Source organism: Anolis carolinensis, chromosome 6, assembly GCF_035594765.1.
Source record: "Anolis carolinensis isolate JA03-04 chromosome 6, rAnoCar3.1.pri, whole genome shotgun sequence".
Lineage (NCBI taxonomy): Eukaryota > Metazoa > Chordata > Lepidosauria > Squamata > Dactyloidae > Anolis > Anolis carolinensis.
This window is the reverse complement of record NC_085846.1, coordinates 66,869,496-66,941,584: the sequence shown is the minus strand read 5'-3', so window position 1 is coordinate 66,941,584 and position 72,089 is coordinate 66,869,496. Positions and strand designations below refer to the sequence as shown.

At 41.4% G+C, this 72,089-nt stretch overlaps 1 protein-coding gene across 2 annotated transcripts; it reads left to right on the top strand.

Moving 5' to 3' along the window:
- The first annotated feature begins 21,277 nt into the window (after positions 1-21,277).
- eif1b (eukaryotic translation initiation factor 1B) lies at positions 21,278-38,129 on the top strand. 2 transcript variants are annotated; one of them, XM_003223957.4, is made up of 5 exons: positions 21,278-21,414; positions 28,076-29,014; positions 29,690-29,853; positions 32,795-32,896; positions 35,384-38,129. In XM_003223957.4, the coding sequence occupies exons 2-5, from the start codon at positions 28,999-29,001 to the stop codon at positions 35,426-35,428; spliced, it is 327 nt and encodes a 108-aa protein (XP_003224005.1). In that variant the 5' UTR covers positions 21,278-21,414; positions 28,076-28,998; the 3' UTR covers positions 35,429-38,129. The 2 variants fall into 2 exon arrangements, with proteins under 2 accessions (XP_003224005.1, XP_003224004.1); XM_003223956.4 differs by lacking the exon at positions 28,076-29,014 and having other exon boundaries at positions 21,281-21,414.
- Positions 38,130-72,089: the final 33,960 nt, after the last annotated feature.

Genomic DNA, 72,089 nt, shown 5'->3' with positions numbered 1-72,089 from the left:
CCCATTGCGCCAAGGGGCAGGTGTGTAGGTGGGGTTTTTTTATCATGTCAGAAGTGACTTGAGAACATGCTGCAAGTTGCCTCTGGTGTGAAAGAATTGGCTGTCTACAGAGACGTTGCCCAGGGGATGCCTGGATGTGTTAGCTGGAAGGCCTCTCTTGGGTCCCTGCAAGCTGAGAGACGGGAGCTAAAAAAAAGGGGGGTGCAACTATTATGTGGTGAAATATGTTAACTATTGGGCATTTTAAACCCAAAGGATTTGGGATTAAACAGCTGTTTCTACAGAGTGTTAGTCTACCCCCTCTGTCTCTTTCTTATGTTTCTACTGCAGGCATTCCCTGATCAGTTCTGGTTCAACCCCTGATCTCCAGCAACCAAAGTGACACCAGCCTCTGGTCTACTGAGCCTAAAGGGCCAACAATCCCTCCATGGAGTGAATGGAACATTTGTCCTGACTTGGCTGCTGCAGGGAACACAGAGGGATCACCTCCGAGGCTTCCATGCTGCCCTATAAAAAAGATTTTCTAAACTGACAATTCAGACCCAAGTTCACACGGAATCCACAACACTGTCTATGATGTCATATTTATTACAAAGTATATATAAATAGGGGATCAGTTATGACGCTTGATTGCCACACATTAAAAAAATTCTTTTTGCAGTGTACGTTTTATGAAATGCCTTTTTAAAATCTTAGTTGTCTGTGGACTATAGCATGTCTCCAACTTGCAAAAAGGGCTTCTCCTAATTTTGTGGGCTACATGATCTAAGGAAACCATAGTCACATATTCTTCTTTACCCTAATAGTAATTTAATTAGTTTTGCGATCAACACTCCTTCAAAGCCTGAGAGTTACAATAGTGATTTCCGAAGATGACTTAGTCAATAATGCATATACAACATGCTTTCTCTCTTACTCACTTTGAGCACATTACTCTTTGTACTCCAGAAGTTAAAAAGGAAAGCACTTACAAACGTAATCAATGTTCACATGGTAGCTATGTTAATTGCAGATCCGTGCATATGTTAAGGGACAAACCACACTGTAGTTTTGGGTATTAAAGCCCCAACAATTCCCTCTGTTTTGCAAAGTTTCCTAATTGGGGCAATTCGAATTGGAGAAAAGGAAAGAGCAGGGATGGGGGGGGGGGGGGGGAGAGAGAGAAGGACATTATGTCAGGGTGCAATAAAGAACAGCATCATCAAAGCTGGTCTTTTCGCAACCTGACTACAAGAGGACAGAGGAAGGAGACCATTTGGCGGGATAGGCTGATTTATGACAGGGTCTGGTCTTCAAACGTGGGAAAGGACAAAAGGAAAGGGAGGTGTGGATGGAGAAGGAGGAGGGGGGAGGCAACAACCCCATATACTGAGGGGAAAAGCGGAAGAGGGTCAGTAAAAGCTTTTGCAGTCATCTTGGCAAGGCGGATTCAATAAAGTTTTCCATTGCGACCAGCGGTGTGAGCCTATTTTTTGGGTCCTACACCTTCCAGGAACGGACATTAAGCTTTTACTCCCTTTTTTTTCCCGGCTCATCCCGTGAGGAAAGGTCTCTCCGGTGAGAGCATGAACCCTGATGGAGGAGAAACCATGAAGGAATTCCTCTTCCTGGAAGAAGAACAGGCGAACCCTCGAGGTGCAGAGGAGTTGAGAGAGGAAAGGAACCCATCGCCAGCGTTGAGCGAAGGGGGGACAGACCCCTCGGACCCGTCGTGGAAGCCGCTGACCTCCACCCAGTTACCCGCAGGCAGGGGAGTGACGGTGAGACGGAAGATCCAGATGGGAGGCGATTGGCAGCGTGACGGAGAGGGAGCCCCGGAGACGAGAAGGATGGAGAGGAGATTAGATGCGATGGAGAAAATGTTTGAAACTTTCTCTCGACAGATGGATCTGATGCAGCGGCAGGTAAACGAGTCCTGGAGGGCGACAGTCGAGCAACGGGGGCAGAGGAGAGGGCTGCCCGGGAGAGGCACTGAACCCCGTCCCTTTGCCGGGGAGGGTCCACAGGACTATGAGGACGAGATGCCTCGGCAGGGGGCATCAGTTTTCCCCACGGGCCTGTCGGGAAGGAGCCAAATGCCTGGGAAGGGAGAATTTCGGGTGAAGTTCAACGGGGACCCCAAACAGCTGTCTTATTTCATTACAAACGTAAGACACTTCATGGAGGATTTTGGGGACCAATTCCCTTCAGAAAGCGCAAAAATCCACACGGTGGGGGCAAACTTGAAAGAAGCAGCTGCAGACTGGCTAATGCAGATGTATGATACTGGTGCCCGGGAGCTAGCCTGCCTGGAGGATTTCCCAAGAGCCCTCCGTGAGAGATTCGAAGACCCTTTGGCAGAGGAGAGGGCGAAGGCCCAACTCAAAAGGATATACCAGGGAGGAAGGACAGTGTCAGAATACGCCCTGGAATTTAAAGCCACAGCGGGGAAGATTAGGGACTGGTCAGACACCACCAAACTGGAATATTTCAGGGCTGGTTTACGCTCTGAGATGCTCGAGTGGGCTTTACACAGAGGAAATCCAAGAGACTTGGAGGACTGGATTTTGCTGGCAGGGCGCGTGGAGGTGGACCAACAGCAAATCTCTCGTCGTCCAAGGGAGAGCAACAGAATCAAACCCCCGACAGCAGCAACACGGCGCTTCTCCCCTCGTCGCGGAAGGTCGACCAGCAGGGAGAGGAGAGCAGGGAGGGGGGCCTGCTTCGCTTGCGGCCGCGAGGGACATCGAGCGGCAGAGTGTCCAAAAGGGACAGGCGTGGAGGCAAAAGGAGAGAGGCTTCACAGCCAGAAGCCGCCCCACCAGAACTCCAAACTAGCAAAAGGGAAAGCTGCCATGGCAACGGAAACGGCTTTAGCCCCAGGGCAGCTTCAGGCAGAAGAGATGGAGGAAGCAGAGGACCTGGAGTTACCGGGAAACGACCGGGATCTGTTTTGAACGCCCGGAAACAGATCGAACCACCAGAGGGCGACGGGGGTGAGTTGAGAAGAGTAAATTGTGACATTGTGAGAGTCAGAGTGAGGCTGTTGAACCCAGAGACAGGGATCCAGGTAGAGGCAGATGCTATGTTGGACTGTGGGTGCACGAGATGCCTAATTACTCCCGAACTAGCAAACAGGTTGGGGGTGGAGCCAAACCCACTAAAGACACCAGCAGTCTTCGCACAATTGGATGGAACACCGGCATACGGAGTCCCAGTAACAGAAAAAACAGGGTTTTTAAGAATGACTATGGGTTCTCATGCTGAGACATTGCAATTTGTGATTTCAACAATGGCACATCAGCCAGTCATTTTGGGCGTTCCTTGGCTGAGATGGCAAAACCCTCAGATTGACTGGAAAAGGGAGACATTTACTTTCTGGGATGGAAATTGCAATTTTGAGAGTACCCCGAAAGACATAGAGGTACTGGAGCCAGAGGGGGCGATAGCAGCCACGTCACAGGGGGTACCATTGGAAAGCGTTCCCAGAGTCTACCATGAATTCGCAGAGGTGTTCAGTGAGAAGGAGTGTGACCAGTTGCCCCCTCATAGGAAGACGGACTGTGCAATTCAAATAGACCCCAATGCCAAACTACCTAAACCAAAACTCTATGCAATGTCGGAACCAGAGAAAAGGGCACTCAGAGAATTTATTGACAAAAATATAGAGAGAGGCTTCATCGAGCCATCTTAGTCCCCCATGGCAGCGCCAGTATTTTTCAGGCCAAAAGCGGACGGCCTAAGATTGGTCGTGGATTATAGAGGTCTTAACGCAATATCCACCACAAACCAATACCCGTTTCCCCTAATGTCAGAGATGTTGGCGCAATTGGGCGAGACATGCATCTTTACCAAACTGGACTTGCGGGAGGCTTTTTATAGGATTCGAATCAAAGATGAAGACTGTTGGAAAACGGCTTTTAATTGTCACCTTGGGCAGTACCATTTTAAAGTTTTACCTTTTGGCTTGTGCGGAGGTCCAAAGGTGTTCATGCAGTTCATAAATGAGACCTTTCGTGACATGCTATATAAGGGGGTTATTATATATCTCGATGACATTCTTTTGTACAGTAAATCGCTGTCCGAACACATTAAGCTGACTCGAGAAGTCTTGCGGAGATTAAAGGAGAATCAGCTTTATGCTAAACTCTCCAAGTGTGAATTCCACAAAACGGAGTTAGACTACTTGGGGTTCCGCATCTCCACAAAAGGCATAGCTATGGACCCCACCAAGGTGCAGGATGTATTGGCGTGGGAGCCTCCAAGGACTCGAAGACAGCTGCAGGGATTTCTAGGCTTTGCAAATTTCTATAGACAGTTCATCAAGGACTTTGCCAAGCTGTCTCTGCCTTTGACAGAATTACTAAAGACTAAGGGAGTGGGGGAGACTCGTAAGACTACGACGCCGGGTGCGAAACTGAACTGGACGCCTGAGTGCCAAGAGGTGTTTGAGGAATTAAAAAGGAGGTTCACAAGTCAACCCATATTAGTTCATGCCCAACGGGACAAACCTTTCGTGGTTCATTGTGATGCATCAGAGGCGGCCTATGGAGCAATACTGTTGCAGGCCGATGATGAGGGTGCTCTAAGATTGTGTGCTTATTTATCAAGAAAGTTCACAGAAACGGAACGGAATTGGTGGGTGTGGGAGAAGGCCTTCGCAGTGAAGTCTGCCCTATCCCATTGGAGGCATTTCTTGGAGGGAACCGAGGCCCAATTTGAGGTATGGACTGATCACAAGAATCTGCAAGCTTTATGTACCCCTCAAAGGCTGAATGCAAAACAACTGCGATGGGCACAGTTCTTTAACCGTTTCAATTTTAAGCTGAAGTTCTTTCCGGGGACACAGAACAGGATGGCAGATGCCCTATCTCGAATGCCCGATGCAAACTATTCGGCCCTGGGTGAAGTCGGAACTGTGTTCACGAAAGAACAACTGGGTTTGATGGTGCAGACAAGGGCCACAGCGAAGGAAAAGCCCCCACCTAGTGGTCAACCACACGAACTGTCCCAGGAATTGAGGCTAGCTGCAGATGCAGACCCCTGGCTCCAGTCTCATAGGGATGAACTGTCTCAAACAGGGGGATTGTGGACTCACGGTTCCAAATACTATGTACCGGAGGAACTTCGGGGGAGGGTGCTGGCCCAAGCACACGACTCCAAGCTCTCTGGTCATTTTGGGTTTACAAAAACTCTGAAACTGTTGAATAGACAATTCTGGTGGCCAACCATACGCAAGGATGTAAAGGGTTATTTGCAGGAATGCCCAGTGTGCGCTATAGCAAAACAAAAGGTGGGCAGACCGGAAGGATTGTTGCAATCAGTAGCAGACCCCTCGAGACCGTAGACGGATATAGCTATGGACTTTGTGGTAGACCTGCCCAACAGCAACGATTTCAACACAATCTGGACTATAATTGACCTGTTCTCCAAACAAGCTCACTTCGTGGCCCTTAAGAGACTTCCAACGGCACCCGAGTTGGCCAAATTGTTTCTGCAACACGTGTTCCGCCTGCACGGGTGTCCCAAGCGGATCATAAGTGACAGGGGCTCTCAGTTCACATCGAGGTTTTGGAAGTCTTTCCTGGGTATTTTAGGAACTGAAAGGGCCCTGAGCACAGCCTTCCATCCAGAAACAGACGGAGCCACCGAATGGGTTCAGAAGACCCTTCAGCAGTTCCTCCGTTGCTACAGCACGTACCAGCAAGATCAATGGTCCTCGATGCTACCACTTGCCGAATATTGCATTAACAATTCGGATCACGCGTCCACTGGGGTCTCTCCGTTTAAAGTTGTGAACGGCAGAGATTTTCCGCCATTCCCCACACTGCAAAAGGAGTTGCCTTCTGACGAGAAGCCAGGGAATTGGGGCGAGAAGATCGCTGCCGCTTGGCCTTCGGTTCAGGAGGCCTTGCGCACCGCCAAAGTGGATTACAAGAAATATGCAGATAGAAAGAGAACAGCACCACCGGACTACAAAGTGGGGGAGTTAGTGTACTTGTCGACAAAGCACCTGAAATCCACACAACCATCCCGGAAGCTGAGCCCTGTTGGTCCCTTTCCCATTTCGGCCGTTGTGAACCCAGTGACAGTACGGTTACAATTGCCTCATAGATGGCGCAAGGTGCACCCAGTGTTTCACGTTAGCCTGCTGAAACCAGCGCCAAACACTCACAGATGGAGTAAACCGGGGGCAGATCCGGTCCCCATTATGGTGGGGGCACACACCCATTTTGAAATCAAGGATATCCTAGACTCCAAGAAGTCTCGGGGGAAACTGTACTACTTGGTCCAATGGTCTTCACAGACCTTACACCCGGAATGGGTAGCAGCAGAGCATGTTAAAGCCCCAAAGTTGAGAAAACAGTTTCACACAAAGTTTCCCCATAAACCTGGACCATGATCCCGAAAGGGAGGGGTTGGACTCTCTCTCTCCTTCTTCTTTCCTTCTCCTGGCTTATTCTGCTGCTGTTGTTCTTAGATTGTCGGAACTTTGTCTCTCCCCGCAGGATCGTCGTCCGAAGGGGGGAGTCATGTCAGGGTGCAATAAAGAACAGCATCATCAAAGCTGGTCTTTTCGCAACCTGACTACAAGAGGACAGAGGAAGGAGACCATTTGGCGGGATAGGCTGATTTATGACAGGGTCTGGTCTTCAAACGTGGGAAAGGACAAAAGGAAAGGGAGGTGTGGATGGAGAAGGAGGAGGGGGGAGGCAACAACCCCATATACTGAGGGGAAAAGCGGAAGAGGGTCAGTAAAAGCTTTTGCAGTCATCTTGGCAAGGCGGATTCAATAAAGTTTTCCATTGCGACCAGCGGTGTGAGCCTATTTTTTGGGTCCTACACCTTCCAGGAACGGACACATTAATCCTCCAAATAAGATTTTTGACCCCACATGAAATTTTCCTTCAGTAGGACCAGATTCAAGACACTACAATGCGATAAAAAATGTGGGTATGGGTCTGCCCAATAGGCTTGTGCAAATCGGCTGGAGGGCAATCCATTTTTGGTATCCAAATTTCATTAGGTACCCAGATCCATTTTCGGGAATCCTTGCATAATAGTTGAACCTCCTGCCTATGCGCTTGCCCCTTGGAGCTATCGGGCCGAAAGATCGGAGAAGATCTGGTCAATTGGTGGTAATGAGGAACATACAAGGCTCCCCTTTCCGTTCCTGGTATCCTTTCCTTTCTTCTTTTCAAGAGGGCCTGTTATATTCCAGCCAGCCATGGCTTCAGAGCCTGATCAGGAGCTGAACTCTGACACAGATGAGGTTTATTATGACTTTTCACCCAGTTCTGAGAACGCTTTGCAGCTCCAGGTGCCTGGAGAAATCAACCAGGAAGACCCATTAATTGGAAGGGAGTCTCCTACTCTTCCTCTCTTGTCTGTGCCAGATGCTCTCAGCTCGCCTGAGAATGCGGATTTTAATCAAAGAGAATTTCTGAATTGTGAGAGAAGTGCAAAACAAGGCCTTCGTAGAAGTCAACGTCTGGAGTCCCGAGGGGATAATGGTTAGAGTTCCCATAGGAAGTTTTTGGGAGTATTGCTCTCCCTATTTTGGATTCAGTTTAGGATCCATAAAAGTGTTTTGCTCCATGGCTTCTTTGCTGTGTCAACTTTGCTCTCCTTGAGGGAGGTTTTCCCAACTCCAGCTCCTGTTTGATTCCAAGCCGAGTTCCCAGTTCCGTTGGGCTGTGCCGTGCTGCGACTCTCGAGTAGAACCGGACTTCAACCTAGTTCCTGCCTTGTTCCTGATCCAAGTTTTGCCTCGGCTTTGTCTAAGTTCCTGTCTGTTTGTTAAGAAATATTCTAGTGGATTTGAACTTTGCTATTTCCAGCCTTGTTTGCTTGTTTCAACTCAAGAACATTCTAACTGCTTTGGAGTGAACTTTTGCCCTTCAGACTTTGGATTATAATATTGGACCTTTTCTTTCACTTTATTGGACTAATCTTTGACTTTCCCAAAAGAGTTACTTCCTCCTCAAACTCCATACCTATTTTCATCTGGATTTATATTTGCTTTAATAAAGATATTATATGTTATATTGACTCCTGTTTGGTTTTTGAGTGTTCATGCTGCCTTGGGGCGCAACAGGGCCCGGGTTTGAGCAACGGGTTGAAGGAAGCACCCTTCCTGGGCTACTTTTCTTTCTTCCTTTCAAGGGAGCCTGGGTCATGGTGTTCTTCTATTGTGATTGACTCACCAGGCAAGGCTTACAGGAAAACCCTGTGCGAGCACGCGGCAGCCTCTTTGCGCACCACATGATGCTGAATAGGAGAGGAGGAGCCATAGCATTTTATCCCTCTTTCCCACATGTATTCCCATGTACCCATTTCAATATTATGCCCAATATTTTGTGGCCATTTAATTATATGATCTTTTACTCGATCTTCCTCTGTGTGGTTTTTTTTTTAGTAATACTTTGTAGATTCTAGCAATCTTTTTGTCTTTTCTTTGCAGTTGTAGATCTAATTCTGTATCTGCTTCTTAAATACCCACTTTTTGATCATCTTGCCATCTCCAATGGATTTGAAAACATTGGAACCAATAGATTCAGTGCCCATCGCTTTGGAGTTCTAATAAGAATTTTAATAGTTTCTTATAACTGCCTATTTTCCGAAAGTTTTTATATGTTGGCCAAGTTGTATATTTGTATTGTAATTTGTAGAATGCTTCTTGTAGTGATGTCCAATGTGGGATTTTTGAAATATATTTGGAAATTTGCTTAATCTATATTCTAAAAAGATTCTTTTTTATTTTTTAAAATAAGTGTCTCATTTTTACATTTCTGTATACTAAATACTTATGCCACCCAAATTTCGGATCATATCCTTCTAACATTAGTAGTTTTTTGTTTTCTAAGGTGATCCACTCTTTACCCCAAGATAGCGCAAATATTTGATTTGCATACATATACCTATATATGCAGGGCTGTGTAAAATTTTGTTGGGTGAAAGGGGGTTTGGAGTGGAAAAGTTTAAGAAGCCCTGATCTCGAAAGAAAATTTGAGATAATTGCCATAAGAATTGTATATGCTCAGAAGTGGAACTAACCAGTTTTTCCAATGAAGATCTATGAAAGAACAGAAATGAAGCATCAAGAAGATCTGACAGGGATCGTGGTCCTGCTGGAGTGTGAACTTCATCTAACCCATGATACTGTGTTTGACCATCTCTGTAAGGAGTAGGCCTTGGAAAGGTTCCTCAAGTTTACCAAGAAAGGAAAGATGACACAGAGTTCATGCTTATTCATGTTCACATTTCATTGTTGTGTGCACTTTAGTTAATGGATACCTCCTGGGGGGAAAACAGAAAAAAAGGAAAACCTGCTCTTTTCATTGATGCACTCTGTTGAACTAAAATGAACAAAACATTACTTAAGCTTAGTAGCTGTGACACATATCGATTTCCTTCTGTGACTGGAATGTTAACATAACAGTCCCATCTGTGTCAGGCTGAGTGAACTAAATGACTTGTCTGATGACATCATCAACCTTTTTTTTTTTTTTTTTGGTAGTACATCAGAAATCGGAAACTTTAGTCTAATCTAGACTTCTTGGGGTTTATCTGGCCATTAGGGTCCCCTGGTGCTAACGTTTACTGGTTTCCCAACATTTGTTAATTTTCTCACAGTTCTAAATATATTCATTTATATATTTATTCAATGCATTTCTTTATTACCTCTTAACACCTTTGAGGGTGGACCATTTTAATTGGTCCTCCACTCCTGCAGGGATAGGTTGTAGTTGTGATACTAGCCTTGACCAGAAAGGACTCTGTCCAGGACAACTTGGAGGTATTGGTTACCTTGACCCACAGATCCAAGCTGAAGACCACATCAAATGCATGACTTTCTGTGCTGGTACAGCTGTACCAGAAGCTCCGACTTTATTTTCTTGCTGCTAATGTTTGCAATCATAGGATAGGCCACCTGTCAATCATCAAGTTTGGTTCCACCCCTTGTTCAGGGCTCTGGGAGGGAAGGAGCCATTTTTAAGTTAGTCTCACTAAGGAAGCTAAGCTATAGGACGTAGACCAGCTCGTCCCATAGAAAAGCTTCATATCTCAATAACATCCGGGGATATAGAACATCCGAGAAAACAGAAACGGAAATTCCAGGGGAAAAGGTCCCAAAGGCTCTGGCTGAGAGCTTACAGCCTCTTAGCCTCACAGCTCCTGAGGGAAACAGCCCTAAAGTTTCCAAAGAAACCTTGGAGAGAGAACAGCACTACAGATCCACGGAACCCCAGCTGAAACATCTACAAGCCTTGGTTGGTAGGTCCACTCGATACCCAGACCCACTTGGCCCATATGATAGACAGCCTGGGAGAGGTTATAAGAGGGTTTTCACAGTTATCCAAAGCCAATCGCCTGTCCCTTGGGGACAAGACTGAAAGGGCCAACAGTCTATTAAGGAAACCTTGAAGTGTTATTTGACTCCTTGAAGATTTGTTATTTGTTCAACAATAAAGACTTTGTTATCTTATTAAAGACTCAAAGGACTATCCTTTTCAGGAAAATCCTCAAGAACCTTTCTTTGAGACGCCCTGGCTTCCCGCTGGGCATAAAGTATACATTCTATACAAAGACAATAGTTACAGGCCCAGCGCGTGACAGAACACCTTCCAAATGTGTAGGTCCAGAAACCAATTGGGATAGGCCCATGTTTGTCATGGATACCATAAACTCCGAAGCTGCACCTGACAAACTGGCCTCCAGTGGTATGTTGAAATTACCCAGAAACAAACCTCTGGATGACTCCAACCAGTTTTGTGAGCTTGGCCAGGGAGTCTGTAAGGCAGCAGGGTGGATGATACAGGGTAGATGATATAGAATCTTTAGTCTATCCCTGGTTTTCAGACTGAGGTACACTCATTCAATCTGATTCAGCTCCCTAGTAGGTAGTCTGGTCAGGTTAAGGTGGTCTTTATAAATCACTGCTACCCCACCCCCACTCCCTGCCCACTTTCCTTCATCTGTTTACTAACACAGTACCTGGCTGGGAGGGCCTGAGCCCAGGTTGGACCACTATCAGCCCTTAGCCAAGTTTTAGTGAAGCATGTCAAGCCAGCCCCCTCATCTTTGAGGAGATCTTACTTGATATGTGTTTTATTTTTGACTAACTTAGCATTACTTAAGAGCAAGGTGGGGTTTTGTGGGTGTTCTGCTCACTCTCCAAGTTCCCCAGGCTGGTAGGGTGACTGGAAAGTGAGATAGGTATTAAACATCTTTCTCTCCTTACTCTATAAAGTGGTTCTCAACCTGTGGGTCCCCATATGTTTTGGCCTTCAACTCCCAGAAATCCTAACAGCTGGTAAACTGACAGGGATTGCTGGGAGTTGTAGGCCAAAACACCTGGGGACCCACAGGTTGAGAACCACTGTATAAAGGCATGTGACCCTGCTATCGTCGTATCTCCCTCTGTCCTATACAACTTGTATTGCTGCCCCAGCTGTATTATACAGAGCTGGGTGGCAAATGCTCCCGTTTCTGGGTCTCTATTTTAGCAGCACTCACAAAGTTTTCCCAGGCCTGGTGGACTCTTCTTATATGCTCTTTCCTTGGAGGCTGCTGAGCCACCTGGCTGGAATGTGGCTGTGGCTGCAGGTCTCCTTGTGAGTACGTTTGCGTGACGTACTGCAGCCAACACACTAGCATGCCACGATACATAATTTGGAAAGCTCTGCTTTAGAGTATTTAGGCCACCAAGGGGAGCCCCAGTGGCGAAGTGTGTTAAAGCATTGAGCTGCTGAACTTGCGGACCAAAAGGTCCCAGGTTCAAATCCTGGGAGCAGAATGAGCGCCCGCTGTTAGCCCCAGCTCCTGCCAACCTAGCAGTTCGAAAACATGCAAACGTGAGTAGATCAATAGGTACTGCTCTGGCGGGAAGGTAACGGCGCTCCATGCAGTCATGCCGGCCACATGACCTAGGAGGTGTCTACGGACAACGCCGGCTCTTCGGCTTAGAAATGGAGATGAGCACCAACCCCCAGAGTCGGTAACGACTGGACTTAACGTCAGGGGAAAACCTTTACCTAGTGAGTTTCCTATTGCAGGACACTGCAGCTGACTTACTGTTTCCCACTCTGTGAATTGGCAGCAGTGGAATTATCCTGCTGTCCTTCTGTTCCAGACCTGGAGAAAACATTTAAGATTATGTTGTCTGTTCGTTGATGAATGAGCACCATCTTGTGTATGAAATCAGTATTGGATTGCATCATGGGCAGCCAAGCAAATATTTCAAAAAGGCTAAAGGAAATTAACATGTACATTCTCAAAGCAGATCCATACCTTTTGTTCCACCATTGCATATTTTTCATTTGATTTTAACAGAAAAGACAAATAAAAAACAACAATGCCCGTACATACATAAACATACCTGAACAACATTTACACAATTAAGTGCACAATTTTTCTCATCAACATACATCTCTACTCTTAACTAAATGTAAATCTAAAATTCACACATCTATATATATAAAAGAGTGATGGCATCAGGGCAGTGGACAAAACAACAAAACTACAGGCCCCCCAACCTCGAAATTTGACAACACAACCCATCATCCACGCCTCAAGGTTGATACAACAAAAAGAAAAGAAAAATAAAGTTCTAATTAGAGGGAGAGCAATAATTGTTTTTATCCAATTGCTGCCAGTTTAGAGGGCTAATCTCTGCCCACTTGGTTGCCTAGCAACCAGCCAAGGGACAGCCAGGCTTCAGTTAGGGGACAGGCCGATTTAGGCCTCACTTAGGCTTCTTCCACAGATTATCTAATTTGCACTGGATTATATGGCAGTGTAGACTCAAGGCCCTTCCACACAGCTATATAACCCATTTATAATCTTATATTATCTGCTTTGCACTGGATTATCTTGACTCCACACTTCCATATAATCCACTTCAGTGTGCATTTTATACAACTGTGAAGAAGGGGCCTCATATAATCCAGTTCTAAGCAGATAATATAAGATTATCAATATACAGTCGACTCTCACTTATCCAACATAAACAGGCCGGCAGGATAAGTAAATATATTGGATAATAAGAAGGGATTCAGGAAAAGCTGATTAAACATCAAATTAGGTAATCGTTATACAAATTAAGCATCAAAACATCATATTATACAACAAATTTGACAGAAAAGGTAGTTCCATGCGCAGTAATGCTATGTAGTAATTACAGTAGAGTCTCACTTATCCAAGACTCGCTTATCCAACGTTCTGGATTATCCAACGCATTTTTGTAGTCAATGTTTTCAATATATCATGATATATTGCTAAATTCATAAATACAGTAATTACTACATAGCATTACTGCGTATTGAACTACTTTTTCTGCCAAATTTGTTGTCTAACATGATGTTTTGGTGTTTCATTTGTAAAATCATAACCTAATTTGATATTTAATAGGCTTTTCCTTAATGCCTCCTTATTATCCAACATATTCGGTTATCCAACATTTTGCCAGCCCACTTATGTTGGATAAGTGAGACTCTACTGTACTGTATTTACAAATTTACCAGTAAAATATCACAATGAATTTGAAACACTGACTACAAAAACATTGATTATGAAAAGGCAGACTGTGTTGGATAATCCAGAACATTGTATAATCGAATGTTGGATAAGTGAGATTCTACTTTGATATGAAATAATTTCTAGGATAGAATAATGCCAGGATAGTAATAAAGAAATAAAGAAAGTAAATAAAGCAAGGAAATTGGAAATTCCACAAAGGAAACAATCAGGGCCAGCTAATCCCAAGAAAGGATTCTTCCAGAAAGGAAGCTGAGAAGGCAGTGAAGCACTATGTATTACCAAAGTCATTATTATTACTATCATTAATATCCTTACTATTATTATTATTATTATTATTATTATTATTATTATTATTATTATTATTGTGTTGCGGTCAACCGTGAAAATGAATACAATCTCAAAAACACTAAAATCAGAATATATAAAAATTAATGTGGTATAATAAAACAGAACAATACAATCTCTAAAATCAGAACACTAAATAAAGAACAACACTCTGAAAATAGGGGAATTCCACACAGAAAACAATCAGGGCCAGCTAACACCTCCCAACAAAGGATTCCCATCATCAAAGTCTGGCCAATCCTCTGTTATCTCAGGGCCACAGACAGTAGAAGCATATAAAATATCGCAAACAACACCACTCTGAAAACAAGGCAAATTCAGACAGGAAACAATCAGGGCCAGCTAACACAGCTAACACCTCCCAACAAAAAAATCACTCAGGGAGGAAACAGCTAGGCTTTAAATCTGCAAGGCCATTACATCCTAATCATTTTTCCTAATTGCAGCATTCATACTTGCCTCCAACAGACAAAAAAAAACAATCAGAAATATTGTATATTCACAACCTTTAGGAAATAATGTCCCCTGATGGCACAGCATGTTAAAGCACTGAGCTGCTGAACTTCTGGACCGAAAGGCCGCAGGTTTGAATTGGGGGAGTGGAGAGAGCCCCCACTGTTAGCCCCAGCTTCTGCCAACCCAGAAGTTCAAAAACATGTAAATGTGAGTGCATCAATAGGTACCGGTGGGAAGGTAACGCTGCTCCATGCAGTCATCCCACATGACCTTGGAGGAGTCTACAGACAACGACGGCTCTTCGGCTTAGAAATGGAGATGAGCACCAACCTCCAGAATCAGACATGACTGGACTTAATTTACCCTTTACCTTAACTACCACCAATTCCTCAATACTTTATTTCCCATACCACCATTCTTCGCCGCAGCAACGCGTGGCCGGGCACAGCTAGTGTATACATAAATTAGTTTAAAAAGAGAATTTCCTGCTTCCCTTTTGCCAATTTTGCTGTAGTTTAACATATACTGGTATTTACATGAATATACAGTAGAGTCTCACTTATCCAACGTTCTGGATTATCCAACGCATTTTTGTAGTCAATGTTTTCAATATATCGTGATATTTTGGTGCTAAATTCGTAAATATAGTAATTACTACATAGCATTAATGTGTAATGAACTACTTTTTCTGTCAAATTTGTTGTATAACATGATGTTTGGATGCTTAATTTGTAAAATTATAACCTATTTTGATGTTTAATAGGCTTTTTCTTAATATCTCCTTATTATCCAACATATTCACTTATCCAACGTTCTCCCGGCCCGTTTATGTTGGAGAAGTGAGACTCTACTGTAATACGCACCCTAATTTTGGGAAGGTAATTTAGTCAAAAATGGTGAGCATTAGAATCAGGTAAATATGGTAGTTTCTTCCACCTTATATCCAACAAGTTATTTACTTCTGTTTGACAAATGAATATTTTACCATTTATATCCCCAAATAATTTTTTCTCTCTCCCCAGATATAGAAAGGTTTTGATTCTTCTAAAATGTGTCTAGTGATTTATTCTTCAACAAAGTTGTAAAGTTGTCCATTTCTAATCGCTCTCACAACTTCACTGTACAAACTTCTATAGTTGCTACAGTATTTTTGCACAATGGCACATTTTTTTAATTTTTGGCAGAACAGGCTGCCTCGGGTAAGACAGGAAAAAGGAGCTTTGAGCTTTGCCATGGGAAAGTCCTCTGATTTTTATAAAGTGTTACACTCCCACATTAGTTCTTTAATTTGGTTTCCACGTCTTGTTGCTGCTGCTGTTATTATTGTTGTGTGCAATCAACTTTTTTATTGTGTCAGAAGTGACTTGAGAACATTCTGCAAGTTGCTTCTGGTGTGAAAGAATTGGCCATCTACAGAGAGATTGCCCAGGGGACACTCAGCTGTGTTATCATCCTGCTGGGAGGCTTCTCTCATGTCCCCAGAAGCTAGAGCTGACAGACAGGAGCTCACCCTGTCTCGCAGATTTGAACCGGCAACCTTCAGGTCAGCTGTCCACCCGGTACAAAGGTTTAACCGAGTGGTTCTCAACCTTTGTAATGCCACGACACCTTAACACAGTTTCTTATGTTGTGGTAACCCCCAACCATAACATGATTTTCATTGCTACTTCATAACTATCATTTTGCTACTGTTATGAATTGTGATGTAAATATTTGATCTTCAGGATGTATTTTAATTCACTGAACCAAATCTGGCACAAATACCCGATACTCCCAAATTTGAATATTGGTGGGGTTGCGGGGATTGATTTTGTCATTTGGGAATTGTAGTTGCTGGGATTTATAGTTCACTTACAATCAAAGAACATTCTGAACTCCACCAATGGTGGAATTGAACCAAACTTGGCTCCCATGACCAAGATAAAATACTGGAAGGGTTTAGTGAGCATTGACCTTGAGTTTTGGAGCTGTAGCTTGCCTACATCCAGAGAGCACTGTGGACTCAAACAACAGTGGATCTGGACCAAACTTGGCACAAATACTAAATATGCCCAAATGTGAACACTGGTGTAGTTTGGTGGAAACAGACCTTGACATTTGAGAGTTGTAGTTGCTGGGATTTATAGCTCATCTACAATCAAAGAGCATCCTGAACTTCACCAATGATGGAACTCAACCAAACTTGACACACAGAACTCCCATGACCAACAGAAAATACTGGAAGGGTTTGTTGGGCATTGACCTTGAGTTTTGGAGTTGTAGTTCACCTACATATGTCTTTTCTAATGGTCTTTGGCGACCCCTCTGACATCCCCTCGCGACCCCTAGGGATCCCGACCCCCAGGCTGAGAAAGGCTGGTTTAATCCATTGTGCTAATGCACAATCACAGGGTTTTCTGGAGCTGAGAGTGTGTGACATGTTCAAGGTCAGCCAGTGGGTATTCCTGATTATGATATGATTTCCAGAGTCATGGGTACACTCTTCTGCATCTTGGGGGAAAGTAAATAATGCAGAGTGCACTTCTTCAGAAATGGGGAATCTCAGTCAGACCTCCTTACATTGAACACTTTCCAGGTGAAGAAACTTTAGATTTAGAACAGGTCCATTTAGAACAATGGTTCTCAACCTGTGAGTCTCAAGATGTTTTGGCCTTCAACTCCCAGCTAGTAAACTGGCTGGGATTTCTGGGAGTTGTAAACCAAAACACCTGGGCACCCACAGGTTGAGAACCACTGATTTAGAAACTAAGCTATCTAGGATCAATATGATTTTTGTATGTACAAGAACATGGAGCTGTGGATGATAGAGGACAGTACATTTATAAAATCTTACTCTCCTCTCTTTTCACTTGTATATGTGAAGATGCCATTGTTTTTCTTAAAGAAAACTTTAATATGCCAGATTGTGAATGAGTACCTTAAGGAGGTTTGCGATAGCACAAAGACAACTTCATTTAGATCAGTGGTTCTCAACCTGGGGTCCCCGGATGTTATTGGCCTACAACTACCAGAAATCCCAGCCAGTTTACCAGCTGTTAGGATTTCTGGGAGTTAAAGGCCAAAAACATCTGGGGACCCCAGGTTGAGCACCACTGATTTAGATCAAAAACATTATGTTCTTGGATGGGCATTGCTCAGGTTCCTCGGGATCTCTTCCAACTCTGATTCTAAGATGTTTACATTTAGCACTATCAGTGTGAAATGAAAAAAAAATAGCCCTCCAGACCTGCATGGGGAAGATTGGTGTCTAATAATATTCTGGTGGTGTGTTCAAAAACACAAATTATATCCCACCTCACATGCAGTATACAATGTATAATTAGGGGCTGAAAGAGGAGATGTTCTTACTGTAAGCAACAGGAATACAGACAGAGAATTGCTTCCTACAAGAATCCTATTATCTCTCCACAATTATGGTTTTGACTTTTGTAGATTTGATTATTCTTGGATTCAATTTAAAATGTTCTCTCTAGGAATCTCTAGATTCTTCAGTAAAATTTTATCGTCAACTTCCTCCAGTCATGTCGGAGGACGTGGGGATTTTTTTTAGAGAAAATATATTTGAAGGAATCCCTTCTTTGGAGGCTTTTAAGCAGAGGCTGGATGGCCATCTGTTGGGGTGCTTTGAATGCCATTTTCCTGCTTCTTGGCAGGGGGTTGGACTGGATGACCCACGAGGTCTCTTCCAACTCTATGATTCTATGCTACTAAGCATGTAAACAGGAATTTGTAGAACCGGATACTTCTCAATGTACATAAAGATCTCGTGATTGGTTCAACGCAAAATATCCATTACCATCATCTAGGATTAGACCACACTGTGCATGTTAATTTGAAAATTCTTGCATAGCAAGAAATTAACAAAATGTCTATGTAAATGAAGTCCCTTTGTCTAGATAGTGAGTTTTCCCACTTCTTGGAAGCATCTCAGTTTGAAGCTAGGTTCTACTGGTATGAAAGTCCTATCTGGAAAAGTGTGTTCTATCTGTGTGCTTCTTTGTTCTTTACTGAATGACAGACTCTCTGTTTCTGACCTTGGTTCAAAATTCACAGAAATATGCCTCTCTCTCAATGTGTGTATGTCTTTTCTGTTCTCTAAAGCGTTACCAAAAAGTATTCCAAGGAACATTGAATCCAGCCCCCTTCTGCCAGGCAGGAATGCAAGCTAAAGCACTATCTGATAGTGCTATCACCTTCTCAGGATCCCGTTGTCTCACTTTTCCTCTCCTACACAATTCACCAACACCATAGTGACTATTGTTATTTTATTTATCCACATCCTGCTTTGTTTATTTGTATCCCAGTCCTGGAGCCCTGTTGTAGAAACAAGAAACAAAAATACATAAAAGCTCACCATGTAAAATCAGAATATAATTAAATTACTAATAGAGTTAAACACAATTTCAAAATAAAAAATAAATAAAAGGGGGGGGCAAAACAAAGGACAGCAAGGAACTAGCTACTGGACTAGTCTCTTTTGGAGGGGTGCTTTGGAACCTAGACACACTGATCAGTGTCTTGTGTTATTCCAGACGTCACAGTGGCCATATAATGCATTTTGAAGCTGCATGATGTGGTCAGTGTAGATGCATATAATGTAGTTTAACTGCATTGTACTGCATTGTATGATCAGTATAAATTCAAAATGCAATATATGGCAGTGTAGATGGGACCCAAGAGGTGGGACAGAGAGAAGGTTCTTTCCTGATGATCGCAAAACATGGGTAGATTTCTATGAGAAAATACTCTCTACCACTTAACTAGGACCCAAGCTGGGAAGGGCCTTAACATGCACTTTGAATTCTACTGTAGAATTCTATGGTTGGGCATTCATGAACAGGGACTAACTACCATCAAATCTAGCCTAATTTCCCTCGGGAGGGAGTTGGGGGGCCACCACCAAGAAGGCCCTCTCTCTCGTCCCCACCAACCAGGCTTGTGATGGTGGTGGAAGCCTGGTATTATCTGCCTTGATATTCTAGGTTATATGGCTGTTTGGGGAGCCCTCAATGGCACAGTGGATTAAACCCCAGAGCTGCTGAATTTGCTGACTGAAAGGTCGGTGGTTCGAATCTGAGGAGCGGGGTGAGCTCCCGCTGTTAGCCCCAACTTCTACAAAGCTAAAAAAAGGTAAAGGTTTCCCCTGACGTTAAGTCCAGTCATTTCTGACTCTGGGAGTTGGTGCTCATTCCATTTCCAAGCCGAAGAGTCGGCGTTGTCCGTAGACACCTCCAAGGTCATGTGGCCGGCATGACTGCATGGAGCGCCGTTACCTTCCCACCAGAGCGGTACCTATTGATCTACTCACATTGGCATGTTTTCGAACTGCTAGGTTGGCAGAAGCTGGAGCAACAGTGGGCACTCGGGATTTGAACCTGGGACCTTTCGGTCTGCAAGTTCAGCAGCTCAGTGCTTTAACACACTTCGCCACCGGGGTTCCTAGTCTACAAACCTAGCAGTTCAAAAACATGCATATGTGAGTAGATCATTAGGTACCACTCCGATGGGACAGTAATGGTACTCCATGGAGTGATGCCGGCCATATGACCTTGGAGGTGTCTATGGACAATGCCAGCTCTTTGGCTTAGAAATGGAGATGAGCACCAACTACCAGAGTCGGATACGACTGGACAATGTCAGGGGAAAACCTTTACATATGGCTGTGTGGAAGGGGCCTATATGAAACATGAATGAGTTTCATGTTTAAACTTGAGTCCCACCGCAAAGACATCTCATTATGTATATGGAAATACAGTAGAGTCTCACTTATCCAACATAAACAGGCCAGTAGAACGTTGCATAAGCGAATATGTTGGATAATAAGGAGAGATTAAGAAAAAGCCTATTAAACATCAAAATAGGTTATGATTTTACAAATTAAGCACCAAAACATCATGTTATACAACAAATTTGACAGGAAAAGTAGTTCATTACACATTAATGCTATGTAATAATTACTGTATTTACAAATTTAGCATCAAAATATCACAATGCATTGAAAACATTGACTACAAAAATGTGTTGGATAATCCAGAACGTTGGATAAGTGAGACTCTACTGTATTCCACATTCTGGAGGGAAAATACGATTTTGTTCCTCAAGCTGGATGGCCATGTTCCTCAAGCTGGATGAATAAGGGATGCTTAGTCTGCAAGCAAGAGTCTTCAGCAAGCGAGAGTCCAAAAGTGGCAGGTTAAAACCCGGAACCTCCATCAGTGGCTGAGGCCAGATGAGAAACTCCCTTCTGATCACACAGAAGACTGGGTGACTTGGAAGGCACTGAATAGACTGCACTCTGGCACCAGGAGAAGCAGAGCCAACCTTAAGAAATGGGGCCACAAAGTGGAGCCCACGACATGCGAGTGTGGAGAAGAGCAAACCAAACCAAACCACAGACCACCTATTACAATGCAGCCTGAGTCCTGCCACATGCACAATGGAGGACCTTCTAATAGCAACACCGGAGGCACTCCAAGTGGCCAGCTACTGGTCAAAGGACATTTAGTATCGTGCCAAGTTTTTAACTTTGTGTGTTTTTAAATACATTACAACTGTGCCCTCGGTTCGCTTCTGATACGATAAATAAATATATATGTATTTGCTTAGCTTCCTGGGCGCCGATTAGCTGTCAAAAAGCGTCTATATTTGGGGGGAAGAGACTATGGGCTGTCATCTGCCCGCAGTGTTTGTTTTGCAGGGTATTTTTCAGGCTGAGCAGGCGGAGACAGAAAGGGCTTTCGGGAAGTGTAGTCCCGCTACGCCTTCGCTTCACGCGTTTCCTTACCGTGCGGACTCCATTTCCCAGAAGCGCGCGGGGGCTCCTGCTGCAGTCACGTGACCTTCCTCCTCGGGCGGAGCACAAACTCCGCCGCTCCGCCATTTTGTGAGCGACCGTCGCTGCTGCCGTTGTTAGCCGCTGCCCTCTCTCCGGATTGGCTCTCCGCCGCCGCCGGTTCCTTGCCTTTCCCTCTTCCTTCCGGCCTACTGCAGAACCTGAGGCAGACCCGGGCGGACCCAGCCGCGGCCTTTTCCCCCCGAGCAGCGCCCAGCCACACAATCGCATGTCCACTATCCAGAACCTCCAATCCTTCGGTAAGAAGCCGCGTCCTTCTCTCCTCAGGTTTGGCCTCAGAGAAAAAGCCCGGGCCTGGTTGGTGTGCCTCTCGCTTCTGAGCCGCTGATGGGGGCTGCGAAGCCTGGGCCTTCCTTTCATCCCTGTTCTCGATTCCTCTTTGGCCTAAAAACCGCCTTGCATGAGGAGCTGTCCGTTGACAGCGGTGCTGCTTTACTTGCCAACGAGCTTACCATTCATTTCCTTTATACAGTAGAGTCTCACTTATCCAACACTCGCTTATCCAACGTTCTGGATTATCCAACGCATTTTTGTAGTCAATGTTTTCAATATAACGTGATATTTTGGTGCTAAATTCATAAATATAGTAATTACAACATAACATTACTGCGTATTGAACTACTTTTTCTGTCAAATGTGTTGTATAACATGATGTTTTGGTGCTTAATTTGTAAAACCATAACCTAAATCGATGTTTAATAGGCGTCTCCTTAATCTCTCCTTATTATCCAACATATTCGCTTATCCAACGTTCTGCCGCCCCGTTTATGTTGGATAAGTGAGACTCTACTGTATATAACCCACGCCTTAGCATGAGCAAACTTCACCTGTGTTTTGGGCTTCAACTCTCACAATTCCGAACAGCCTACTGGCCTTCTTTATTGCCTTGATTCTACAGTCATGCCTTGTAGCCTTTACTATATCTGTAGTCCTTTGTTAAATGATTTGATTGTGACAGGTATTGTCACAGCTGCCCATTGGGTTTCTACTTGTTGGCAAAGATTTGGTTGGCATTGCCTATTTTGCTGCCTAGGTCAGCTGGAATTTCGTCCTCTGGGCTTTTCTCTTCTTCTGCTCTCATTATTTCCCCATAGAGAACCCCAAGAACCATTGTTTATGTTGCTGAAATACCCCTTGTGTTGTGTGAGTGTGCATTTAGCTAAAAATGTGTCAGAATTTAATTAGAGGCTTGCATTTTATTGATAAGTGCAGAACTGAGGCAAGCCTGTGATTCCATTCTATAATTTTCGCCATTGGTATTTTGAACGCATCTGATGGAGTAAATTGAAACTGGATTTTAAATTTTGTGGTTGTTTTAGTAGGGTTGTATGTTTTTGTTTTATGATGTTTAATTCTTTTGTATGGTTTTCCTTTTTGGCAATTGTATGTTTTGCCTTATGTTGGAAACCAACCTGAGTCCTCTTGGGGAGATAGGGCAGTATATAAATAAAGTGTTGTTGTTGTTATAAGCCTAAGTGCTGCCTGTGGGCTGTCTGGTCATGTTAAACCAGCTAACATAAATGATATCACACCTAAGTGCTCCTCCTTTGATCTAGAATGCTTTGCTTAGCCTTGGTGCAGAAAATGTAGTTATCATTTTTTTATTACAACCATAGACCACCATATGTAATTAGACTATTTGCAAATGCATGACCCAGCTTATTGTTCCCTGTATAACATTCTGTCTAGGGGCCTTCCACACAGCCATATTTATTTATTTTGTATCAAAAGCATTGCATAAATTAGTATAAAACTGATTAAAATAGAAGGTGCACAAGCGGCTCAATATCTTTTGACCAAAAACTGGCAACAGCAATCGCATTGTCTTTAGCCTCTAGCAATTCAAAACTCAAAAGCAATGCTTTTGGGTTTGAAAAGATTCGCCGTTTACAAGAAACGTTGCCTAGGGGATGCCCAAATGTATTTACTCAGTCTTAGAGGAGGCTTTTTCTGTGTCCCCCACACAGCCATGTAACCACATGCATCCTAGACCCCTGTCCATACTGGCTGGTAAAAGAGGCCAGAGGGAGTTGGCCGAGTGGGTGAAGGTGGTGGTTATTGCCTCCTTACAGGAAAGCAAGATTCCAGCCAGTGTAAAAGAAGCTGTAATAAAACTGCTCTTGAAAAAAACGTCACTGGACCCCATTCAATTGAACAACTTTTGACCAGTTTCCAATCTCCCATTTTTGGGCAGAGTCATGGAACATGTGGTGGCCTCGCAACTCCAGGTGTTCTTCAAAGACACTGATTATTGGGATCCTGTGCAGTCTGGCTTTAAGCCAGGAAATGCCTTGCCGCCCTACATGAGAGCCATGAGTGAGTTAGGGCCTTTTACCCTAGCACTCAAGACCTGGCTCTTTACTAGAGCTTTTAATCTATGTTAATTTTATCAATATTTGTATGTATGTATTTTTATCCTTTACAATTTTATCTTGTAAATCGCCTAGAGCATCGTGGATGGAGGGCGATTAATAAGTAATTAAATGATGATGATGATGATGATGATGAAATGGAACTAAAAAAGCCTTGGTCACTTTAGTGGATAATCTGCCTAGGGAACTTGACAGGAGGAGTGTGTCCCTGTTGGTTCTCCTGGAACTCTCAGCAGCCTTCAGTGCCGTTGACCACAGTATACTTCTGGGAATACCTTGTGGGAATGAGGCCTGGAGGTACTGTTCTGCAGTGGCTCCAGTTCTTCCTGAAGGGTCTCTCTCAGAAAGTATTGCTGGGGGACACCTGCCCAGCCCCACAGCCTTTGTCCTGTGGGGTCCCGCAGGGCTCAGTATTGTCTCCCATGTTGTTTTAACATCTACATGAAGCCTTTGGCAGAGTTCATCCAAAATTTTGGAATTCCATGTCATCTGTACGCAGATGACATTCAACTCTACTACTCCTTTCCACTTACTGCTAAGGAGGCTGTTCAGGTCCTGAACAGCTGTTTGGCAGGTTTGGCAGCTGTGATGGTCTGGATGAGGGCGAACAAATTGAAATTGAATCCAGACAAGACAGACGTACTCCTGATCAGTCTCAAGGCCGAACAGGATATAGGGTTGCAGCCTGTGCTAGATGGGGTTACACTCCCCCTGAAGACACAGGTTCACAACTTGGGAGTTCTGCTGGACTTATCCATGAGCCTGGAACCCTAGGTTTCGGCGGTGGCTAGGGGTGCTTTTGCACAATTAAAGTTTGTGCACCAGTTGTACCCATACCTTAGGAAGTCATACTTTGCCATGGTAGTCCATACTCTGGTTACATTCGGAATAGACTACTGCAAAGTGCTTTATATGGGGTTGCCTTTGAATACTGTTCGGAAGCTTCAAATGGTCCAACGGGTGGCAACCAGATTGCCCACCGGAGTGGGGTACAGGGAGCACACAACTCCCCTGTTACGCCAGCTCCACTGGCTGCCAGTCATCTACCAAGCACAATTAGAAGTGCTGGCTTTAGACTATAAATCCCTAAATGGTTGTGGCCCAGCTTACCTGTCCGAACTTATTTCCCTCTATGAACTATCTTGAAGGTTAGCATCGTCCGGGGAGGCCCTGCTCTTGGTCCCACCTCCATTGCAGGTGCAACTGGTGGGGACGAGAGACAGGACCTTCTCAGTGGTGGTCGCTCATCTATGGAACTCCCTCTCCAATCAAATTAGATCAGCCCCTTTTCTCTTGGACTTCAGGAAAAAACTTAAGACGTGGCTTTGGGATCAAGCTTTTGACAAATTATTGGAGTGCAATAAGTAACCTTGAATCAAAGTGATTGACAAATGGAAGGGCCCTGGATTATGATTTGGATGGCATGATTTTAATTGTTTGGCTTTAATTGTAACTTATTTTAATGTGTATGGCATTGAATTGTTGCCTGTTGTAAGGCCTCCTTGAGTCCCCTCCGAGGTAAGAAAGGCGGGATACAAATATGGTAAATAAATAAGAAAGATACAAACAGTGCCTTTTCTGTAACACCTTCCCCCCTCCCCCCCCATTATGCATCTTCCAGAGTCTCTGTTCCTGATCTGGCTCTTTTGGTCAGAATGCATGTGGATTCTTTTAGCAATAACAACAACCACTGTCCTAACAGAATTTGGTTTATAATCAATTGTAGTACAGTAGAGTCTCACTTATCCAACATAAACGGGCCAGCAGAACATTGGATAAGAAAAATGTTGGATAATAAGGAGGGGTTAAGGAAAAGGGGAATGGGAAACATTAAACATCAAATTATGTTATGATTTTACAAATTAAGCACCAAAACATCATGTTTTAAAACAAATCGACAGAAAATGCAGTTCAACACACAGTAACGTTATCAAGTCATTACTGTATTTATGAATTTAGCACCAAAATATTGCATCAATGTATTGAAAACACTGACTACAGAAACATTGGCTACTAACAAATCGACTACAAATAAAGATAGAATTGCATAAAATAAACGTACAGTAACCACATTGTCTAAAATTAAATCAGTAAAAAGTTCAGTCCTTGCTGCCTAGTGAAACAGCTGTGGATCTGGGCGGGAGGCAGACTGCGTTGGATAATCCAGAATGTTGGATAAGCGGATGCTGGATAAGTGAGACTCTACAATGTAGACTCTACATTCTAGTTCTGCTGATTTATGACTTAGTTATCCTGACAGCATTTTCAGAGAGACTTTATTTTGGTACAGTAGAGTCTCACTTATCCAACTTAAACGGGCCAGCAGAATGTTGAATAAACAAAAATGTTGGATAATAACGAGGGATTAAGGAAAAGCCTATTAAATGTCAAATTACGTTATGATTTTACAAATTAAGCACCAAAACATCATGTTTTACAACAAGTCTGCCACTTGTTTGGGAGCGTGGCTGCACTTATGTTGTTGTTGGGCAAGTTGGCTCGCTGCGCATTGCTGCCTAGAGAAACATTGCTGCCTAGAGATCCAGGTGGGAGGCAGATTGCGTTGGATAATACAGAATGTTGGATAAGAGGAGGTTGGATAAGTGAGACTCTACTGTGTCTTGCAAACTGGCAACACACCTGCCCAACACATGTTTTTTTACTTCTTACTGCAGAGATTATTGATAATTTTCTCCCCTCCACAAAACTGGTAATTAAATTGTATTCTTTGGAAAGATTCAATCCAGAAGCCAGCCCTACTTGTAATGGGACAGCATCCTTCTACGGATGTTTTTAAAAGGCCCGTGGCCTAGTTACTTTCTGACATTCTCTTGAGTATAACCCCAATTCTCCCTGAGGTGATATCTATTTAGACTGCACATGATGATTGTAATGGTGGAATGTTTCTTAGCACCCCAAATTGGTATGTTTGGGTAAGAAGTGGACTAGAGCTCATTTTTATGAAGCTTCAATTTGGAGAATGGTTCTTCTGTGGCAGTGCATTCACACACATATGCTCCAGTCTAATCTAGTCTAGGTTGGTTAACTATTAGGGGTTTAGAATTTTATTGACCAGCTGCAGAATCCTGAAGATCCATTCCGTCTTCATCCTGTTGTGTTCTCACCTTGGGATGTTCTTGCTGTTTTGCAACATTTCTGTTGCACTGGGGATACTTTTAAAAATCCTCTATAGATCTTTTTCAAACAGGAAGTGCTGTGTCCTCTCAAAAACCTTGGAATAATCTTGTTTTGCAACATTTCTGTTGTGCTAGGGATAGCAGTGTTACTTTTTAAAATCCTCTATAGACCTTTTTCAAACAGGAAGTGCTGTGTCCTCTCAAAAACCTTGGGATAATCTTGCCATTTTGCAACATTTTTGTTGCATTAGGGATAGCAGTGTTACTTTTAAAAATCCTCAATACACCTTTTTGAAATAGGAAGTGTTTAGATATGTCCTTTTTTGCTTTCTGTTTTCAAGAAGGGCATGTTATGTTAAAGGGTGGCCTCTACTCATTTTTAAAAGGTAGAGGTACAGAATTGTCAAGGCACAAGGAACACTAGTATTAAGGAGGGGAGTCATTGCTTAACTCTGGTTTCATACATTAGTACCTAAGAGAGTTTCCTTTTTCACCCACCAACCTAGGGATGCATTTCTCCAGTTTCCAAGGATTTTATCTTGGTAGTTCTATAGGAACACTTGTCCTTGAATTTTCATAAACTACTTTTTCCTCAGGAATTGTAAACATTTTATCTGTGTTTTATGCTTTTCCTAATTGGTTCTAATAATTTGTCAGTTGGTGTGGGTGGCATATTTGGATTTATAAAGTGGTACTCTGCTTGCTTGCTTGCTTATTTCTTTGTATTCTGAGTTTTTTCCAAGGTTGAAACAAGGTTCCAGTTCCAGGGATATTTTAGTCAGGGACAATCAAATATTTGTGAGAACTTGAAGACTGATTCAATTCAGTCTTTTTAGATAGGTTCAAGGAGTGCTATAATGGTGGGTTTTTGACATACCTGTGTTTTATCAACAACAGTTTGTATGGCAACATCCAAAGAAGACTCCAAAAATGGAGGAAACTGTGTTGATCTAAAAAAATTCAGTGTTCATCTCCATTAGTGACAGGCTTTTGGCAAAACTGATTTATTCTTTGCATATTCATATTCAAGCTATCCTCTCGATTTCAACAGGGGAAACTCACAATAATACAGAGTTTCTGGGGAAAATATTTTTCTCCAGCTATTATGGGGATTGCAGTCCAATTCAGAGACAAGTCTGGAAAGTGGGGGGCAGATCATGTCATAATTCCTTATAATAAAGATTTTAAAAATTTCATGAGGCATTGATCCTGGTCCAGCTAGCATGGTTTTTAGACCTGAGCGCTATAGTTTAATAACCTCTAGAAAGCCAGGGGTTATTCAGCCCTTTTCTAAAGCTAAGAGTAGATTAGTAGGAGATTCTTTCCTTAAACTTCTGCCCTTCCTTTCCATAATTTACTTCCTCGTTTATTTGTTTTGTTTTGTTTTCCAGAATATAGTTCTACTCTTTTGGTGAAGATAAGCCTGTCACTGGGTTCTACCAACTCAGACTGCATGTGTGGTATCACATGACCAGCTACTCCTTCTACATCCGCTGCAGGAATTGTGTGGCACTTCATGTGTATTGGGTGCAGCTCCAAGTGCTTCCTACCATTAATTCTGTTGGCTAGAGGTGCTTGGAGTTGCATTTCAGCAACATCTGGAGGATTGCACAGTTCCCACCTTTATTCTACAAAATAAAAAACAGAATCCCTGTGACACAGAGACTTCGCATGCCAGAGAGAAGATACTAACCTCTTTCCTTGTAGTAACAAATGGTACATCCTAGGCACAGGCTTATCATCTTTGTGAGAGCCAGTTTTCGATATATTGAAATCTGGGAGCCACTCAGTACAACTTCTACTCAGCCAGTAGTTAAAACATTAGTCTGCATGCCATGGTCATTTAGAATGATTGCATTTAAAAATGGCATCTGCAGATAGTATACATTTTTATTTGGCACTGTAGAATCTGCAATATGTACCTAGTGTTTATGTTGGGTTTCCCATTCCCCTGTAATCTGCCATAACTTTATCCTCTAAATCCCCTAGGTACTAGGAATGGGTGGGAGGTTTTTTAAATGACTGATCTATGATTGTAACAAAGTTGATTGGTCAGTGCGTAAGCTCAACAAATCTATCTAGTGGCTGGTTTGAACCAACAGTGGGCACTGGCCCCAGAATCTCGCCTCTACAGTGCACAGGACTTGCACGAATGACTAACAGTGGAAGGAGTTTTTTTGACAGTGGATGGAACTTTCCTGACTTGGGTTAATTGGATGGCCTAAACTTCAGAAAATGCTGGAAATGGATCTTCCTCAGGTTGAGCATCAAACATCTTTACACTTGTAGACAAACAGTGAAACTTTCACACTTGATGTACAGAAGAGTTGGTGAGTTTGAGGGGACAAATTGACAAAGATAATGTTAAATATTCTTCTCATAAAAAAGTATTGTGGCATGCTACATATAGGTTTCTAGTATGTTTGTTCATTTGTCATGTATTGTGAATATCGGTATTTTTAAGTATTTGAGTGAGTCTTCAAAATGAGGTGGCATTTGGATTACTTTGCATTAAAAATGTTTAAAAATGATCCAGGTTCAGATCTTTTGGAATAATTTACCAAAACTAACCAATATACACATTGCCACATATGATTATATTCCCACAATTATATTTGTGAGAATATGAATAGAGAAACAGTACTATTTCCTGAGAAAGGCAAGTTATTCTCCTAATGAGAGTCAGTGTGGTGTAGTGTCTTGAACTTTGAACCACAACTCTGGAGAGCAGGGTTAAAATCCATGCTTTCATCCAATGGAAGCCCATTAGGTAACCTTGGACTAGTTGTATTCTCTGAGGAAGGCAAAAGCTATCTCTCCTTTAAACCAATCCTGCAAAGAAAACCCCATGATAGATTCACATTAAAGTTGCCATAAGTCAGGAACAATTTACAGGCACCTACCAACACTGACTGCTAGTATTCTGCCAATTAGGAGAATAATGACTGCATTTAGGAATTTGGTGAGCTCCATTAAACTAACTCCTGTGGATTTCCCCCCTACAGACCCCTTTGCTGATGCAACTAAGGGTGACGACTTACTCCCGGCAGGGACTGAGGACTACATCCATATAAGGATCCAGCAACGAAACGGCAGAAAGACACTAACTACTGTTCAAGGGATTGCAGATGACTATGACAAAAAGAAACTTGTGAAAGCCTTCAAAAAGGTAGATGACTGTGTCTCAGATCTTAAAGTGTTTGAGTTTGAAAGATTTGTGTCAGAAAACTAAACTCTTAGTACCAAAGGGTCAGGAACGAGTACTTTTAGTCATAAGATTGTGAGAGATTAGCAGAGATGTGAGGCCCCTCTTACACTGCCATATAAAATCCAGATTACTGTATCTGCTTTGAACTGGATTATATGGCAGTGTAGACTCATATAATCCTGTTCAAAGCAGATAATGTGGATTATCTGCTTTGATAATCTGGATTGTATAATATTGTAGAAGGGGCCTGATCAGCCTAAAAGCCTGCCTAGTCCAGCATCTTGTTCCCACAGTGGGCAATCATGAAGTCTGTGGGCAACCCACAAAAGCATTCTGCTGTTCATTCCCTTGAGCAGTATAAGTATTCATCAGTTAGTGGAGTAGATGTGTTTCTGGGCATTACTTCTTTAACAGCAAATTTGTTATCAGAGGCAGAAGCCACATGGAATGAATAGGGATAGGTTCCTGTTCCCGTTCAATACTAGAGCAATTTAATGTTTCATCAAAACATTTTATTCAGCACTAACTAAAGGTACATGTGGAAACCAGAACGTCAGATAAGGTCTGTTTAAGTAAACCAAAACCTTTTGAAACTTTGAGAGACGTCCTGAAGGTTTCTTCCTAAATTCATCCAAGGATGACTTCATCATTGGTTTCCAAATATTTAGATCAATGTTATTTTAATATGTGTATGGTTGCTGGCAAAGGAAGCTTATCTGCTCCTCCCTGTTGTCCCTGGTTTGATGTTAACAAATGCTAAGTGATGAAACCTGAGGTTAGCTGATGTTTACCTTGCCTGTTGTCGCTGTTACACACACAGCTATAGTAGCATCAGGTACAGTAGAATGGTACAGTAGAATACCATTGTTTTCCAGCTTGAGCTTCTTTGCATTGATTACTTCAGATGCCCTTCAGAAACATGACACCAAAAGCCTGTTTTGGCAGCCCTGCTTTACTACCTTCTTAATGCTGATGCTGCTAAAAGACTTGTGACTAGACAGATGGAGAGGAAGGGAGACTGGGCCAGCATAAAAGACCTTATAAAAAGAAAGTCCTGTGTCAGGCTTTGTAAACAGAAGTATGCTTCTATGCCATTTTGATACCTGGAGTATTATGTGGCCTTTGATAGCATTCTCCATGAAAATCAGAGAATTAGACTGGCCTACTGTGGAAGACTAGCGGGCTGCATTAGCCACACCTGGTCCTGCTAAAATAACAGTAATACTGTTTTGCTTCCAAGCACCCTCTGTGACATGGGGGCATGCTTTCTGGCCTTTCTGGGTCCCTGGAGGATATTTCAGGACAAAATTTTGAGGCAATTTTTAAAATAATAAATCACAATTTCATTTTCATACTTGGGTGGCTGGGAGGCCTAAGCATATTGAAATTCCTGTTGTTGTTATTTCTGTTATTTTTATATGCCAAAGGAAACTCAGAATGGCTAACATTAAAAACCATAGCAATGTTTGAATTAAAACCTAACACACGTAAACAATAAAATAATATTAAACATAGCAATATTAAAAATACACAATTAAAAAGCAATAAAACAATTATCCAAATCTATTAAACTACAAGAAACACAGAACCCCCTGGCTTGTTTTTTTTTTTAAACAATTTCATATTTAAAAATGTTCTTGAAAAATAAGGTTAGCCTCCCACCAGAAGGACAGAAGGGAGGGGACCATTCTAGTTTCCCTAGTCAGGGAGTTCCAGTATCTGCACAGCTTAGAGATCATTTTGTAGCCTTTTTGCCACCACCCCCCCCCCCCCCAAAGACTCCTAAGAGTCAAACAAATAGCCTTAGGGATTGTATGTGGCACGTGAGCTGCTCTTTGCAACCCCCACTCCTTTTTAGGTTCTCTTGGACTAGAAAGACAGTGACATTGGTTTCAGTAATTGGTGTTTATGCTGCCTTCTAAAATGAATAGAACTTCTGATTTCATTTAAATCTTTTAAGTGAATCTAGGCCATACAAAGTGGTGTATGTGCTCTCCGCGAAAAGCAACCAGAATTCAGTCACTTGTTTTTAGAAAAGGAAGTTGAAAACATTGGGTTGAGTTTTTCATATTCAGTTTAGTGCCTTTTCTAGCAGGAGTAAAAAAAAGTGAGGGTGGAGCACAGGTGTGGAGTAAAGGGAAGAGTCATAGTCAGATGGCATGGAAAGATAACTTAAATGAAGTACAGTGTTCCCTCACTACTTCACGGTTCACTTTTCGCGGATTCGGTCTTTCACGGTTTTTCAATGAACTCTAAAAGACTATGTTAAATAATAAAAAATTACAATTTACAGCCTAAGGAAGGGAGGAAGGAGAAGCCAAAGGAAGAGAAAAGGAGCCCAGGCGGCAACAGGAGAAGAAGGAGGCGATTTATCAACACACGATTGGTTGATAAAGACTTAAAATAGTGTATAACTACTAAAAGAATGTATAAATATTAAAATAAACATAGTGTCCCTACTTCGTGGATTTTCACTTATTGTGGGTGGTCCTGGAACCCTAACCCCAGCAATAAATGAGGGAACACTGTATACCTGAGGCATAGGAAAAGCAAAATGAGATACTGTGCACATTCAGTTTGTGGTAGTCACATATAGGCGAAGTGTATAGAATAGCAGTTACAGGGAAAATGAGAAACTGAGCTAGAAGCTTCTTGGATTCCTACATTTTGTAGTCCTTGCTTAGCTCAGAATTATATAATTGTTCTGAGCCATGACCTCAGAAATCGAGGAAATTCTACAAAGATAATTGCTAAGAACAAAACACAGCTGTAAAACACTGCTTGTTTTGTTGGTGCTTGTTTTATGAACAAAAACAACTAAAATTGTGGCTGCTCGATCTCTGTTTTGATCAGTCAGATCTTGATTCTGCGTGTTTCATGCGTCATTTTTTTCTCTCTGCAGAAATTTGCCTGTAATGGTACTGTGATCGAGCATCCAGAATACGGGGAAGTGATCCAGTTGCAAGGTGACCAGAGAAAAAACATTTGCCAGTTCCTCCTTGAGGTGAGTTCTCCTCCAACAGATACTTAGCGGTGAAGTCTGCTAATGCAAGTCATGGCATCTGCTTTGGATATTGTGATATACTTTTGGCTCTGCCCATAGTGATTGATGACTAAATAAGTCACTACCCTAGTAGTTATGAGATATGTTGGTGATTTGCCTAACTTGATACAGTAGATCCGGTTATCCGAGATAAACGGGAAAGCCAAATGACAGATAACTGGAACTGTTGGATAATAGGGAGGCCTGGCACTTGTGGAAGGTAAGAGCCTCCTCCCTTCGGCAAGCACCTGGTTTGGAGATGCCCAGGCCGTGTTGCTGCCTAGCAACATGCACCAGGCTTCTCCAAAGTGTTGGTGCTTGCTGAAGGGAAAAGGCTCTTCCCTTCGGCTAGCACCCGGTTTAGGGAAGCCTAGTTCATGTTGCTAGGCAGCAACACCTGGCTTCCCTAAACTGGGTGCTTGCCAAAGGGAAGAGTCTCGTTCCTCCAGAAAGCACGTCAGATAATACAATAGGTCAGATAAATGGGAAAAAACTACCTGGTCAAAGGAGGAGGACGAAGGACGAGAAGGAACTCTACCAGCCCTTCCAGACATTTACTGCCCTTCCTTCTTCCCAATCGCACCCCTGATTTTTTTATTTTTATTTTTTGCTTTATTACTTTAAGAATTGCACCTTAATCTTCCTGCAGAGTTTGGCTTGCAATAAGATGGGCCCTCTGTATCTACAAATTCAACCATCCACAGCTTGAATATTTATGTTATCTATCTATCTCAAAACATTGCCATTTTATATGAGACATCATCATAATAATATACTTTATTTGTATCCCGCCCCAACAACAACAACAAAACTTTATTTATATACCTCTCTATCTCCCGTGGGGATTCAGGGTGGTTTACACATGGTAAACATTCAATACCAACATACAGCATACAACAGTCCAATAATAAAACAATAGTTAAGTATAATAAAATTTAAACAGTGTATTCTTTTGGTATAAAAACAGTTTAGATTACTCCATTGGGTGATTTAACAACCAATGGGATTTCTTTCCGGATAGGTCAAGATAGCTTTAAGAGCTAAGGTAAGGGCCAAGTAGTAAAAATAACATAAAGCCAGGGGTGAAGTGTGAATGGATAACAAGGAGCATAGGCCAGGATTACAGCACTTCAGACCTGCTGAGTAGCTACAAGGGTTAAACTAATTAAACTAGCACCCTAAACAAATTTGAAGGAAGTGGGTAAAGTGCAGAACAAGGATCGTATGGTGGCCAGGCGGCGTCTAGGGTTTTAGGTTAGTCACTTCCAAAAGCCTGCTGAATCCACCAGGTTTTCAGATCCCTACAGAAGGATGATACTGATGGGAATTGCCTTATCTGTTTGGGGAGAGTGTTCCAGAGGCAAGGGACCACCGCCAAGAAGGCCCTCTCCCTCGTCCCCACCAGCCGTACTTGGGATGGCAGTGGGAGTGAGAGGAGGGCCTCCCAGGAGGATCTAAGGATCCACACCGAGATATAGAGGGAGATGCGATCACGAAGATAGGCGGGGCCGAACCCCTTTATCTCCCCCAAGGGACTGAGGGCGGCTGACAACATAAATACAGTAACATATATCAAATAAAATAGATTATTAATAACACATTAGAGCAATATAAAAACAAACAAGGTAAGCTAAAACATAAGTAAACAGCATTAACAATAAAAATTATAAAATTAGTTAAAACACCACCATTCCTGTGAATTAAAAAAGGCCTACTACTCGAGGAGTATCCATGTAAACAGAGGTCTTGTCCAACATTACAGTGTTGGTTAATCATTGTCAAAAGCCTGATGATACAGCCATGTCTTCAAATCCCTCCTAAATGTCGGCAGGGTAGTTGCTTGTCTAATTTCCCTGGGGAAGGCGTTCCAGAGCCGGGGGCCACTACTGAGAAGGCCCTCTCCCTTGTCCCTACCAGCCTCGCTTGCAATTGGGGAGGGATCGAGAGGAGGGCCTCCCCAGCTGACCATAAGGCCCAAACTGGTTCATATGGGGAGATGCGGTCATGTAAATAAGGGACACTCTCTTGCATATCATAGGATTTGAGCATCCATGGGTTTTGGTATCCACTTCCGGTCCTGGAACCAAACCTCAGTAGATACTGAAGACCACTATGTTTTACTTAAGAGCTTGATTTTTATGTACAGTACTTGGAAGATAGGCATGCCCAAATTGTTGTTGCTGTGGTACAATTGGTTCTCCATACCCACAGGTTTAACTGTCCGATATTCAAAAAAATAGTTTGATTTGTGTATCTATTTTATATACCCAAGGTCATATAAAAGCTTATTGGGCAAAAAGCGGTCACAAGCTGAAATAATTTAAGAATCTCTGCTGTAAATCATGGTGCTTAATCCTCCACATCCAGCACACGGCTTCAATTGTGTCTTGGTGGAGATGGTAGTTGTAACCATAGGAAAGCTCACTGCCATTTACTTCTCTTCTGCAGGTTGGCATTGTTAAGGAGGAGCAGCTGAAAGTTCATGGCTTCTAAAATGTCAGTGCTCATATGAAGAACTTTGCAGGTTGTGTTCATACCCAGGCTCGCTATTCTGTGAAATATGGTTCTTTGCAGTAAATGGACTTCCCATTCAAAACCTGATTTGCTTTTGCATGACGACAGAAAACATATGGAATGTAGGCTAGAAACACATAAGAAAACTGCAGTAAGATGGTAACACAAGATCCTTGAGAATTTTAACACATTTCCAATGGAAATGTTCTCCTGCTGATAGTTCAGTGTATTACTTTTCACCTAATTTAAATGTTGTATTAAAACCATGTGTGTTGCTGCTTAAATAAAATGTCTCTTATCTTAACCTCTTGAGTGTTCGGGATCCATTAACCAAAGGCCTTCAAGAAATTGTAATAATATTAGTAGTTCCTCGGCTATTGGCAAATAGGTAAAGCTTCACAAAAAAATATTCAACATAAGATAAGCACAACTACATTGATTAGACATTTTCACCGGATTGCATAAAAGTATGTGGTTGAGTGTAATAAAAACTGACAATTGCTTGTTTATTATCAGGACTGTATGGTGAACTTAGGCATAATGAGGTAAAGTGCAACTTATGTCTTGAAAATGATTGCTGTTGCTGGACTTTGGTCTAAAATCCTTTTCCATGCCAGTTTTAAAATATGCTGTATTATAGAAGCTTCTCTAGGGCTTACATTATTCATAATATAAGCTTATTCATATCAGTTTTAGTCTTTTGTTTTTTATAGCAAAAATGTGATTGTATTAAGCAGCAACCGCAGGGACAGCGGTTGCTGCTTAATTTAGGTATTTTTTCCTGACTTCATGAAGGCAAAGCATATCAGTGAGGAAGTGCCTGATGTTTTAGTAAGCTCTTGAGAGTTCAGAAGGAGCATTGGAAGACTTAAAATACATAGCTGCAAGATGAATTTTAGTTTCCCATTCAATAAACCACTGTGGAATTGATATAATAATCCTTTTGTCTAATCCTTCTCTGACCTTACTGGATTATATACTTTAAACATTTTTTTCATGAAAATACATGATGATAAGGTAAACCTGGATTGTTACTACTTGAATCCTCTTTTTCCCCGGTTATAAATAGATGGATTGACATTCGTGAGCATCACAGTTGCTTACTATGTTCTGTGCGTTTCTAAGGACAACTATTTGAAATCTTTTCTAAATGCATTTTAATATTGGCAGGTGTCTTCACCTGACCAGAGGATTAGAAGACCTTTGTATCAACCTGATTGAGTTGACATTAGGAGCCCCCAGATGGCGTAGTGGACTAAGTGACTTGAAGGTTGGATTGCTGACCTGAAAGGTGCCAGGTTCGAATCCCACCTGGGGAGAGTGTGGATGAGCTCCCTCTATCAGCTCCAGCTCCATGCGGGGACATGAGAGAAGCCTCCCACAAGGATGGTAAAAACATCAAAAACATCCGGGCGTCCCCTGGGCAACGTCCTTGCAGACGGCCAATTCTCTCACTCCAGAAGCAACTCCGGTTGCTCCTGACACGAAAAAAAAAAAAAGTTGACATTGAGTAGATACCACAGATCAATTGTTTATACGGCAATGTCTGTTTGGATCTGCTCCAGTGTCTGTTAAATCAAAGTAGGTTATGAGACATGATAATCGCAAGAAACCAGTTTAAGGAGTGTGTCTCTTAATACTTCCAGTGTGTAGCCAGACTGAGTTATTTTCAGGAGATACTGTTTGAGGTAGTGACATGAAGTCCTTGAATTGTTCAAATTTTCATATGTTTGGGTTATATTGAGTCTCATTTTGGGGACCTCTGTTTCATATAGCCCACACTGGAAAGCAGGAATAGTGAATGTACTTTCAGCTGTTGCACCATACAGTCTTATGGTACTTTAATGGATTATGTTTATATCGATATTGTAAGAATTTATATGCCTGACTTGTGAGAGCTACTTTGTTTTGATCATGCCAACTCATAGCCTAATCCTTAACTAGACGTTGGTCTGACAGCACCATCATCATTTTCTTCACTCTGGGAGATCCACTTGCCTCATCTGGGGCAGAAGAGAAGGGAAGCTGAAGAAGAGCTGCAAAGACTCTTTAGGGAATGGCAAGTTTACTCAGAAAAATTACTTTGGTGCTCAGGCTCACCAGTTTCCAAAGACACATGCTTGAATCATGGTTGAGCTTTTCCTACCTACCCTACCTTGCATGCATGCATACATGCCTGAACCATTGCTGTAATATGTGGACACTGATACAGGTGCCTTGTTAGTAAAAATAAAAGTTTGCTGATCCTGTTGCTTCCTCATACAGTTCTTTGTATGAGGAAGAAGTCTCATAGGAGACCAAACAAAACTCAAGGATTCTAAGACTACATGACTGGTAATGAAACTGGTTAGTACTGTTAACTACCCCAGCTAGATCAGGAGTGAGGAAATCGGCTCTAAAAATATCAGTGTCAATCTCATCATCCAACATAGTCAGTGATGAGAAATGAAGAGAATTTTAGCCTAACATTTTAGAGAATCACACCCGCATTTCTGAGCTGTATTCAATGTATTCATTTTTTGGAACCTCTTAAAGACCTATTATGTGGTTTTTACCTGAACATGTTTACCAGTTGATCCAAATGAGCTATGTGCATGGAAAAAGTGAGATTGGTTTGTTTCACTAATGGCTGCTTGATCTCCAAATTGACTGACTGAATAAACTATATGCAAAAGCTGTATTCAGGAACGTTTGTTTTGTTTATACAAGAAGATTACAAAAATGGTTCTAAGAATAGTGATCACTCCTAAGCCATTTTCTACACTTTGGAATATTTAGGATTAATTTCAGCTTTGGATGCGGTGTTCTCTGTCACTCCAACAGAAATATTAACACACTGGCTGCTGCCCTAACAAACACTTTGTGACTTGATTTGGTAAATGAGGAAACTACAGGGTGTATCAAAAAGATGGACCCAATTTCAAAGCAGTATATTTCATGATTGCAAGGCAACACATTACAATTAAACACAAAGTTACAAGTAATTGAATGAATTACCAAGTTTTACTAACCATTTTGAGCCAGAAATAAACATAAAAAATAACTACAAATTTAAAATATCTCATTAGGCCTTATGTTGTTGGGTTACCATCTTTTGACTACCTGAGACTAGGAGCTGTTTGTGTTCTGAGAGAGGCATCTAGTGATAATCATGTGAAACTCTGTGCTCCTACCCTTTTCAAGTTTCATTCATGGGTGGTTCATAGCCGCAGAAAAAATAGCTATTTCGAATCAAGTCCATCTTTTTAAAACACCCCTTTTCTTATGCAGAGTCAAAGGTAAGTTATGGCCAGTATTAAAATCAAGGCATGTGTGGTATGACTTCACTGATGTTGGTATTGGGTACTGCTGAGAACTTTAGAAAAACTGATGGCGATGTCCTTCCCTGTCTTGATTACTAGCTTTGTTATTTAGCTTATCTGTTTCTGTCCCCATATCGATCCTTAACCACATTTGAAAAGATTCCACCTAATTTACCCTACCTAAGAAAACCTAGAATTGTAAGACCAACACCTTATTTTAAAAGGGCAACTTTGAGATCAGTTCTGTTCATCGATCGTAACGTTATAACAATTGAGACCAGATGGTAATTGTGTAGTAGTATGGAAGGCCATGATGACTTTATAAAAGATGTTCCTGTTCCAGGAAAGCATTTCTACATCTGAAGTTTCCTGTTCACCCAGAAGCAATGTGGGGCTTGTCGTAGGATATTGAGGCTCGTGCAAGAGGTTGTTGCATCTTATTCCTTTTAGTTATAGCCCTTACTAGCCTACGTGGTCCCAGAATTAGAGATGAATAACTGGTGCTACTCCTCATTTCAGACAACTGGCACAACAATAATTATCCCAAATCAGAAATCTTTAAGATCCATGACAAGACTGACTTTTTGGAGAAAGCTTACAATCCTCAAATGAGATGGCTGCCTAGGAATATTTGGAATTCTGTACAGCAAAAGTAACGTTTTGTGGGGTTTTATGCAAACCAGGCCTGAGTTCACATCTTGGACTAAGTTCACCACAGAAAAAGAAATAATGTGGCACTGAACAGAAATAAAGACTTGTATTTGTACAGGTGCCTATACTTTTCCACGGATTACACATAATAATAATAATAATCCACTTATCTTGGATGTCAGAACAATAAACACAAAGTGAATTGTTTCAAGGCAAGAAGAAATGTATTTGTTCCTTTGCAGCAGAATGTTTCTCAAGCCATTTTGTTAATTGTATATCATTTTATTTAGCAACAGATTAATAAGCTGGTTAGGCAGTAGATATAAGATATCTTGCTCACATAGGATGTAGGTAATCTGTACTCTCAAAGGACTAAAGGGTTGCTGCCCTTTGAGGGACAATTTAAGTAGAACTCTATTTGCTTTAATCTTAAAAGCATATTCCAGAGGTATTAGACTCCAAACTACAAACCCAGCCAGCATGGCCTAATACACTGTAGCATATTTGAAGGGTACCAAGAGGGGAAAACAGATTCAGAACAATACAAATGAGTATGCAGGAAATACAAAATTAATACGTGCATTGCTTTACAACTGGACTGGGCAACATCAGTTCCACTGGCTGCATGTCACCCCAGTGTAAGCCCCTTCCATTCCTGCTGTGCTCCACACTGTCTCTTGTCAGAGAAATATTTTTATTACTGCAGCATATAGCATGTATTCCAAAATTGGAAGCAGGTAACTATAATCCCAACTATGGTGCCCATAGCCTATAGATTTTATTTGGCAGATTGCATCTCCCAGAACGATGAATCTTCCTGGACCCCGAGATCCTCGGGAGAGACCCTTTTCTTGATCTTTCCACCATTGGAAGCAAGTCGGTGGGAATATGAGAGATGGCTTTCTCAGTTCCTGCCCCTCAACTCTGGAACTCCCTGCCCAGGGAAGCCAGGATTGCCCCTCCCTGCTGTCCTTCCATCAGCAGGCTAAAACCTTTTTATTCAGGTAGGCTTTTCAAGAAGACCAAACCAGGGAGTGCTATGTTCTATGTAATCTTTGGCCCAGATTCACTACAAGGCAGTGGTTCTCAACATGTGGGTCCCCGATGTTTTGGCCTTCAACTCCCAGAAATCCTAACAGCTGGTTAAACTGGCTGGGATTTCTAGGATTTGTAGGCCAAAACACATGGGGACCCACAGGTTGAGAACCACTACTTTAAGGAGTCTAGATCAAGTCCAAAATTCTATCAGTTTTCAAAGGTAGCATAAACACCAATTACTGAAACCAATGTTGTCGTTGTAGTCCAGACAGGCCCTGTATCCCAGGATCTGATCCCAGGTTTTTGGCTTTAAACTGGATTATATGAGTCCGCACTGCCAGATAATCTGGGATAAACAGAAAACCTGGGATCAGATTCTGGGATATAGAGCCTCTTCTGGAAGGGCCCTAAGAGGACCTAGATTGGAAGTGTGTCTGGGTGGGGGGTGGGCAAAGAGCAGCTTTTGGTATAAAATTATTTTTTGGGGTAAAATTATATTTAAGGTGTGTAGACTGGGCCCCTGGTGGCGCAGTGTGTTAAAGCGCTGAGCTGCTGAACTTGCAGACCGAAAGGTCCCAAGTTCAAATCCTGGGAGCGGAATTAGCACCTGCTGTTAGCCCCAACTTAGCAGTTTGAAAACATGCAAATGTGAGTAGATCAATAGGTGCCGCTCCGGCGGGAAGGTAATGGCGCTCCATGCAGTCATGTTGGCCACATGACCTGGAGATGTCTATGGACATCGCCGGCTCTTCGGCTTAGAAATGGAGATGAGCACCAACCCCCAGAGTCGGTCACGACTGGATTTAACGTCAGGGGAAAACCTTTATCTTTACTAGACTCTGGAACTCCTTTTTAGGGGGTTCTGTGTTTCCTGTAGTTTAATAGAATTGTTTAATGGTTTTATTGATTTTAACTATGTATATATTTTTAATATTTCTATGTTTAATTCGTTGTTATATTGTTATATCTTTTAATCTTAGCTGCATTGAGTTTCATTTGATAGAGGAAAAAGTGGGTATAAATATATAATAATAATAATAATAATAATAATAATAATAATAATAATAATAATAATAATAATACCAGCAAATGAGGATTCCAGTTTATATATATATATATATATATATATATATATATATATATATATATATATATATATATATAAAAATGGATCTCCTATGTGGCACTGTGTGCATGCATATGTATGTCCATGGGTGCAAATCTGCTGCTTTTTTGTGCATGATTTTTGTGTGTGTAAATTTTGTGTTATGTAAGACAATTTTTGTTATTTCTTTTATGAAAAGCCCTCCAAACAATATTTTACATAAAACCCATTTGGTCTTGAAACAATCTTTTTTTTTTGCACATGTTTCCACAATTTTTATACAAAAAGATTGTGGATATTTCTGCACACAATAATTTCCAGAAACACTTCAGAATATGTCAAAATTCTTCCCACTGTTGTTGTTCTTGAATATATTTCACAATGTAACCCAACAAATATTCTTTCCGTCCCGAATTTTGTCAAGGTTGTTGGAATCTCTAGTATTCACAGCAGATTCCTGTACATAAGAGATAAAGTGCTGTGGTGTATCAGGTCATGGGTTTCCTGGAATTTGCTGAGTTGTCTCATCCTATTATTTTATGTGTAGAACTAAATGCTCTTTACTTGCCACTAGAGGTCGTTGCAGAGCTATTTGGGAAATGTCAAACTAATATCTCTTATTGAAAACAATATGTGAGTTTGTCCATAGCTTTCATGGCAGGAATCACTGGATTGCTGTGAGTTTTCCAGACTGTATAGCCATGTTCCAGAAGCATTTTCTCCTGATATTTCGCCCACATCTATGGCAGGTGTCCTCAGATATTGTTAGGTTTGTTGGAAACTAGGCAAGTGGGGTTTATATATCTGTGGAAACTCCAGGGTGGGAGAAAGAACTCTTGTCTGTTGGAGGCAAGTGTGAATGTTGCAGCTTGATTAGCATTGAATGGCTTTACAGCTTCAAAGCCTGGCTGCTTCCTGCCTGGGGAAATCCTTTGTTAGGAGATATTAGCTGGCCCTGATTGTTTCATGTCTGGAATTCCCTTGTTTTTAAGTGTTGTTCTTTATTTACTGTCCTGATTTTAGAGTTTTTAATACTGGTAGTCAGATTTTCTGCTGGCAAGTTCTTGGTGATATGGGGATATCAAGTCACCTTCTCTGTCTCCTGAGGAATCTGTATAATTATCAAGTTGCAATGGTAAGAACAGACCATGGAACAACAGACTGGTTGAAGATTGGGAAAGGAGTACGGCAAGGCTGTATACTCTCACTCGACATATTCAAATTGTATGCAGAACACATCATGTGACGTGCGGGGCCTGATGAATCCAAGGCTGGAGTTAAAATTGCTGGAAGAAACATTAACAAGCACATCTAAGTTCTTTCTTCTTCAGTCTAGAAGGCAAGAGGCTTCTCAAAATGGAGCCTTCTAGACTGAAGAAGAAAGAACTTAGATGTGCTTGTGTGGCCAAGCCAGACCAACTCTGACAAAGCCATCGTAAGTATTGACCTGCCTTTAAAACCAGTGCCGAGCATAGATAGGGGAAAGACCTGTTCTTTCTAAAAAAAATAGTAGCTTAGCACTGGGGCAAAGAACATCTCTGGATTTCTTTGCCACTGGAAGAAGCCCTGCCAACTTCGCCTCAAAAACTAGCTTTGAGCTTAGATAGTTATAGACCTTTTTTGATAGCAGTTCAGGGCTAGGGTAAAGAGCACAGATGATACCACTCTGATGGCTGAAAGTAAGGAGGAGCTGAGGAGCATTATAATCAAGGTGAAGGAAGAAAGAAGCTGGGTTGCAGTTAAACATCAAGAAAACCAAAATTATGGCAAGACAAAATTATGAGAAGACAGGAAAGCCTGGAGAAGAGAATGATGCTGGGGGAAATGGAAGGAAAAAGGAAGAGGGGCCAACCAAGGGCAAGATGGATGGATGGACTATATTTTCAACCCCCCCCCCCCCTCCTAATGTTTGTCTATGATAGGGGTGAGGAAATTTTAGCCGTTGAAATATTTTGCCCACCAGTTCCCATAATCTTGCATTTGTCCATGCTGCCTAGGCCTTCTGGGATTTGAAGGACAAAACTTGGAAAAAGTAATGTTTTTCAACCTTTATTCTACAGCTCAATTCAGATGAGCCAGTATGTTTTTCAAATAATATATTTCTCATCCTTATTTTTTCATTCACTGAGCATAGATTTCAGCCTCATCACTGACTTATAAAATAACTTATTTGTCCTGTTTGGTTTTCCGAACAGTTTAACCGTATGCTCAGTACCTCCACACCACTTTACGACTAAATAGACCTGATTTTGGCTTCCTTCTTTTTTCTGCCGACTGATGCCAGAGCATTTTGTTTTTTGCATTGACAGCAAACACTGGTGTTAGCCATGATCTTCCTTCTCAATGTAAAAGAATTTTGTACAGACTATGTGTTCCCCCGTCCCTCAAGGAGTCGCTAAAACTCGGCTAGCTAGTTCATTTCTGAATGCATTCATCAGAGACTATTCCATTCCTCAAACAATCTATATTTTGACATTTTTAGCATCCTTGTAATTGATCAGCTTTTGGATATTGAATAGGGGAAAGGTAGATTTTAATAACTTCTCTGTGCTTTTATAATGCTTTGCATCTCTCCAAAGAATTGTTCAATTAAAAACACTGATGGATCATTTTGTTGGAATGCGGAATGGCAATATGCCAAATTCATTCTAGATTTGTACCTTGTCACGACTACATTTGAAACCAGATTTATGACACACACTTGAAGCTTACCAGAATATTTCAGCTGTCACCATATGTTTTGCTAAATGGAAGTATATGCTGCAGCTATTCTGTACTGACCAGCTTGCTGGACATCTTAAAGCTCCTTTATCCTTTAATTGTATTTGCCTTGGCTATGCTGTTCCTTAGGGAAATGATATATTTTCTTATAGAAAATATGGTACTAGAGACATTAAACGTCATTGAGATTTCAGATGTTTGTGGTCCAGCTCTCAATCTCCAGACAATAGTATTGTAAATGGTTAGGGATCTTCGAAGATGTAGTTTCAACAGTATTGGAAGGGTTGCATATTGCACAACCCAAATGTTTTCCTTCTTCAGAGAAAATATTTGTGGTGTATATTAAAAACACACCAATGTAAACTTTTCACATGTGATGTATAGAAGTAAGCCTCATTATATAGTTTTTGCACAGCACCAACATTAGAATTTAAATATTCCTCTGTTTTAGTTGTCCATCCTTACTTACTGTTAGCAAGATAATCTCATCTGCATTTTTCTGAAAGCAAAAAACCCCTAAAGTACTTAAAGGGAATGTTTCGTAATGCTTTTGATGTTTGGTTTCAAAGTAATCTCTGAGGGATCAGAAAACAACTTTTATGACAGGCTTCACTTAGAGAAAAGGATTAGGTTTATGTCATGATGTGGTTCTTGGTCTCCCATAAGAAATTATTCATCGTTTCTGTTACCTCAAATAACCCCAATCTCCAACTGCAAGCTTAGCAGTAGGGATGGATCAGCAATGCAAATGGGCTTAGTAGGGAAACTTTTTTAGCCAAACATATTTTTATTTCTTTATGAAAATATTTTATACTTCCATATACTGTAAGATATACTGTACAATAAAATCAAGTTAAACGATTTAAATATTTAAATTATCTATATTTGAAACCATCCATATTAGATTTTATTTATTTATTGTGTCAGTAGCAAATTGAAAATACAGTTATAATGTATTTTAAAAAACACAAAGTTAAAAACTTGGCATTATCAAATTTCCTTTGATCAGAAGTTGGCCATTTCAAATGCCTCTGGTGTCGTTGTAAGAAGGTCCTCCACTGTGCATGTGGCAGGGCTCCGGCTGCATTGTAGTAAGTGGTGTGGTTTGCTCTTCTCCACACTCCCATGTCATGGACTCCACTTTGAAACCCTATTTCTTAAGATTGGTTCTGCATCTCGAGGTGCCAGAGCACAGTCTGTTTAGCACCTTCCAAGTCACCCAGTCTTCTGTGTGCCCAGGATGGGTTTCTCATCTGGTATCAGCCACTAATTGAGGTCCTGCCACTTTTGGACTATTGCTTGCTAAGGTGTTCCTGCAAGTATCTCTGTAGTGTAGACCTTAGGAAGCTGTTTCTTGATTTAAGTCATTGGCTTGCTGGCTGATATCCGAATAGAGGATGGGCCGGAGATGTCAATGCCTTGGTCCTTTCATTACAGGCTGCTATTTCTCAATGGATGTCAGGTGGTGCAACACCAGCTAAACAGTATAATTTCTCTAGCAGTGTTGGGCATAGACATTAGGCATGTCCGATTGATGAAAAAAATGTTTCAATTCTTGTTTCTAAAGTAGAGGGCGCTGGCACTTTGATATAGAAAGTATTTCCGATTTTTTCACCCAAAAATTTCGGATATTTCCGAAAATTCGTAATGATTCTAAATGTTTCTAAAATGGCAGATGCGCATGCGCAATCACCAAAAAAAAGGAACCCCGGGGTTGGGGGGACTTTTACAGGGCTCTCCTGCCCTCATTTCTTGAGCTATCCTCATCAAATTTGCAATGCCCTTGCAAGTTGTTCAAAGATACTTTAAAAACTAGAAATTCCTTTGCTATATTTGTAAGCAAGAAGGACACTGGAAATCAGTGGTGTCTCTGGCTATGTGATCCCACAAGCCTCAACCCAATGCCTTCAATTAGGAATGGACCAGTGACCACCACGCCAAGCAATGCCCTGGCAAGGTGTGCAAAAATACTTTGAAAACTAGAAATTCCCTTGCTAAGAGAAAGAACCAGCAACAAAACCCTAACCCTTTCCCCAAACCCCTCTGTAGGAACAGCCAGACTGGGCCCCTTCACCCTCTCCCTCCAGACACGAGGCTTGCTTGCTCTCCGTTTGCAGACCACCACCCTCTCCGTGCAAAGCCCAGCCCAGAATGGCTCACCCGGGCTACACAACGGGCTTTTATAGCAATCTTCCACGTGGACACAGAGGACCCTAGCCCCCACCTTTGCATCCATCATGGAAGCTTCTGATTGGCTGGGGAGCAGCAGCCATGAATGGGCCAGCGATGGTTCAAAATACATTGCCAGTTGCGCCGTGAGACAACGTATCAGAATGCGTCTCAAAAAGCAAGAACAAACCGATATCAATCCGATATAAGATTCAAAATGATTTTTTGGACATACCTAATAGACATCCTGTGATAATGAGGCATGTCTCATTAAGAGCCACATCCACTGTTTTAACGTGGTGAGATGTATTCCACACTGGGCATGTGTATTCAGCAGCAGAGTAGCAAAGCACAAGGGCAGATGTCTTCACTGTATCTAGTTGTGACCCCCAGGTTGTGCCAGTCAGCTTTTGTATGATATTGTTTCTAGTGTCCACTTTTTGCTTGATATTCAAACAGTGCTTTTTGTAAGTCAGAGCACGGTCTGGAGTGACTCCCAGATATTTTGATGTGCTGCAATGCTCCAGTGGGATTATTCCCAGATAATCCTCAGAGCTCAAGATGCTTGTCTGTTCTTAGGGTGAAAAGCACATGTCTGCATTTTTGATGGATTAGGAATCAGCTGGTTTTCCCTGTAATAGGCAGAAGGGCACCTAAAGCTTCAGAGAGCTTCTGTTCAACTATTTCAAAGGTCCCTGCTTAAGCGGTGATGGCATAATCATCAGCATAGATGAAACTCTCTGTCCCTTTTGGCAATGGCTGATCATTTGTGTAAATGTTAAACATTGATGAAGCAAGCAAGCTCCCCTGAGGTAGGCCGTTCTTCTGTTTTCACCATCTGCTTCTCTGACCCTGGAACGCGACAAAAAAGCTTCTGTTTTGTAGCAGATTTCTTATGAAGTGGGTGAGGTGATAATCCTTTGTGATATTATACATTTTTCCCAGGAGGAGGCAATGATTTACAGTATCATAACCTTCTGACAGGTCTACGAAGACAGCATCTGTAATCTGCTGTCTTTCAAAACCATCTATGTGCTGATTCAGGTTCAGAACTTGTGATGTGTAGCTTTTCCCTTTCCTGAAACCAACTTGCTGTGGGGTCATAAATGGGTCTATTTTTTCCATAATTCTGTGCAGCATAAGTCTCTCCAGAACGTTATAAAGATCGCACAGCAAGGAGATTGGTCTATAGCTTTTTAGATCATTATGGTCTTTGCCTGTTTTCAAAATGGCTTTGACTCTTGCTTTCCTCCAGATTTTAGGGATATGATGGGATGTAATGCAGTTGTTCATCAGCTTCAGCAAAAATGTTTGGATGCCTGCAGTAAAAGTCACCAGGTTGTTAAATCAACAATGATGATCCTTTTTTCCTGAATATACATGGGTCTTCATTACTTTGGGGGGGGGGGTCAAGCTCTTGGGCCTTTTCCCAAGAGCACGAGACGGGGCTGAGCCTCTATACCTCCCCTGAGACACTTGTTAGAACACGGGGGCAGGGTATAGGGGTTCAGCTCCGTCAGATACTCGGGAAGAGGCCCCTCCCCCTCCTCCAGCCCCACCCCCTGTCTCCTGGCAGGCACCGCAGGACAGGGATAGAAGCTCAGCCCTGCCTCAGAGCTCGTAACTCCGCCCATCCCAGTCCTGGCTGCCCATTTGTGGCCCCACCCACCTCCACCTCGCAGCCCTGTGTCTTGGACTCAGGAGAGGCTCAGCCCCGCCCTCTTGAGTAGGAGCCACGCCCATCCCTCTAAGCCACTCCCCCTTTCCAGGGGGCACTGAGTAATATTTTTTCTGGAAAGGGGGCAGTAGGCCAAATAAGTTTGGGAACCACTGGTGTGTACTATCAGTTAAGGTAAAGGTACAGAGATACAGTCATTAATTAATCAGCCCGAGAGGGTTTTTAATAATCTATCCTGTATTTATTATGATTTTACCATTTATGTGTTTTAAATGCAATTTTTTATCCTGCATGTTTGTTTTAATTGATATATTGTATTACTGTTTTATCTTTTTATAGTGTGATTTGTATTATGTTGCCTATATATTGTCCTATGTTGTTTGGGCCTCTGCCCCATGTAAGCCGCCCCGAGACCTCGAGGGGAGATGGTGGCGGGGTATAAATAAAGTTTTATTATTATTATTTATTAAAGGTAAAGGTAAAGGTTTTCCCCTGACATTAATTCCCCAACATTGAGCTGAGCGTACACCATATGGGATTGAGACCCACAGTTTAAGAAGCACAGGCCTAGATCAGAGAGATATAAACTATGCTCTCTACCCTGCATGCAGCCCCATGACCATTTCTGCATTCTTCTTTCAACCTCAAATTATTTGCTCAACTTCCACCCCACCTCCTAGAAATTATTAAGATGCACAGTTGCAATATGGGACCACCACTACCCCCTAGCTCAGGGGTCCCCAAACTAAGGCCCGGGGGCCGAATGCGGCCCTCCAAGGTCATTTACCTGGCCCCCGCCCTCATTTATAATATAATATTTTTATATCCGTTTTAATAATATAATATATTGTATATACATATTACATTGATAATAATATATATTTTATATTTTTTATTACAACATTTATATCCCAACAGGGGACTCAGGGCGGCTTACAATAAAACACACATATAAAACCTGTACAATACACTATAAATCAGTTAAAAATTAACTTACATAAAACATTCATAAAACGCATTATAAAATACAGATAGGCGTGTTCAAGTTTAAAAGACCGAGTCTATACAATTTATACAATATAATAATAATAATAATACCATATAATAATATTAATTATATGTTATATATTACATATAATATTACAGTATAGTGGTATAGTTCAATATAGTAATATATAATGCTAATATTGTGCTATGCTAATAATATAATATACTGTATGTATATACAGCTGCTCTGAGTTCCCTTCAGGGTGAAAAGGGTGGGATATAAGTGTAGTAAATAAATATAGTAAATGAATAAATAAATAATGTTGGACTTAGGCTCGCCCAAAGTCTGAAATGACTTGAAGACACACAACAACAACAACAATCCTAATTAACCTATCTCATTGGCCAGAAGCAGGCCCACACTTCTGTACATTGTTCTTTCATTGTTATTGTTGTTGTTTTGCACTACTAATAAGATATGTGCAGTGTGCATAGGAATTTTTTCCCCCCAAATGATAATTCGGCCCCTCAACAGTCTGAAGGATTGTGGACCGGCCCTCTGCTTTAAAAGTTTGAGGACCCCTGCCCTAGCTATTTCAGCCCCGGGGTCTTAAAATAGCTTATCATGCCTTCTAGTGGCTTCTGACAATGTGATTTTGTGAGACCCAGTGAGACAGCATGGAGTCAGCCATCTAAGCTCTCAGAAGAAGCTAATCCCTGGAAGTTTAGGTAGTGATATGAGAAGTGAGTCTTCAATTCAGCCAAGTCCAAGTGCTTTCTCTTCCAGTCTGCTTCTTTTCAACTTGCTTCTTTGAGATACTTCGCAACTTGTGATACCACATTATCTTAATCCCTCTGTTTATTTGTATTTTAAACAACTGTCCTAGTAGCCATGTCATGATAAAGGTTTTTTTCTGACATGAATACATTTGCCATAAGCACCCAAAATGATCCCTCTATAACCATTATCCTTAAGGTGGAGGCTTCTTCCTTCTTTGAAGGCTTTTAAATAGAGGCTAGATGGCCATCTGTCAAGGGTGCTTTGATTGTGCTTTTCCTGCATGGCAGCCGGTTGGACTAGATGATCTATGTGGTCCCTTCCAGTTCTATGATCAAGAACCTGCTTGTTCAGTGTTCATTATTATGAACATGTATAAGTATTTCATTGATGTGCATTTTGAGATCATTACAACTGATAAGACAGCAGATTGATTGGGGCATTTATGGGGCCTATTATATTAAAACTATCTTCACATGTATTGTATTTCACTGAGAATGGATTGATATCACGCCTCATAAACGCTCAAACTTATCTTTGTCTGGGCTTTCAACAGCCAGAAGATGGCAGCACAAGTTCTCTATTCAGTAACCAACCAACAGAAAAGTCACAAAAACAGATTATAATGGGGAAATGTTAATCTTTCAGTAAATATTGCTTCTTCCCATCTCCCAGCTTGAGCCAAGAACCAGCTGTAATGCTTGGATGTTGGTCTTATACAGTCCTTCTGAACTAAAGGGATGAAACATGCAAGAAGAAGAAACTATTTGTTGATGATGGGAATAAATCTTCCTGCAAACAAGAGATGAACAATACATTAGTCAAAATCTAGTCAAGGCAGTCTAAATTCATTCCATAACACTAGGGTGGAATATGTTCAGTCTCTTGGGTTCAGCAGCCTTCCAACTGTGTTTACCAATGAAGTTACAGTCCTTGCCCATAATCAAAAGAGAGATTTGTGTGTCTTGGATATCGGGTTAATTGAGCCTTAAGCACCTTTGAGTATAATAGGTTTACAGACCACAGACATCAGCTCTGTATTTGAAGTATTTGTTATGACAACTGAAATCTGACTCCATTATAATCCCAGTTTCTCTTTAGCCCAATGTTTTAAAAGTAATCTGAACATCCTTGTATTGCAGATATAAGATCACAGGACACATTATCTGTTCTTAATTTGGATGGACTAAGATGTGAATTGTGTGAACTGTTGGCAAGCTGGAGGGCATTACATATCCAGCCATGCAGAATCGGGGAAGGTTGAATAACCTATTAATTCAGTGTTACTGTTCTATATTGCAGGAGGTGGAGGGGAAAAAATCAATGAAATGGGCTTGTGCAAAGGAGTCTAATCTAAAAAGAAAGAAAGAAAGAAAGAAAGAAAGAAAGAAGGAAGGAAGGAAGGAAGGAAGGAGCCTTGTGCACAGATTTGGATTAGTCGGTTCCATTCGGCCAATCCAGCTTGTTCAGTTTGTTCGAACGGCCATAACGGCAAGGACTCAGCCTCCATGTTTTTCCATGTTTTTTCTCAGTTTATCAGGATTGCACAAGTCAACCAGGTTAACATCAATAGTCTGTATCTTCAAAATACGCCAACATCTTCCTCATATTATAATGCATAGAAGGCAACAGTACAAATGGTCTTAATTACCTTAGTTAACTTCCCACTTTTCTCTTGCTATAGGACCCAAGGCAGTACTTCACAAAGTAGAGCTTTAAAAAAAATCCTAATGACAGCAACATTAAAACATAAATAGCTCAATTTATTGAAAAGTATATTAAGACCCCATTAATTTAAACATGATAAAATCATTTAAAACATAACCCTAAAGGTAAAAATTCAGTACCCCCTGTGTTAAAAAGACAATTATTTAACACATTAATTATTAAATATCCATTTAAATAAAATCATTTTTGCCTGACAATGAAAGGAAAGCAGGTAGGCAGCAGTGTAGCCTTCCATGGAAGAGAATTCCAGAGACTAGGAACAGACACCAAGAAAATCTCCCATGACCTCAACAGACAGGCCTGTGAAGGTGGTAGGATTGAGAGAAAGATCTTTCCAAGGATCTTAAGACTCAGTTGGGTTGTACAATGAGATATGAACTTGCATATTTTCTGGACCCCAGACATGTTGTTTCTTGAATTCTATTTCTGATGTTTTCGAGTATGACCCAATGCATTTTATTATATGATCAGTAGAGGTATTTTTGCAAACCATATTTTTGCTAACCATTGACCTGGGATCTAGAAACATCCATAGATTAGGTTAAGTTTTTAAAGTTTATATAAAGTAAATGGTAAAATCCAGGAATGAGAAGACAGATAAATAAACCACTAAATACTAGGCTTGCTCAAATAATTCGTTTTCCCCGTTTACCGTTATTGATTCGTTATTTTCGTTTGTTTTGAAGCAATATCGAACCTTGGTTGTCCACACGCCTGGATATCGCGGTTTCGAACCGCGATTGGCCGTTTTCCGTTATGGCGCCTTTTTTTTCGTTTTTAAAAAATGCTTTGGCAAATCATCCAAACTTGTTTAAGTCCACTGGGGCAATCTAGCGTGTTGTTTGCACCTTGTAGCCAATCAGAGAGCACGTTTAACCAGGGGGAGGGGCTGGTAGGACGTCCTGAGCGTGCACACGCCTCGTGGCTCAGTCGCACTGGGAATTTTGGAGAGGGTGGAAGGGAGATTTTGGTGCAGGCACTGGCAGGCAGGAAAGATTGCTGCGTCACAGCATGGCTGTGTGAAGACCGGGAGAAAAGGTGGGGTGGCTGGCTGAGTTTGGGTGGTGTGTGTTAGTTGGGTCTTTCTTTTTCTTTTGTTTTTGCAAAGGGCTGTCCTGTGGGTGTTTTTTTCCTGGCGCAGCAATTTTTCTGCTACGCCATTTTTCTTCTTGCGGGCGGGGTGGGCTTTCTCCTTTCTTTTTTCCACGCAAAAGTGTTTTTGGAAACAAGGGATCCGAGCCAGGGACGCTTCCTGATAATCCTAAGCCAAGTTTGGGAAAGAGTTGCATATCCCATACTTCCCTGTACAAAATACAACTCCTTTTGGGGAAAGAAGGGGGGGTGCCTTTGTCCCTTCACCGCTCTCAAACACAAGCGGGGCTGCTTGTGTCTCAGCCGGGGACTACACCAATTTAACAAAGTTTCAGCCACAAAAACAAAGTTTCTGAAGTAGAGCAATGACTTTCACACTAAAGACAACCCAATTTAACAGGAAATAAGACTTTCAAACCAGGAACAGATTTCTGCAATTATTAAAAAATTGTTTATTATAAAAGCTATGAAAATTTGCCAAAAATCAGAGGATAAGGGAAACGTTCCACATTTTGGTGAGCTATCAGTGTTAAATGTGTTCTACCACTGTACCAAGTTTGAAGAAGATCACTCAAAAAATGAGGGCGGGAGAGCCCCCTAAGTCCCCCCCCTTCGGGCTGTTTTTGGGCCACCGCGCATGCGCGTCCGCCATTAACGAATTAATTTCAAAAATAACGAATTTTTGTTAATTTCGAAAAATTTTGGGGGCCAAATTCGTTATTAGCAACAAAAACGAAAAAATGCCCCCTCTAGTTTTGAAACGAGTTTAGAATCAAATTTTTCATGGATCGATCAAGCCTACTAAATACACTAATATATTGTAAGTGCTTAAAATTCATTGGCAGGAATAAGTTCTGACAACAAATTATTTATTGGAACTGTGTCTGTAAACATACTTTATATTTCAAAGGTCTCAGAAACAAGATGTTATAGACTATTGCTGACACTCAAAGGCTTCATAAAGATGTTTAACTGTCACCAGCAATGAATCATGCTAAACTCTAAATCATTATGCTGGAATCTCAGATAACAGTTTGTCTGAGTAGAGCTCTTCCTGTATTGGTGCTCACTTTTTCAGAATGTATAATTTAGCCAGATGTATATTTAGCCTTTCCTCACAATTACTAATGATGCTCCAGTAGTTTTCCACTTCTAATTTCAGGGCATGGACTAACATCTGCTGGTGTCCATAGCTTATCTCATATAGATTGAGCTGTTCTTGTATGCTAGCTAATCTGGCAGTAAATATCACACACATTCCCAAAAGAGATTTTGGTCCATCTGCTGCATATGCAAGAAGGTTAAATGCTCCACAGAAAAGCAGAAGCAACCAAGGAAGCAGCTGATCACTGTGCTGCTGCTGCTGAATTTGGGCCAAGTGAACCAAATAGCAGATTCCAGTATGGATGCTGTTGACAAAATAAATGTGACTCCTCCTTTGCAAAAAAAAAAAAAAAAAAAAAAAGGTCCTTCTCCAAAAAAGAAAGATTGAGCCATATCATTCTTAGTGCCACAGATATTCAAGCTGTGTTTTGTCAACACTAGCATACTATGCTAGTAACTTCCTGCACAACACTTTATACTTTTCTTGAAGCTCTCAAGAAGAGACAAAACTATACATGCATAAATACATGCTTTTGACTGTATTTGAAAAGTATTTTTTTAAAAGAAAATCAAATCTTACCAAATCTGTTTACAAGAGATGAGGCCACAGATAACAATGTCTTAGGGCTGGGCTTTAACACAGCTGGTAAATCACCAGCAGTAATAAGATCTACCAACGGAAAGGTGGCCAGTTCAAAGCCCAGTTAGGGTGAGCTGTCAAGCCCACTTCACTGTTTACCTAAGCAGTTTGAAAACAACTTAGAGTTGTAAGTAGAGAAATTAGGTAATGCTAGTAAGGTATTTTACGACACTATACAAGAAAAAGATCAGAAATTCCAGTGACCGAAAGAAAAGAGGAAGTCCTGATGGCTTTTCATCGTAGAGAATGGAGCAACAGCACCCCTCTGTGGCTGAACCCGAGCACAACCACCAAGGCACCGAAGCTGGACCACATACTTCTTTTCTGTGTGTACTGTCCTGTCTGTCCAAACGGAATTGAATGTTTGCCGTGTATGTGTACTGTGATCCACTCTGAGTCCCCATGGGGAGATAGGGTGGAATATAAATAAAGTGTTGTTGTTGTTGTTACTATTATTATATCTTAACCATTGATTGGGGTAGGAAGAACTGCCATCGCATCTCAAACTTAATGTATATTTTTGTGATGCCTAGGGCACCTTTGGCCCTGGACCCTGTGCCCATTCCTAGCCAGGATGAAGAAGATTTTGGTTTTCTCCCAAGTCAGCAAGATTCAACACCCATCCAGATGCCTCATGTTGACATCTCCAAGCAGAGCCAATTAAGAATGCCCTTGAGACAGTGCTGGCTCTCCCAGAATCTCCAGAAAGTTTAGTGTTTGATCGTAAAGCATTTGTACAAACAGAAAGATCAAAAAGACAAAGCCTGCGGAGAAGCGCCAGATTAGCGGAGCGTGGTGACTATGGCTAAGCTCTGTTCTCTTGGGAAGAATTGGGGAGTTAGACACCTGGTGCAGTGACTGTAACAAGCTCAGTTCTCTTGGGAAGTCTTAGGGAGTCAGGCACTTGGATTGGGGGAGCTTATGAACTTCAATAAAAGAATTGCGTTGAGAACTTGCCTTCGTGGTGACAACTTTACTTCACACTGAGAAACATCATCGTCTCCAGCTCCTGGATCCCAAGCGGCCTGTCGGTGCGCTTACTCTTGAGTAGACTGGGCGCCTCCTTGCCAAGTTTGGACTGTGTTTCAGCTCCTGAACATCTAGTTCTTGCCCTGAAATCCTGTTTTTGGACATCTATTCTAGAGAACTCTTCTTGCTACTTGCTCTTTTCCCCACTCAATACTCAAGTGGAGTTTGAGTGTGTTTCGGTTTCTGGATTTTGGACTCTAATACTGGACATAAGACTTTTACTTATTGGACTAAATTTGATCTTTCCTGGAAGGTCAATTGCTTATTCAACTTTGCTGCTTATTTCCTTTTGGAACTTTATTTGCTTTAATAAAGATATTATATTGTTATTGGTCTTTGTGTTGGTTTTCGGTGCTCCAGTTGCCTAGGGGTGTAACAATTTTCCTCAAATGTACTAAACAATTTCTATTATAATCTATACTGTTTTCATACACCTTTGATCCCGCCCCCTAAGTAGTCTAGGGGTTCAATTAGGCCTTCTCGCTGAAAAAGTTTTGTAGTATAAAATAAAAGAATATGAAATCTCTGTTATATACCACAGTTACGGTAGCATTTTCACAGACCTTTATACTATTCTGTACTAATATATTCAGACGTGATCAAGACTGAATCATGCTTAGGTTTATTGAAATTAAGGAACGTTCCAATCCATGATCTTAGAACACACTATGTTAATGATTTTAGTCACTCTTTGCAGGTAAATTCTATTGTCATAAGAAACACTGGAAAAGGTTAAGTTAGATTAAAAAAAGAATCTCTCACTTGGATGATGTATAAACTAGTATGCAGTTCAATACCATTTAGAAAATACCTGAGATAAACTGGAGAAGAACTACCCCTCCCCCAGCAATCTACACTGCCATATAATGCAGTTTAATTGTGTTGAATATACTGCCTTATAATACAGTTCAGTGCAGTTAACCTGCATTACATACCAGTGTAGATGGGGCTACTATTAAACAAATTCGAAGTATAACTAATGGTTTGAATTCAGAAAGGAATCAAAAGTTCCAAAAATTATTGTAATGAAGTAATTGAGAAAAAATATTTTACTATTTTTGATGTTATGTTAGGTTCTTATATGTTTTCAGTAATTGCAATGGTTCTGTTTTAAGTTAATTTGACTTACATGTACAAGTTTTTTTGTATTGTTTTAACAGTTACTTGTTGTAAGCTGCCCTGAGTCCCTTCCAGGAGAGGGTGTTGCACCCCAAGGCTGCGGGAGCACCCTGAGAAACAGACAGGAAACCAGTATAACACACAAGCAGTTTATTTAAGCATATATATACATCTATGCGCAGTTAGCGAAATAAGTCATTATTAAAAGTAGTCCTTAATATAAAGTCTTTAGCGATTTCAAACAAGTTCAGCAAAGTCCTTTCTGTAATCCACCAGTGAAACTCGATAGTTTCACCCAAAAATCAAGGATAGTTCTTAAACCAAAACCAAGACCCAAACGCTGCAAACTGCAACTGTAATCCACTTGGTGAGTCCTGTCTTAGAACAAGGAAAGCAACATAAACAAGGCAAGGTCAGTCTCAATTCAGGAACAAGGATGGCAGGGTACAAGTTGAAGTCAGTCTCGACTCAGGAACAAGGAAAGCAAGGTAACAAGGTGAGGTCTACTCGGGAGTAGCGGCACAGCGCAGCTTGCAAGGAACTGGGAACCTGGCTCGGTTTCCAAACAGGAATCAAAGCTGGGAGCTGGATACTGGAACCTCTTCCGAGGAAAGGCAAAGTTGACACCGCAATGAGGAACACAAAGGGGAACACTTTTAAGGAGATTCCAAGGTTGTGGGATTAAGGGAGTGCAGGATCCACAAAACTTCCCATGGGAAACAGTTAGTCATTAACGAGCCTTAGAGCTAACCTCTTGCTTCTTCAAACTCCCTCCTTCTTGCTCCTATCTCATGTAAAACACTCCCTCCGATTGAAAAATCCATCTACACCCAGACGACATCAGAATGTTCTCCAATTATCAGATCCTCCTGTGTAATAATATCAAGCAGCTGCAAGGCCAAGGGGCCTCGTTCTGGGCTGGGATCAGTAGCATATAGTCTGTTTCCAACTCTAACTCTTGATGAACTATAGGCCACGATGGCTGAGCCACAACAGAGGGGGTGGGATATAAATAAAGCATTATTATTATTATTATTATTTTATTGTATGACACAGCAAACAAAATAGATATGCTGGATTTCGTATCACAAAATCACAAGTCGAACACTTCCCAAGTGTCTAGGACTGTGTGATGTATTTTCGGATGATGCGTGCAGATCCCAGCAGGGTGGCCTTTTGCAGTTGACAGATCGTAATTTTGTCAATTTCTATTGTTTCCAAATGCCGGCTGAGATCTTTTGGCACGGCACCCAATGTGCCCATCACCACTGGGACCACCTGCATTGGTTTCTGCCAGAGTCTTTGAAGTTAAATCTTGAGGTCCTGATAGTGGCGGAGTTTTTCCTGTTGTTTTTCGTCAATGCGACTGTCCCCTGGTATGGCAACATCAATGATCCAAACACGGCACCCAATGTGCCCATCACCACTGGGACCACCTGCATTGGTTTCTGCCAGAGTCTTTGAAGTTAAATCTTGAGGTCCTGATAGTGGCGGAGTTTTTCCTGTTGTTTTTCGTCAATGCGACTGTCCCCTGGTATGGCAACATCAATGATCCAAACCTTTTTCTTTTCCACAATTCTGATGTCTGGTGTGTTGTGTTCCAGAAGTTTGTCAGTCTGGATTATTATTATTATTATTATTATTATTATTATTATTATTATTATTATTATTATTGCTGTTATTAATTTGTCCAGGAAAAATATCAGTAGAGAGTAGAAAATCTGTATATAGCCTTTAGGATAAGGGCCATAGAGAGATCATTTTGGGCACTTATTGCAAATGTATTTCATGTCAGCAAAAAACCCTTATCATGCAATGGCTACTAGGATAGTTGTTTAAAATATTCTATAATGTTAATGCTTCAGAATATGATGCAAGTAAGATGTAAAAAGGGGGTGTATCAGTCTCCCCCCCACTAATGCCTTCTAGATTTGTGGCATACAGTTTTCAACCAGTATGGCCTTGGTGGACGAATCCCAGGCTAGGGACCTCATCAGAAAGCTCTAGTGAAGAGTCCCGCTTCACAGGGCTTTTGGGAGGAAAAAGGGAGCAGCGGGGTGTATCTGACACCCCGTGATCAGCTCTTTCTCTGTAATGTTTTCTCCATTACATAGGGAAAGTGTTGCTATTCCGGGGAGGCCCCTTGCTGGCTCTGTTGGCACCAGCACAATACGTGTTGCACCCCAAGGCAGTGTGAGCACTGGAAACCAGACAGAGACTAATAATCATATAATATCTTTATTAAAACAATTATAAATTCAGGAATGAATAAGTGGAAAGGATGAGTGGATAATAGGCTTGGCCTGGCCACCAGGAACAGGAAACTTGGCTTGGTAGAATCAGGAGCAAGAGTTGGTGAACTGTTCTCAGGAAATCGCTACGTTGACACTGCAAAGTGTTCACAGTGCAAGGCACTTTTATGGAACTTAGATCTGATCACAATGAAGGGAAGCCAAACTCCCCAGAGGTTCCCAAGGGAATCTTCTATCCATTATCCCCTCGAGATGCCAAGTGGTTACTCCTTCGGAGCCCTTGTTTTTCTGATCTCTGGCGATGCAGAAACTCCCTTCTGTTGAAGGACACATTCTCTGGGGAACTCAGAACATCTGGTTCAGCCATGGGAGTAATATTTCCAGTTTCTCTCCCAATTAAGGAATTATCCGAGCTATCAACAACCAGCAAGTGTAATTGGAAGGAGCTCTGCAGACTAGGTAAAAAGTCAGAATAAGCTTCATCCTGGTCAAAGTTCATTTCTGAATCAGGTTCAGAAACCAAAGGTGGCTGGGGTATGACAATATGGGAAGACTCCCATGTTGAGGTGGAAGCAGGCCTGGCCCAACTCAGGAAGCCGACCAGGCCCCCGCGTTGGGCGCCATGTTCCCAGGGGCGCTATCGAGCCCCCCGGGAGGCGGAGCCAGGTCTGGCCCCGCCTCCCGTGCCCTGGCCCCGCCTCCCATGCCATGCACCTTGGCCCCACCTGCTGCACAGTGTGAGAGGCGGGGCCAAGGCGCGGAGCGCGGGAGGCAGGGCCACGTCTGGCCCCACCTCCCATGCCATGCTCCCTCGCCCGGCCAGCCTGGCCCAGCCAGATTACAGCAGGAGTCTTTTCAGGCCAGCGTGGCTGGGCCTTCGCTGTGGCCTGGAAGGACTTTCCCACCGCGTCCTGGCCCCACCTCCCGCGCCGCGCACCCTGGCTCAGCCAGACTGCGGTGGGAGTCCTTCCAGGCTGCGGCGAAGGCCCAGCCAGCCAGACTTGCTGGCTCTTCAGCACTGAGTACTGTAGACTGTTTGTGGAGGCTGGAGGCTGGCTGTGTGAATAGACACACGAGCCACATACACACATATGGGTTTTCACTTTTATTATGGATATAGATATAGAAGATAAAGATTAACTCTATATCTGAGTGGAGTGGAAAAAAGCAAGAACGTAGTCTGTCCTGGGAGAAGCTAAAAGATACACCAGTCCCTTCTTCTCTCTCTGTCATGGTGCTGCTTTTGGCCTTTTTGAATGTCAGGGTAGGGAAATGGCAATGGATGCGGCCAGGAGCTCTGGTGTCTCAAAGCAGAACTGACACTTCCCATTCTGTGCAGAATAACTAGCTTATCCACAGGTCATATCAAAATCCTTAAATTTGACTGCAATATATGCCCTTGACTTATACATGAGGTCAACTTACACATTAGTATAGTTTATGAGAAATTGGCTCTTAGTAATCATGGCATTGTTTTTCTAAGTACTCGCAGATCAGCTATTTAAGTGCAGAACGTTTCCCAGTATTGACATCAAACAAAATGGTTGGTAGTTTCTCGGGCCTTCTTTGTGTCCTTTTTTTTTTTTTTGGGGGGGGGGGGGGAGATGGAAACAACGTTCACCCATATCTAGTCTGGAGGGACTTCATACCAATCTTCTCAAAGTTTATAAACAGATGTCCTGAAATTATATCTGCAAGTCCCTTAAGTATTCTTGGAGAAACTTGAAATCATTTAAATAGTCATTACGTTCCCATAACATCCCTTTACCTATCTTGGGGTGTAGAAAACTTCTCATTGCCCTATTTATTCTATTTTTACCAGTTTGAACACTATATTCCTATGGTTAAAGATAGAGGCAAATTAAGTATTGAACATAATTCCAGAGTTTCTGTCATCTACAACATGTCTCTATTTTTTCCCATGCAATCGACCTACTGCTTTCTAATTTTCTTTCTTGCTTTGAAACCCCGCTTTTCATTATGTTACATCTCATTTTTGCAATGATATATTTGGATTTTTCAATTTTCTTGCATTTTATGTTGCAGCCTTGGCCACATAATGCTTTTCTTTCTCAATGAAGTATTTTCTCCTTTCCCACAGATTTTGACATAGGAACATAATGTTCTCTCCTGAAGAATGGCACAAGAGGTATACTATTTTGAGGCCCTAAATCCACGGGATATATGCTGTTCTTAATTTTATTTCCATACCATGCTATTTGGACCTAAAACCCAAATAGATTAATAAATAAATACAAGAAGCAATTGTGAAGCTACTATAGGAAAAGAGCTTTCTTCTTATCAAGTCTTTGTTAAAATAGAGCAGGAGGTAATGAAGAATTTTAGGAAAACATTCATTGCAAAAGAGAATTTTCATCATAAAAAAGAGTCCAAGATATTTGGAAGTACAATTGGCCCTCCATACCCACAGATTCAATTATCCAAGCCTTGAAAATCAAACTACAAACCCCAGAATAATAATAGTAAATAATAATAATAATATAAATAATAATAATAATAATAATAATAATAATAATAATAAATATACTTTATTTATAATCTGCTCTATCTACCCATGGTGACACAGAGGAGATTACAGATACATATATGGCAAATATTCAGTGCTGTAATACAATTGACACAGACAGACAGACAGTACTTAAACAGAGGCAAGGCTTCCCTCTTTTTTCATTTCCAGCATTTGGAGACTGTGCTCAACTCTGCCATGGGGAGGTGCTGTTGTTCCATTCTTCCATGCCGAGGAGTCTGTCATCACACACCTACTATTACATACCTGTCACACCTGAGACAGGTAAAACCATGCTTAGGTTCACAAACAGCACCATCTGCTGGACAAACAAGCAATAACCACTGTACTACAAAGGACTGTTTTAGGAAGGAGGAGAAGGGCGCACGGAGACAGCAAGGATTGAGGCAAAACCGGAAGTGGCAGGAGAAAAGGAAGGAAGGAAGGCAATGGAGGGGAAGAAAGGTCTTTCCCTTCGTCTTGGAGATGGGCCACAATGGGAATCACCTTCCTGCAGAGAGGCCTGAGGCCTGAGGATGACTAACTGACAAGAAAGGGAAGGTCAGGAAGACAGTTAGGGAGGGGGTTGTTTTTGGGGCCCCACACACCAACAGCAATAATAGGAAGGAGGGAGCACTAGAAAATAACATGGTGGAGTGGCCCACACCCCCTGTCATTCTCCCCAAGGGGAGGACAGGGAAAGAAAGAGATCGATATCCATCCATTCATCCATCCATCCATCCATCCATCTATATTTACACACAGGAGCAATCTTTAGAATTCTGCGGGTTACATCTAGACACAGATTGCATTTCACATGAACAATAATATCTTCCATGTTCCAGAGTTGCCAAACCACACAATCTCTATATCTCCACAGACAATGGAACAACCACATATATTGCCTCCCCACAAGCATTGTGAAATGACATATATCAGAAACCTGCTCTTTCTCAATCCTTTCTTCCCCATTTAACCAGACTAGGCCACAGCAATGTGTGGCCAGGTACAGTTATAATTCTGTGGTGTGAATGGTCCCCAGGTTTTGAAAATAAGTTATTGTGATCAGCCTTCTTTATTTCATACAAGAATAAAGTTCTGGTTGTTGTTGTTGTTGTTATTATAGTTGTTGTTATAGTTGTTGTTATAGTTGGGTACATCTTTGATTCCTAGATTAGACTAGGAATTTGCAGGTTGAAGTTTAGGGGGGAAAAGAAGAGAGATCCAACCAAGCCTGAAGTCTGTCTAGTCATTATTTAAGCAATGGCTACTTAGGACCTCATTTGGTGAAAATCAATTTCTTAAATTAATTGTATAGGTCATACTTGAGCATCTCTGTGTTCTCCAGTGTGTTCCAAGACCTTCGTCTTCTTAAATTGCTCTTTTTTTCCAGTTTAGTAATATGGCTTTTGAAATATCATGGTCAGAACTATACAGAGCACATTCCAGAGATGATGACAGCCCAGGCTTATATGTTGTCATATTTTTCAAAATTAATCCAAGAAAATTGAATCTGGGAGAGGGGTTTGGAGTGCAGTTTGTTCATTTGAACCCTAATCTTCCTGGGCTGATTGAATTAGGTAAACGAATAGTTCTCAAATGGGAGCACATATATGTTTGCAGTGAGGTTTCTAAAAATGAAAGGCTTCATCATATATATCTAAACTAATAAACAGGCCTTTCTTGTTAAATTGTTCAGTGGCTCAGCCTAGGAGACAGCTGCATATCTGTTGTGAGACTGGTGACCATGGGCAAGTCATATTCTCTCCCAGCCCCAGTGAAAGGCAATGGCAAGCCAAGAATACCCCATATTTAGGTTTCCCTCAGGCCCCTTCTATGCTGCCCCATATCCCAGGATCTAATCCCAGATTATCTGTTTATCCCAGATTATATGGCAGTGGAGACTCAAATATTCAAAGCAAATAATCTGGGATCAGATCCTGGAAAATGTGGAAGGGGTCTTAGAGTCACCCTTAGTCAAAATGACTTGAATGCATACAACAATAACACCACGGGTAGCTTTATGAATTCGCCCTTCCTCCATTTCAAGACATCTGCAGTGGAGGAAATCACCACTTGTTATGGCAGCGCAGAACAAAGGACAAATAAATATTCCTTTTCATCATCTTGAACAGCATTTTTCCATTCAGAAACATAACCAGAGAAAACGACTGATGAAAAGGTTGCTGTCTGATCTTTAAAGGAATTATTCCCTCAACTAGCATTGTTTGTACAGTATGAGAAATCCCTGTGCCAAGAGATGTTATTATAGAATGTATAATCACAATAATTTCACTTCTGCTTTGAAATATGAATTGCTAGATTACAAGAGGGTTACGTAGTTTTTTTTTTCTCCTAATAATTTTCTAGTCATTTTTTCAGATTAGTCTTGACAACTCACATAATGAAAATGTCATAATGTAGTAATCAGTTGCCTTTGGATCAAGAAGGTATATATTATTACATCTTGTACCTTGTCACTTAAAATTACATTTCAGTAAGTGGGTTTTTGTTTCATCATTGCAAAATCTTTCTTTTTTCCTGCATGGTTAAATGGGAATTGCTGGGCACTAGAGATGGAAACCCAAGTGCTACTGCAGTGGAATGTCTAATATAATAGATTTATGTGTTTATTAGTGCAAACATTTAAAAGAATTGGATAAACAACAGAAAGGTTGGTTGTTTTAGGTTTGAACAAAATGTATCAAAATCTCTTCTAGTCAGTTTCTGCCATTTTGCCATTCTTTCTTCCGTTTTCCGCTTCCACATGGGTATGCATTTTTTAAAGTCCACTCAAATATATATATATATATATATATATATATATATATATATATATATGTGTGTGTGTGTGTGTGTGCGTGTGTGTGTGTGTGTGTGTGTGTGTGTGTGTGTATACATTTTTGTTTATACACTAGACCAGCAGTTCTCAAACTGCGCTCCGGGGAACCCTTGGGGCATTAGAGGCTCTGAAGGCACCCTATCTCCACTGGAGTTTCTGCTATTGCTATTATTATTATATTGTATGATACAGCAAACAAGATAGACATGCTGGATTTCGTATCACAAAATCACAAGTCGAACACTTCCCAAGTGTCTAGGACTGTGTGATGTATTTTCGGATGATGTGTGCAGATCCCAATAGGGTGGCCGTTTGCAGTTGGCAGATCGTAATTTTGTCAATGTCTATTGTTTCCAAATGCCGGCTGAGATCTTTTGGCCGATCACCACCGGGACCACCTGCACTAGTTTCTGCCAGAGTCTTTGAAGTTAAATCTTGAGGTCCTGATAGTGGCTGAGTTTTTCCTGTTGTTTTTTGTCAATGCGACTGTCACCTGGGATGGCGACATCAATGATCCAAACCTTTTTCTTTTCCACAACTGTGATGTCTGGTGTGTTGTGTTCCAGAACTTTGTCAGTCTGGATTCGAAAGTCCCACAGTATCTTTGCGTGCTATCATTATTATTAGTAGTAGTAGTAGTAGTAGTAGTAGTAGTAGTGGTATTACAAACGGTGAATGACCGCATGTTCGGGGGTGCTTGGATTGTGTCTTTGCTTCATGGCAGAAGGGGGTTGGATTGGGTGGCCCTGGGGTCTTCCACTGAAATACTGTTAGGTGTATGTTAGTTAGACTTGTTGTTTATTTTAAATATGGTGGCACAGTATGTTAAAGCACTGAGGCTATAATGACTTACTGAGCAGTCTGAGAGGTTAACTTTTGAGCCAAAGAATTTTGATTTTTTAAAAATGTATTGTGAAGGTGTGTAAGGGTGAGAAGTCTACATAATTACACTTTGTCAGATCATAGGCTCATCTAAATGAACACAGCCATCACTAATTGGCATCTGCTTTTCATGATTTCAGACAGGGGTCTTTCCTCACTCTGTCTGGAGATCTTATGGGTGTTCTACATAAAACCTATGCTTCACCACAACACTATGACTCTAAATTTCAGGAGACATGGTGGTACACAGTGAGTTATCTAAACTCTGCTGTGCTTTGCACCTTTTGTAGATTTGTCAAACGGTGGCAGTCCAGAGTGCAAGTGTTCTGCATAATTCCACCAAAGGTGAACACTTTCAAATCAAATGGATTTGAAGAGGAAAGCTGCTTAGCAAAGGCATACATATTCCCCACTAAAATAAAAGCACTCAATAATGCTAATGGTTTTTAATCCATCCAATCCATGCTTCTTGGTTGATCATACTTAGTTGCCCATCTTTCTTCTAGTGTACTCTGGTCTCATTGTGATATATTTATTTTTTAATTTACAGCATTTATATTCCGCCCTTCTCACCCCAAAGGGGACTCAGGGCGGATCACATTACACATATAGGCAAACATTCAATGCCTTTTTAACATAGAACAAAGACAAACAAACATAGGCTCCAAGGGGCCTCGAACTCATGACCTCCTGGTCAGAGTGATTCATTGCAGTTAATTGCAGCTGACTTGCTCTCCCACCTGCGCCACAGCCCAGGCCATATATCCCATGCATGCATATATCCATGCATGAGATTCCACAGACAAAGTCCTACTACATCATCTCAGTGTAGTGCAGTATTCTCAAGCTGTGTGTCCCCAGATGTTTTGGCCTTCAACTCACAGAAATCCTAACAGCTGGTAAACCGGCTGGGATTTCTGGGAGTTTCAGGCCAAAACATCTGGGGACCCACAGGTTGAGAACCACTGGTGTAGTGTAAGTTTCCACAGTTTCACTGCACTAACGCCATGCAATGCCATCAATATATATGCAGTATAATGAATAATACCATATGAATATGCAGTACAGTCAATGCTCCATATCAACAGGTTCTGAAACCACAGATTATGTGCTCCCAAAGTACCAAAGGTACAGAAGGAAATGGAGGAAATGGAAGAAATTGAATCCGTGCACAACCCTATGTACGCATATTATCTTTTTGGTTAGAACCTACTGCTGAATAGATGTTCCCAGATCACGACATGCAAGCATACACCATACAAGAGAGGAAGCACACTCTAATTTTCTCAGTACTATGAATACGCGCTTGAATCCAGACATTGCCCTGTTCATAATTTTTTTTGTAATGTGGCATTACAAAATCATTTTAAGCTCCTGCAAGGACATACTAAAAAACCTGGGTCCCAGTTGCACTGAAATCCATTCAGAACACATTTCTGATTTTGTTGCAGCAGAAGTGAGATCTTTTCAGAGAGGGCATTCTGATCTTTCCATTTGTAGAGGAAATGCTTATAACCAAAAGGACTTCTTTTAAGCATCTATCTGGCATGCTTTTCTCTCTGTGGGATTCCAGTCCTCATTAACGGAAATATATTCTTTCTTGTGAGGGCTCATCTTTTCCAAGGCTGCAAGGGATTTGCCCTTTTACTGCTTAGTCAATCCCTTTAGTTGTGGGAAACGTAGCCCAGTGGAGTCTAAAGTTTCAGATATGAAAAACTTCAAGTAATTATGCTATGCTTTCTAAATCCACTTTCTTCTGTTCACCATAACATTATACTTTCAGTTAAAGTTATTGCTATTACTTTAAACATTAAAAGAAGGAAAGGATCTTTTGAAATGAAGAGGAAAAGTATGCACAAAAAGACAAGGACAGAAATAAAGGTGGATTCAAGGGCTGAGTTCTTGGGATGGGATGAGGTGCTTGATCCGGGATCCAGCTTCCATGGTTTGAAAAACTACATTCGCCATAAGCGCCCCCACCCAATTCTGAAGAAACTTTCCCAAAGCTCACATTGCAGAGAGAATGCTCTCTGTAACATTAAAGGAATGGAGCACTGTCCCAGGAAACATAGGGTAAACGTGGCCACTTCATTCAGCCCAATTGCATGTACCTAAATCCAGATCAAATGGGATATATTTAACAAGTGAAAAATAACAACATCACAGTAGTAAAATATGGACAAAGATCCAAAATAGACAAAGATCATGAATAATGTAATACAACTTAATGCCGTTTCTTTAAATGTGAAGCATATTTAAGACACTGTTGAACCATCTGAAAATTGGGAAGAATTTCATCCTCCAAGGTATAGGTTGAACAATGCAGCTTCTTTTTGGACCTGCGTATGAGCTCCTGCCTTAATAGAGCACATTTCGGAAATTCATATTGTTCATTGACCATCAGGAGATCGAGGCCACTTCTACACTGCCATATAAAGTCTACATTGTGTTGTCGAAGGCTTTCATGGCCGGGATCATAGGGTTGTTGTATGTCTGTCGGGCTGTGTGGCCATGTTCCAGAAGTACTGTATTCTCTCCTGACGTTTCGCCCACATCTATGGCAGGCATTTACGCTGGCCTCCAACTGACAAGAGTTCTTCCCTCACCCTGGACTTCCCACAGATATATATAAACATTCCTTGCTTAGTTTTTCCATACCTCACAACCTCTGAGGATGCCTGCCATAGATGTGGGTGAAACGTCAGGAGACAATACTTCTGGAACATGGCCATACAGCCCGAAAGACATACAACAAAATCTACATTAATTGCTTTGAACTGGATTATGTAGTAGTGCATACTAGGGCTCTTCCACACAGCCATATAAACCAGAATATCTAGGCAGATAATCCACAATATCTGCTTTCAGATGCAATATTTGAGTCCACATTGCCATATCATCCAGTTCAATGTGGAATTTATACAGCTATGTTGAAGGGGCCTAATATAATCCACTTCAAATGTGGATTTTCTGCTTTGATAACCTGGATTATCTGGCAGAGTAGAAGGGGCCTGATATTAAGTGGCCTAAATCCTACTGGTAGTCCCAACCACAGTAGTCCCCTAAATCATTGTTGAACAGAAAACCAACACACAAATCTAATTGTTTCAGTGGGTCTACTGGGGGGAAAGACCAGTCATATAGTGAGACTAAATGTGATTTGAATGGTCACTAAGATTTCTCATATCTCTGCAGAGAAATGACCATGAAGATTATCCCAGATGAGGTTCTACAAATGCCCACTACAGGTCAAGACTACTCTTTTTTAGAAGATGTTGAGTGAAATAAACCAATTAACAAAAAAGCCCTGTTGACATTTGACTGAATTCTATTCATAGTTCCAAGTATGGTTGGTGACAGGTCTTCTCCCCCAGACTGGAGACATGAGCTTCTCATGGCAATGGGAATATCATGTTGGATGTACAAACCTGATAATCACAGTGTATGAACCAAATCCACAGGACTCGGATGAGCTATAGAGACCTTCAGTTCAGTCCTTGGCATCTCCAAGGTCAGGTAGTAGATAATGAGAAAGACCCAGGTTCAAATCCAGGGAGCGGAGTGAGCACCCACTGTTAGCTCCAGCTTCTGCCAACCTAGCAGTTCGAAAACATGCCAATGTGAGTAGATCAATAGGTACCACTCCAGTGGGATGGTAACGGCGCTCCATGCAGTCATGCCGGCCACATGACCTTGGAGATGTCTATGGACAACACCGGCTCTTTGGCTTAGAAATGGAGATGAGCACCAACCCCCAGAGTCAGACATGACTGGACTTAACGTCAGAGGAAACCTTTACCTTTACCTTAACCAAAAAGTTACTTACAGTTTTACAGCCTCATTACACTAGAGTAGTGGTTTCCAACCTGTTGTCCGTGGACCACCAGTGGTCCCCAAGAACTAAAATATGGTCCGCGGCCTCACCATTACTACACCATTGCAACTAGAGTGAATGGTCTCGCGAAACCCTCTTATAATGCCGAGGAAGCAGCATCTTATAAATCTGGGAGGGGAGAGGCTACCTACCAACAAAAGGCACGACAACAAGCCTCCTGACTGCTGCCTCTCCTCCCACTCCCTCCCTCCCCCCCCCCCCCCTTGAGTGAAGTTGGTTTATGTGGCGCCTGGAATCGGAGGTGCCTTGGTGTCTTTGTTTTTTGGCCTGTTCCTGGGGTTATTTGGAGTGCTGATTCAGAAAATTACATTGGATAGACCACATCAGTTCTAGATTATTAAATATAATTTTCTGTGGACAAGCAGATGGTGACTACTGGATGGCATATTTCTGTATCAGAAACTAGAACTGATGTGGAATTTCTGAATCAGTATCCTAAATAACCAGGCCAAATCTAAAGTTGACCAAAACTGATTTGTTACCCTTTTGGTACTAATGTTGGAGAGTAGTCCCTGGTCAAGTAGTCCCTAGTCAAAAAAGGATTGGGAACTACTGTACTAGAGCATCTATCCACCTTAAATCTGGTTGCTTCCTCCTGCAGAATTCTGGAGCTTGTAGTTTAGTGAGTCCCAGGCCCTCTCTGGCTAAGCAATCTAAAGGCCCCTCCCTAAACTACAAGCCCCATAATTCTGCAGGAGGCAGAAACTGGATTTAAAATCATATGAAAGGAAGGGTTCTTGATTCAACACGCAGGAACAAATTTCACAAAATATTCTCCATTTTACTTTGTTAAAAACGCAGGTTGGCATTGCTTCTGTTGTAGGAACAATGACCACCTATGGTGGATTTTTTCCCTTAGCTCTGACTGTCTCTGTGCCATGGCAAATGTTGAAACAAATGCCTAAACAGCATCAAAGAGAAGAAATTGGAACTTACTGTATATACTCGAGTATAAGCCTAGTTTTTCAGCCCTTTTTTTTAAGACTGAAAAAGCCCCCCTCGGCTTATACTCATGTGAGGGTCCTGGTAGGCTTATATTTGGGTCAGCTTGTACTCGGAAATATATGGTATATTTATTATTTTTCTCTATTATTATTGGTATTATTACATTTATTATTTTTCTCTATTACAGTAGAGAAAACATTCGCGTATCCAACATTCGCTTATCCAACGTTCTGGATTATCTAACGCATTTTTGTAGTCAATGTTTTCAATACATCATGATATTTTGGTGCTAAATTCATAAATACAGTAATTACAACATAACATTACTGCGTATTGAACTGCTTTTTCTGTCAAATTTGTTGTATAACATGATGTTTTGGTGCTTAATTTGTAAAATCATAACCTAATTTGATGTTTAATAGGCTTCTCCTTAATCTCTCCTTATTATCCAACATATTCACTTATCCAACGTTCTGCCGGCCCGTTTATGTTGGATAAGTGAGACTCTCATGTATTATTGGTATTATTACATTTATTATTTTTCTCTATTATTATTGGTATTATTAGATTTATTATTTTTCCCTATTATTGTTGCTACTATTACATTTATTTTACTCGATTTTTATTATTAATAATACATTTATTATTTCACTCTGATCTTATTATTATTTTATTATGACACAGCAAACAAGATAGATATGCTGGATTTCGTATCACAAAATCACAAGTCGACCACTTCCCAAGTGTCTAGGACTGTGTGATGTATTTTCGGATGATGCGTGCAGATCCCAGCAGGGTGGCCTTTTGCAGTTGGCAGATCGTAATTTTGTCAATGTCTATTGTTTCCAAATGCTGGCTGAGATCTTTTGGCACGGCACCCAGTGTGCCGATCACCACCGGGACCACCTGCACTGGTTTCTGCCAGAGTCTTTGAAGTTCAGTCTTGAGGTCCTGATAGCGGCTGAGTTTTTCCTGTTGTTTTTCGTCAATGCGACTGTCACCTGGGAATTTCACTCTGATCTTATTATTATTATTATTATTATTATTATTATTATTATTATTATTATTACTACTACATTTATTATTTTACTCTATTATTACATGTATTATTCTCCTGTATTTATTATTATTATTATTATTATTATTATTACATGTATTATTTTACTCTATTATTATTAAAAGGATACATAAGCACATTTACATTGAAGAAGATGAGAATGATTGGATCAGAGTTGGACAGTCTTATCTTAAATCTGAGCTTTATGTAAATATTCAAAAACATTTAACCTACTGATGCCTCAATTAATGTAATTTTATTGGTATCTGTTTTTATTTCTGAAATTTACCACTCTCGGCTTATACTTGAGTCAATGTTTTCCCAGTTTTTTTGTGGTAAAATTAGGTGCCTCGGCTTATATTCGGGTCAGCTTATACCCAAGTATATATGGTATCTGAATTATCTCCTGTGATCCCCCCATATCAGGGATAAATCTTCAGCAGTTCAAAGATGATAGAAGCTGGTGTGACCATAGATGGTACCATCCCCCTTGAGAGCTTTATGAGGGGACTGTTGTTTACTTCGGCATCTTTCCGAGGTCTCCTATCAGCCATAACTAATGATGAGGAATATTGGGAATTACAATTCAACTTTATGTGAAGACTCACAGTGTTCTTAGGCTAGATATACACTGCCATATAAAATCCAGATTATCTGCTTTGAAGTGGAGTATATGGCAGTGTAGACTCATATAATCCAGTTCAAAATGGATAATCTAAATTATTTGTCTAGATATTCTGGATTATATGACCGTATAGGTCCAGCCTTGGTGTTCTTAAAGCTGATAGACTCAAGACCAAGAAAGAACTAGATTGGAAAAATATTATTAACAGCATACCGTTGTGTTCATTTGAAGAATGTGAAATTCTAACAATATGCTAGATTTCTCTTTATTGCTATTGTGAGGTTGAAATGAACTGTAGACAGAGATAAATACTGCATTCTCCCAGAAATATCTCTGTTTCAATATTTATTTCTCTGTAATCAATTTCAGAAATATTTCTGTATACATAGGTCCCTTTGAGTTTCATTTGGTATACTATAAACACTGTCCTTGTCAATTTAATTTTCATTGTGTGATAGAAGCAAGGACACAAAC

What these genes read in the sequence shown, in the direction of transcription:
- eif1b (XM_003223956.4), top strand. Translation starts at nt 21,384, where the DNA reads ATGTCCACTATCCAGAACCTCCAATCCTTCG. An exon ending in CCAGAACCTCCAATCCTTCG is followed by an intron (nt 21,415 to 29,689) that starts GTAAGAAGCCGC and finishes TCCCCCCTACAG; the next exon opens with ACCCCTTTGCTGATGCAACT. An exon ending in TTGTGAAAGCCTTCAAAAAG is followed by an intron (nt 29,854 to 32,794) that starts GTAGATGACTGT and finishes TTCTCTCTGCAG; the next exon opens with AAATTTGCCTGTAATGGTAC.